The following is a 72,089-nucleotide window of genomic DNA, read 5'->3' as shown; positions in this document are numbered from 1 at the left end:
ATAAACATACAAATGACATCCGGAAAAGCGCCGACGTGACGTCGGGACGCATGCAGCCTGCGTTCCATGAACCAGGAAGTGCGATTCGCACCGACGTCATCCTGCACGGAGAATATTTTCCGGCAGCCAAAAACTGCCGGGAAATCAGGACGACGCGCACAAGGAGCACCTGTACGTGACGGACAGACATGGACCCGAACCTACGTGTCATCCCGGCCCTCATAGCAGTCGACCTCCTCTACAGGTACCGACGCAGACGCCGCAGAAGGTCAGAACAACACCCAGGGGCAAAGGGGGGGAGGGGAGGAGCAGGACACAAAACCCCCACCCAAGTCACACAGCACACATGCCCTGGACATACCTGACCTCCAGGCCCTGGTCACTTCGAGGGTGTGGGGGCGTGTCCAGCAACGCCAGTGTCCACCACAACGGAAGTGGGCGACGACGCGAACCGGCAACACAACAATACAGGTACGTTCCGTACCCACGCCTTAAGAGCGTGGGTACGAGTCGTACCACGCCCACACCCACGTCACCGCAACAATGGCGGTACGGCCCGTACCCATGTGCCAAAGGCCTGGGTACGGGCCGCACAAGCATTCCACAGCGTGGGCACGGGTATGTACGGACCGTACCCCGACCCGTGTATGTATGGAGCGTACCCCCACCCCAACAGTGGATGTACGGACCGTACCCTCACCCGCGTATGTATGGAGCGTACCCCCACCCCAACAGTGGATGTACGGACCGTACCCTCACCCGCGTATGTATGGAGCGTACCCCCACCCCAACAGTGTATGTACGGACCGTACCCCCACCCGCGTATGTATGGAGCGTACCCCCACCCCAACAGTGTATGTACGGACCGTACCCTCACCCGTGTATGTATGGAGCGTACCCCCACCCCAACAGTGTATGTACGGACCGTACCCCCACCCGTTTATGTATGGAGCGTACCCCCACCCCAACAGTGTATGTACGGACCGTACCCCCACCCACGTATGTATGGAGCGTACCCCAACAGTGTATGCACGGACCGTACCCTCACCTGCGTATGTATGGAGCATACCCCCACCCCAACAGTGTATGTACGGACCGTACCCCCACCCGTTTATGTATGGAGTGTACCCCCACCCCAACAGTGTATGTACGGACCGTACCCCCACCCGTGTATGTATGGAGCGTACCCCCACCCCAACAGTGTATGTACGGACTGTACCCTCACCCGCGTATGTATGGAGCGTACCCCCACCCCAACAGTGTATGTACGGACCGTACCCACACCCGCGTATGTATGGAGCGTACTGTTGAAAACTAAAACGGCAATATGATTAAGCATTTACTAAAGACATGACTTCTCCTTCCTTAGAACATGTTTCTTGTCTTATGTTGACTAATGTCTGGACTCCATTTTGTATTGTCATGTGTCCACGTGCCTTGCACGAGAAGAGTCCTATCTTTTTGTTAGTTGCTCTTGTAATCTGCCTAGTAACAGTCTATAAATAGCTCCTTTGTCCGTCTGGCGCATGCCCAGACTTGACCACATCTGTTATCAGTTAGTCCTTGCTTGACCATGTTTTCGCGGGCTCAGGAAATTGTTGCCTCCGCCCACATATTGATTCTGTATCGAAAATGTCCATAAAAGGTAAAGAACCTTGCCTCATGTTGTATCCACCCACTTATGAGCCCCTCTATTGTGTATAAAAGGGGACCGTGTACGCAAGTTCTTTGTGCTACTCTATGCAATACTGAAGAGTGTTGTATAGGTTGTAGGACCACCCTTAAGGGTTAATAAACTTTGTCTTTGTATTTGCAGTTTCCGTGCCAACTTCCTTCTAGTTTTCGTTACAGGAGAGCGAACCCTTGTATTCTGCGGGCCTAGCTGGGGCCTGTATTCTTCAATTGGCGCCCGTCACGTGGGGCTCATCGGCGACTCGGATGCTCGAAGGACTGGTCGTGACGAAGGTGAGGAATTTGGCCGGGGATGTGATCACTGCCAGCGGCGTTTTTAGTCCTGGCATCCCGAGGTTTCTTCCTTCCCTTCCGAACTGACCTTCTGAGTGGCGCCGGTCCTCGACTGAGACCTCTTCTGTCGGTTTGCCGCGACAGCCGTTTGGGCGAATTTTGGAACTTGGCAGTTGGAATCTGGACACTCTTGATTGGTAAGAACCGTTGTACGGTACTCGCTCCGAGTTTTGAAGCCTGGGTTGGCTATTTGAGTTTGATTTGTGATGACCGGTCATATTCTGTATTGATTACTGTGAGAATATATGCATTGCAACACATATAGGCAGGTAATGTGGAGATATTTCTCTGGAGTTGTGTAAATCTGAACGGCCAAAGTTTAAGTGCCATTTTTGATAATACTGCATATTTTGCATTATTTTTGAGCATGCCTGCTTTTAGCGCACTCCGTAAGTGGTGCTGCTGTTTTGGAAACCGGTTAAATCTCGAGGAATCTGCTCCAGCCCCCCCAGAGGGGACTCCTAATAGGGATATGTATGTGAAACATGGCCTTTCCTCTATAATGTACAGCACAGTGTGGAGGAAATACACCAAAAAGGATCCTGAGTTGCGATGGCCTTTGTATGGATCGTTTGATATGCGTAAGATTGAGTATGTGGAACAGTGTATGTGTAAACGGCGTGCCCGGCAAGACATGTTTGAATGTGTACGGTTATGGGTAAAGGAAGTGCGTGAGCGAGAGAAACGTGAGAAAGCGCTGTTTGATAAAGAGCAACGGAAAAATGATCATGTGAGAGCGCAGGAAGCGAAGAGTCGGGAAGAAAGAGAACTGGCGGAGAGACAAGAGAAAGAGCGTAGGTTGCAAGTCTCGGGTCAATATGCTGTCCGCCAGCCACTTTATCCTGTCCTTACTAATCTTGAAGATGATTTTTATTTATTAGATCGCTCTCCGCCCCCTTATGTTGGCGCGTCCGCCCCGAGATCACAGGATTCTGGATCGGTTTCGGATAAGGTAGACACGCGGTCCATGTTATCAGTTGAGCGTATGGGTGAGCTTCGGAAAATTTCTTTGCGTGCACTTAAAGGCAAGCTACCCCTTGCTGAATTGTTGGAATCTTTGGGAAGTTGGCAGGATAGAGAGAAGCTGTATTTTGCGGCAACTTTTTCTGATGAAGTGATTACTGCCTTTCGGAAATATTCTGATGTTTTCGAGCCTGATGCTGTAGTTTCAGATGCTAAAGCATTACGTAACGGTGTTTTTTCTCCCTCTAAGGTACCCGATGCGGTCCGACGGCTGTTTGCATTGCGGGACGCGGCGTTTGAACTTAAAGAGAAAGCGCACCTAAAGGCAGGGGAGAAGGAGCAATCGGATTCACGTACCGGCGGCGACCAATCATCTACCTCCCATTCAGATAAGAGTGAACTAGTGCATGCTAAACCGATGCGAGAGGCGGCACCTTTGTATGTTCCTCCTAAAGGGGCAGGAAATAGTTCAGATATATCTTCCCCCGATGCTAGGGGATATTTTGTGTATAATTGGGTTTATACTCCCTGGCATAGGGCTGATGTTATGGCATTAAAGAATGCATTGCCTGACCCCCGCAAGAATCCAGCGGCCTTTTACGAAGAGGTAGAAGGGGCTTTGAATTCTTGTACTATGACTTTAGCAGATATAGATTTGTTCTTTGGGCTTATTTTACCACCGGATATGTGGTGATCTGTGCGGAAGGTGGATGATCAAGCCGCTTTTAAGGCCAAATGGTCTGAGATTGAGGATGTGGATAGGGAGAGAAAACCCGCGCAAAAACCACCCCAGCTTATTTTAGATCTTCCCACTGCTATTTTGACTAAATTGAAAACAATTATCCCCCCTAAAAAGATTGACTGGAATATGTTAGCCTCGTGTAAACAGAAGGTTGACGAATCAGTTTCAGACTTCTTTACACGTTTTGAGGAGACATTTCATGATTTCAGTGGTCAGTCACTTACGGATGATACGGGTCGACATCTTTTTGTCGATAAATATGTGGCGAATTTATTACCGGGAATAGCAGCTCGTTTAAAAGCGAGTGAAAGTTCTTGGTCTACCTCGTCTCCAGCATCCCTCCTGACTATGGCTCAGTATTATGAGCGTCAGGAACAAGAAGCGAAGGGGCATGAGGAGAAGAAATCGAAAGATTTGAAAACTAAGGTGATGTTAGCACAAGTGTATGGTCCGCCTCGTCGGGGTGTCGAAAGAGGTAGAGGAGGATCCTATGGTCCCCCTTCCGTTCGGTCAGATGTTAATAGAAACCAATGTGCGTATTGTAAACAGTCGGGTCATTGGGCTAGAGATTGTCCGGTATTATATGCATCTCGTCAGGGACGTGGTCAGGGACCACCGAGAGGTAGAGGGGGGTTTTCGAATTTCAGAGGGAATTCCAATGATCGTGCTCGCTTTGAGCCTAACGTGCAGCAACGAGATAGACCTAATGTATTTGATCGGCAAAATCAGTATCAAATGTCTGGGAATGACCGTCCTGGGTACCATGATTCGCAGCATGCATAGGATTGCGTCGGATGGGGGTTGGAATCAGTTGAAGTACCGATTGATCAGAGGGGTCCTTATGTTTCAGCAAATGTTTTGGGTTCTACTGATCGGTTCCTAGTTGATACAGGAGCTACTCGCAGTGCACTGTCCAAACAATTGGTTCCGAGGGCTCCCCCATCTGGCTTAATGGTTACATCGGTAGGGTTTGATGGTACACTCTCTCGAAGCCCTCTTTCCCGACCCCTCACATTTCATGTTGATCGTTTTTCTGTACCCTGTCCGTTTTTGCTTGCTCCGAACACGCCCGATAACATTATGGGTCTTGATCTGCTTAAGCACTTCAGAGCTACGATCCGCTGCTCCCCTGCTGGAGTACGTGTGATCTTAAATGATAATCACCCCCTGACAGACCGGATGTGTGTGGTTACGGAGGATACTGCATTAGCTTCCCTCCCTCATTCTTTGTGGGCCACTTCGGATTCTGATGTGGGACAGATGGTGATTCCGCCTGTCCACATTAGTGTCCAGGAGGGTGCGGTGTTACCTCGCCTCCCTCAGTATCGTTTTTCCCAGGAGGGGGAGGAGGCACTCATACAGATTGTGCAGGATTTTATTAAGGTGGGAGTAGTGGAGGAAGTTCCCTACAATGTTTGCAACAGCCCTATTTTACCCATTTTGAAAAAAGATACCGATACCAGGGTTTACCGTTTTATCATTGACTTAAGGGAAGTGAATAAGATAGTGATACCTCAGTATCCAGTGGTTTCTGATATCACGACGTTACTCACTTTGGTCCCGCCAACGGCGACCACGTTTTCAGTTATTGATTTGAAAAATGCTTTCTTTTCGATTCCTATTCATCCTGATAGCCGATACCTTTTCGGTTTTACTCTGAATAATAGGTCTTATAGATTTTGTAGAGTCCCTCAGGGTTATACAGAGAGCCCTAGTATTTGCAGTCAAGCATTGAAAAGGCAATTGGATTCCTTTGTTCTGCCTGAGGGTGTCGCCCTCATACAATATGTCGATGACATCTTGTTGGCGGCTGACACTCCTGAGCTGTGTGAGCAGACTACGTTACCTTTGCTTTCCTTTTTGGCATCACACAATCACAAAGTGTCGAGGAAGAAATTGCAATTCTGTAGACCAAAGGTGACTTATTTGGGTCACCTTTTGTCTAAGGAGGGGCGTGCACTCACACCAGATCGTATTCAAGCAATTTTGGACACGCCAGTACCGTCCACACAGAAGGATGTGCGTGCATTTTTGGGTCTTGCTTCTTTCTGTGGGCAATGGATATTGGGGTTTTCACACATAGCTAAGCCATTGTTAGCACTCTTGACAAAAGACACTCCGATTCCTCTTCCCTGGTCAAATGAGTGTGAAATTGCTTTCCAGCAATTACGACAAGCCCTTTGTTCAGCACCAGTGTTAGGTACCCCTGATTATACGAAGCCCTTTTCATTGTATGTGCATGAGAAAGATGGGCATTATCAGTTTTAGTGCAGATGCACGGCGACAAGCAGCGCCCTTGTGCATATTTTTCGGCTGTACTTGATCCTGTTGCCCGAGCATTACCAGGGTGTTTTCGCTCGGTTGCGGCGACAGCTGTGTCAATACGCCAAAGCGAGGGAATCGTGTTATCTCACAAACTGTTGGTATTAGTTCCCCATGCTGTGGATGCCCTGCTTAATCAGACAAAGACGCAGCATTTGACCAGTGCTCGTTTAACGGGATATGAGTTGATGCTTCTGGCTCCTCATATTACGTTAAAGAGGTGTGCAACGTTAAATCCAGCCACATTGTTGCCGTTCCCGGAAACTCAGTCTGAAGCACGGAAAACACATGACTGTATTCTTGTGACTGAGGAACAGACAAAGGGTCGTATTGATCTCCAGGATACGCCCTTTACAGATGCAGATGGAGAACTATGGGTTGACGGATCATGCCTGAAGCTACCAGATGGTACGACTTCAGCAGCATATGCAATTACCACATTACAAACAATAGTGGAGACAGCACGCATACCGCAGAAATCAGCTCAAGCAGCGGAACTGATAGCATTAACACGAGCATGTGAGCTCAGTGCAGGATTGTGTGTGAATGTTTATACAGGTAGCCGCTATGCCTTCGGAGTTGCGCACGATTTCGGCCTACTCTGGAAGGAGAGAGGGTTTCTAACGTCACATGGAGCACAGATAATGTATGGAGAGTTAGTTCACAATCTTTTGACTGCACTAACATATCCAAAGAAGATTGCTATAGTTAAATGTAGTGCCCATAAGAAGGTGGTTGATAAAGTTGGAGAAGGGAATGCTTTAGCAGACCGGGTGGCGCGAGAGACTGCGATGCAGCCTGGTGCTACTGCAATGTATGTTGTGAAATCACAGACAGAAAGATGGCACGATGCCAGGAGAGAAGTGTTGGAGATACAGAGGACCGCTTCCGATAAGGAACGGGAGCAATGGTCCAATGATGGAGAATTAGATGATGAAGGGTGTTGGAGAAGTAAGCAGATGGATAAATGGAAGTTACCCACAGCCTTCGTACAATCTATGGTTCAGATGGCACATGGACTAGCGCATGTCGGAGCTTCCGCAATTGTCAAATTACTCACACGAGTTTGGGAGCATCCGGAGATCGCTAGTACGGCAAAGAGGGTAGTGCAGACCTGCATGATTTGCCTGAGGTACAACCCAGGAAGGGTACACGAACTCCAGCAGGAGGATTTGCACCACCTACTGCACCCTTTGAGGTTTTGCAGATGGATTACATTCAGCTTGAGCGCTGTAACAATCTGAAGTATGTTCTAGTAGTGGTTTGTGCCTTCAGTAAATGGGTTGAGGCATACCCTACGAAAGACAATACTGCAATGACTACAGCCAAGATGCTATTGAAGGAGTTTTTCCCTCGATATGGTGTTTGCAGATTGTTGTGGAGTGATAACGGACCTCATTTTATAGCAGACGTTATCAAGTATGTCCTGAAAGGCCTAGGCATTACTCAGAAGTTCCATGCAGTGTTTCACCCACAGTCTGCGGGATTGGTTGAGAAATATAACGGTACTTTGAAGCTTAAGATCGCGAAGATCCAAGCTTCGACTTCTTTGACTTGGCCAGATGCTTTACCGCTGGCATTATTGTCAATTAGGTCAATACCACATTCTCGGACCGGTCTCACACCTTACGAGATCGTGTTCGGACGCCCAATGAATATTTGGGGTCCACCAAAACCGCAGTTAGTGTATGATGTACCTTGTGTAATGATGAGTAATTATCTGGCACAGTTAACGGATAATTTGGTTTCTATTCATCAACAGGTTCGAGAAGCGCTCCTTGATCGGTCCACAGGTGAAGGTCATAACCTCCGACCTGGCGATCAGGTTATGATCAAGGTGTTCGAAAGGACGAACAGTCTGGAACCGAGATGGGTTGGTCCTGAGCAAGTCTTGCTCGCAACGAGGACAGCTGTGCGAGTTTCCAATCGGAAGAACTGGATCCACTCCTTGCACTGTTGTAAAGTGCCGCCTGGATTGGTGGAGCCTGCTGTGTTGACCGACCATCGAGAAATCCTGACTGCGGAGAAAGGCCGTGCTGTGGAACCGAACGACAATGAGGAGCTCTTCCCGGACCAAGCGATCCCTGGAGGAGGAAGATATCATCTTCGACCGAGGAAGTGATTTTTTTTTCCTGTACCCAGATACGTTGTCAGAACGGCCCTTAGGTTAGTGAAACGGAGAGCCAATGAGGCAAGGGGGGGGGATCAGCCCTGCATTAGTGTAGTGACACCCGTCTTGGCCCGCTGGTGAAGAAATCAACGGCTGCCTAAGGGGAAGAGTTCTGACAACCTTTTAGTTTCAGGAAGATATTGACTTTTTACTACAAGATGGAAAAGAAGAAGATTCTTTGTGCGACAAGTTTTATTATCATTGTAGTTATTGTTGGTATAACCACATGGTTTGTTGAGGATGTGACTCCTGCCCGTGAGTTGCTTGTTTTGACCACTCTAGTGCCTGAGGAGCACTACTTTTATACCCTTCCGTATCAAGAATTGAAGCATCGTCAGTCTTATTTGAATAACACTTTCATCCAGATGTTGCATCATACCCATGTTGCTACGAATGCTACGAACTGTTGGATATGTGGTATGATGCCAGCTCATCAGAAGAAAGGAGGAACGCCGTTCATACCCCTTCCTTTCTCTCATAATGGCTCTTGTAGAGCATGGTACACTTTGCTTTTCGCCACACGGAAACCCACAGTGGGACGATTACTTTTCAGACTTAATAGGGAATGTCATCAAGATAAAAATGGCTATCCACAAGCGAATGGGACAATATGGGAATGGGAAGAATATCGACCAGACAATGAATCGATCCCCTACATTTTCACGAATACCAGAGACACTGTAGGGAAGGAACGATTCGTGATTCAAGTGGCACAAGCTCAAGCGGACCTGTGTGTCCAAAGTGTGGGTTATATTCCTGTTGGTGTTAGTGACTGCATTATTGTACTGAACATAGATGGATTAAATAATAGTACTTTCTTAGCCTCCCATAACACTTACTTCGTATGTGGGAATAAGGGCTATTATCGCTTACCAGCTGGCTGGTCCGGAGTATGTTATGTAGCGTTTTTATTACCTCCTGTATTCTTAGCACCTGCATCCTATCATAAAGATTTGAAGTTGCTGAATAATGTAACTGTAAATAGGTATAAACGTACTCTATCCGTTGATGATGTTGATCAAACTGATACTAGCTTACAGCAGTATATTGATTTTAACTTAGGATTGTTTTTCTTTGTTGGAGCTGCCCTAAATAGTAGGAAGGTTCGAAGGTTAACGAGAGTTGTAGAGGCTGTGACGAATCAAAACGCTGCTGCTATTGGGAATCTTACGGAAGAATTACAAATTACTAGAATTGTTGCATTACAGAATCGTATGGTATTAGATGTTATGTTAGCTGATAGAGGTGGAGCATGTAAAATTATCGGAAGTAGTTGCTGTGTGTTTATTCCTGATCATACGCCATCAGTTTACAACGCTATTAATAAATTGCATAAAATTGCAGCTGAGATTCATACAGAAAATGGCACTTGGACCTTTTCTGGATGGTTTTGGGCATTGATCACTACATGGGGATGGAAGGTTTTAACTGGTCTCTGCATTATTGTAGCAGTTCTGTTTTCCTGTTGCATCTGTGTCCAGTGTGGTCCTTTACTCTGTTCTCTATGTGTGTCATTCTGTATTCCTGGTAAAAAGGCTATTGCCAATGTCACCTATCAGAAACATTTGAACAAAGAGGTGGAAGAGATGATGAAAATTGACATATATGATGATTATCCTAATAAGCCGAATGTCTTCAGTAAATGCTGAAAGGGTCGTCTGTTGAAAACTAAAACGGCGATATGATTAAGCATTTACTAAAGACATGAATTCTCCTTCCTTAGAACATGTTTCTTGTCTTATGTTGACTAATGTCTGGACTCCATTTTGTATTGTCATGTGTCCACGTGCCTTGCACGAGAAGAGTCCTATCTTTTTGTTAGTTGCTCTTGTAATCTGCCTAGTAACAGTCTATAAATAGCTCCTTTGTCCGTCTGGCGCATGCCCAGACTTGACCACATCTGTTATCAGTTAGTCCTTGCTTGACCATGTTTTCGCGGGCTCAGGAAATTGTTGCCTCCGCCCACATATTGATTCTGTATCGAAAATGTCCATAAAAGGTAAAGAACCTTGCCTCATGTTGTATCCACCCACTTATGAGCCCCTCTATTGTGTATAAAAGGGGACCGTGTACGCAAGTTCTTTGTGCTACTCTATGCAATACTGAAGAGTGTTGTATAGGTTGTAGGACCACCCTTAAGGGTTAATAAACTTTGTCTTTGTATTTGCAGTTTCCGTGCCAACTTCCTTCTAGTTTTCGTTACAGGAGAGCGAACCCTTGTATTCTGCGGGCCTAGCTGGGGCCTGTATTCTTCAGTACCCCCACCCCAACAGTGTATGTACGGACCGTACCCACACCCGTGTATGTATGGAGCGTACCCCCACCGCAACAGAGTATGTATGGACCGTACCCCTACCCGTGTATGTATGGAGCATACCCCCACCCCAACAGTGTATGTACGGACCGTACCCCCACCCGCGTATGTATGGAGCGTACCCCCACCCCAACAGTGTATGTACGGACCGTACCCCCACCCGTGTATGTATGGAGCGTACCCCCACCCCAACAGTGGATGTACGGACCGTACCCTCACCCGTGTATGTATGGAGCATACCCCCACTCCAACAGTGGATGTACGGACCGTACCCTCACCCGCGTATGTATGGAGCGTACCCCCACCCCAACAGTGTATGTACGGACCGTACCCCCACCCGTGTATGTATGGAGCATACATGGCCAGACGCAGGAGGGGTGGGTGTAGAGTCCTCCCAGCAGTGCCCAGACGCAGGAGGGGTGGGTGCCTATCACTCCCAGCAGTGCCCAGACACAGGAGGGGAGGGTGTAGAGTCCTCCCAGCAGTGCCCAGACACGACACAGGAGGGGTGGGTGCAGAGTCCTCTCAGCAGTGCCCAGACGCAGGAGGGGAGGGTGTAGAGTCCTCCCAGCAGTGCCCAGACACAGGAGGGGTGGGTGCAGAGTCCTCCCAGCAGTGCCCAGACAAAGGAGGGGTGGGTGCCTATCACTCCCAGCAGTGCCCAGACACAGGAGGGGTGGGTGCAGAGTCCTCCCAGCAGTGCCCAGACGCAGGAGGGGTGGGTGCCTATCACTCCCAGCAGTGCCCAGACACAGGAGGGGAGGGTGTAGAGTCCTCCCAGCAGTGCCCAGACACAGGAGGGGTGGGTGCAGAGTCCTCCCAGCAGTGCCCAGACGCAGGAGGGGAGGGTGTAGAGTCCTCCCAGCAGTGCCCAGACACAGGAGGGGTGGGTGCAGAGTCCTCCCAGCAGTGCCCAGACAAAGGAGGGGTGGGTGCCTATCACTCCCAGCAGTGCCCAGACACAGGAGGGGTGGGTGCAGAGTCCTCCCAGCAGTGCCCAGACGCAGGAGGGGTGGGTGCCTATCACTCCCAGCAGTGCCCAGACACAGGAGGGGTGGGTGTAGAGTCCTCCCAGCAGTGCCCAGACGCAGGAGGGGTGGGTGCCTATCACTCCCAGCAGTGCCCAGACGCAGGAGGGGTGGGTGCAGAGTGCTCCCAGCAGTGCCCAGACACAGGAGGGGTGGGTGCCTATCACTCACAGCAGTGCCCAGACACAGGAGGGGAGGGTGTAGAGTCCTCCCAGCAGTGCCCAGACACAGGAGGGGTGGGTGCAGAGTCCTCCCAGCAGTGCCCAGACAAAGGAGGGGTGGGTGCCTATCACTCCCAGCAGTGCCCAGACACAGGAGGGGTGGGTGTAGAGTCCTCCCAGCAGTGTCCAGACGCAGGAGGGGTGGGTGCCTATCACTCCCAGCAGTGCCCAGACGCAGGAGGGGTGGATGCCTATCACTCCCAGCAGTGGCCAGACGCAGGAGGGGTGGGTGTAGAGTCCTCCCAGCAGTGCCCAGACCCAGGAGGGGTGGGTGTAGAGTCCTCCCAGCAGTGCCCATGGAACGCAAAGGGTGGAGTACCCACAGATACAATGCCCACAAATGTCAGTCAGGTGCACAAAGACCCTGCAGTACATGTACCACATGTGTGCGAGGCTGGGAGTACACACATGCATAGCGCCTAAAAGAGAACATGTCCACATGAAGTCATGTCAACAGTCTACATACACAAGTACAGTGACCACCAAGGATGCCACGAATGATGCAGGTGGAGACATCGCTCAGCATGCATGTGCAAAGTTGAAGGAGTCCGTTACACACCCAGCTGATGTAGACACAGCTCAGCACCACATATTGGAAACACCCTGCAGGGAAGATGTCAGGTTACACAGAGGAAGGAACACACCTTGGGACGATGTCACCATGCAGTAACTGCTTACATGAACAAAGTAAAATAGGCAACAGCTTGTGATGGCACACAGATACCAGGGTCCACCCTATGACCAGCACAAGACTACATTTCCCACACACCCAACACATTATCACCACCCAAAATCATGGAGCAGGTCCACCAACAGCAATACCAGATAAACAGTAGTGTTCCATGGAAAAAACAAATTGCTTTATTCAGCAGGATGTAAGTAATAATCATCATAAATGTCAATATATACAAGGCCCATAGGGCAGTCCATGACTCAAATCCGGATGGGGGACACAGTGGTATGTGTGTCCCCTAGCTTGCCTGCACAGTCAGACTCCTTTGTCTTCCACAGGGGGGGGGGCATCATGTTGGGGGGAAGGACCAGGCACCGCAGGGACAGGAGGGGCAAGGGTAGGTGTTGTGGGTGCAGAGACGGACGACTCGAACACAGGGGGTGGGGCAGCGCCAAAGGTGGATTGGAGCACGGCGCTGCACACTACTGCCAGGTCGCCCAGCGTCTCCCCTGCACCCGAAGGAACCACAGGCCCCAAGGAGGCGGGGGGGGGTCACAGGGATGGGTCGCAGCGCTACCCGGGGAGGGTGTGGACAGGGGGGGACTCAACCACCCTGACCGGGGACTCCTTTGACCGCTTGCGGGGTGGTGTCACTGTGGGGCTCAGGGACAGAGCGGCCATGAAGGAGTCCTTGCTGGATTTGTGGCCAGGAGAGCTGAGGGGAGTGGATTTGGAGGGAGTGGATTTTGCAGAATGCGGACTCCCACTCTGGCTGCGTGTCTTACGTTTGCCCCCCGACCCAGTGGGTGTGCCTACTTCACCCTGTGGTGCCTGTGTCTGGTGGGGTGTGTGCATGCTGATGTCTGGGTGTACGTGGGACAGGCATGGGAGTGGGAAGTGTGGATGGGGCATGGGTAGGGGGTGGGACGAAGTGCTGCAGGAGATCCACTGCTGCAGTCAGTGTCGAGTCAATAGACTGCAGCAAGTTGCGTTGGTCAGCCTGCGATGCTGAAATGCCCTCCAAGTATGCCTCCATGTTGTTGAGCACTCGGCTGTGGCCATGGAGGACATTAAGCATCGCAGCCTGACCAACCTGCAACTGCCGCAGGATGTCCACAGACTCGGCATTGGCGGCAGCAGTGGAGACAGGGGCAGGGGGTGCGGTGCCTGGCAGGAAGGAGACACGTGGTGACCTAGCACGCCGGGAAGTGACCCGAGCAAGTGGGAGGCCGGTGATGGCAATGGAGGGGGCGGGGAGAGATGTTGTGCTGCTGTCAGCTGCTGGAGCAGCCTCCGCCCCCTCAGAGAACTCAGCCTCGGACCCGTCAGCTTCATATTCTGTGGTGGCAGTGGACAGGTCCTCCGGCTCACTCCCCTCGGCCTCAGTTCCACTCGATGTGCCAGCTAAGATGTCACTGCTGGCACTGGTGCTCGGTCCCTCCGCACGGTCCGTGCCGGTGTCTCCATCCGTGTCCCCCGACGATGCTGTGGGCAAGGTGAATAAACAGGAATTAATCATAGACCTGTATACATATGTCACATGAGTCAAATCTACATAGGTTACAGTGCATAGCCTGAAAAGAAAGATGAGTAACATCTACAATACAAGGTACATTTATAGGCCCTGCAACACACAGTTGGTTCACCCACCATGCCACTGAGAAACTATGGAGAGCATGACACATTTGCAAATGACATGATATGGATTTGGACAGAGGAGCCAGGCTCTGGGGACAATCCAGCACTGCATCTGCACCACACAGCGTTGCCGTAACTAGGGATGAGCAGGGACCATCTCCATGAACTTGAGGCACATGCTGCAAAGGTAATACTTAAAGACATGCCCAACATGAATGGGTCACTGCACCTTGAGTGTATGTCCAGACAAACATCACACACTGGCCAGACCGAGCAATGAGATTTCAGGTGTCGACATGTAGGCCTTGCCCGCACCAACCACCCCCTACATGAGACAATTTGATGAGACACAGGAAGCACTTGCATCTCTTAGTCTGGGAGAAATACACATGGGCTGCCAAAAACCCATATTGGACCCAAAATACCCCATGTGCGCCTGTACAACGATCTCATGTACAAATGGCCATCATCAGATAATTGTAACAAGACACACAGGCACTGGCCACCGTGAGTATGAACGAGGAAAATTAGGTCAGGCTGTACAGTGGACACCTGTAGAACACGTTACGCAAATATACATGGTGCCAGGGGACAATGGCACAGAGCACATCCTATGCTGTAGACACTGAGAGTGTCCACAGATTGTGATGACACACATGATACCTAGCAAAATATGCCCCAGGGGACAGTAGTGGCCACAATATTCCATGGTCCTGAATGGTAATGACTGCAACACAGGCCACCATCCCTGCACTCTGCGTATCGCACACTCATGCACATCATGTCACAGGCCACAACATAGGACATGCTTGCTGTAAGGCATTACACTTCAGAGACATACTCCTATGTCTGGACTCAGCATCAGTGCCAATTGACATGGACCCCACAAGTACTGAACTGGACAGGGCACAGGCAAGGTCCCAAAACCTGTTACACACCACCCCCACACATGATGCTGCAAGCATTGGTCACGTGGATAAACTGCCAGCCCAGATGACCTTGTGAAAGAGTGACTACACACAGACCAGGGAACACATGGCAAGGAGGTGAAGGGAGGAAGGACAGCACCGCTATACTGTGGGTGACAGGACCTGCACCGCACATTTAAACACTGGCAGTGTATCCATGCAACTGCGCACTTACAAATGCTGGTGACACACAATAAACACACATGTACCTACCCCCTTCCTGCTGCTGCTTCTCCCGTAAGCGCCTGTCCATATCAGGAAAGACCACCGCCAGCACACGCTTGTGGATGTGGGTCAGACGGCAACGCCCATGGTTCTTAGGGCCCACAGGTGAGTCCCCAGCAGGACCCGTGCGATCCTCCGCGTCCAGCACCGGATATCCTGCCAGCGTTTTCTCACCTGGGCCAGGCGCCGCTTGCGACCATCCGCCCTCCTCACAGCACTGACGGCGTCCCTCCAGATCTGCTCCTTGGCAGAGGCGCCTACCTGTGGGGTTGAAAAAGTGAGACTACATCAATACACCTGCCACATGTCACAGAGACACACATTAGAACAATTTTGCTGGTTTCAACAAGGCATAGTATGCAGCCAAAGCATTGCACCTTTGTCATAGGGACATTTTCCTCTGTGTAAGGACAAATGCACCACGTGCCATTGAAAGTACACAGGTGGCATGAGGGGTACGACACAATAAATGATCCAGACTCACACTGTGCATCAGAAGGTACACCAGGATTATGTGCAGCACCTCAAAGCAGTCACATGCCACAGGCCACTGACGCTACCTCAGCAGAGTATACAGACACACACAGGCACAGGACATTCACCTGCCATTGCCAACTGCAGCTACAAACCTCACTCTGCACATGTGCCACTAGACTGGGGGGGGGCTCACAGGTGTGGGGCTGGCTCTGCACGTCAGACACACAGCACTGCTCCCTGCTCACATCAGATGGGCAGGGTATATCCATCCCTCATGCAGCTGGGGTGCTACACTCCACATATGCACCCACCCACATGACAGGGGACTTACACACACACCGATGTCCAGGGTACGAACACATCATGTGGACACTCTCAGCACAGGTACACTGAACAAACACACATCTGTGGGTACAGTCACCTGTCACACTGTGGTGACCACAGAATCACATGAGGACTGTAGAATCAACATTCCCAGGAGGATTAGACAGGCAGAATGTGGCATGCACCATGCAGTGATTGTCACAGTAAACACAATGCAAGTGAGGACGGCAGACATGCACCACAGCATGCCCTGGCTGGGAGACATTAGGCATTCCCCCCTGGGACCCACCCTACAGTACAATGCATGTGTGTCACACCTGGACACAATGTCAGAAGTCACAGTCACAAAAAAGGGCCACAGTCTGTGCTAGTGGACTCAGCACTCACCTGAAACCCTGGTCGGCCATACAGCATGGGGTACTGTGGGAGGATGACATCCAGCAATGCCACATTCTCCTCCAGGTTGAAAGGCTGGGCCCTCTCCACAGACCTTGACATGGTGCCAGGGAATCACGAGCAGCAGCAGTGTTGTGGAATCAAAAGATGTGCAGGCAAGTGCTCTCTCATGGGACCTGGCTGCCTTATATCTGCCTTGCTGGCCTGTTCCATGCACAGGAGTACAGAGTGATTGGTCACTCACATTTGTATTCTATGTTTCCTCCAATCCATTTAAAGCTACCCCTGTGAGGGGGTTAGATTTTTTTAGAATTCAGCATGATGTCATTTCAACAACAACTTTGCAACAAAGTAGATTATTTCACACCGACTTTTGCAGGCCACCTCATTCAACAAATTCAAAGTTTAAACTCGGTCTCCATGGCAACCAGCATGCATCTCTGGCTTCATACTTGTCCTTCATGTGTCCCCTATGTAATTTGGAGATTCACACACAGGTACGGTGCGTTCCAGGCCCTAGGGCACCCCAAATGCATAGCAACGGGCCGTACAGGCGTGTGTACACTCACTATCACTATGGGTGTGCTCGCGTATGCGTACCCATAGTGTTACGGACCGTACACACGCGTGTACGCTCACTATCACTATGGGTGTGCTCGCGTATGCGTACCCATAGTGATACGGACCGTACACACGCATGTACGCTCACTATCACTATGGGTGTGCTCGCGTATGCGTACCCATAGTGATACGGACCGTACACACGCCTGTACGCTCACTATCACTATGGGTGTGCTTGCGTATGCGTACCCATAGTGATATGGACCGTACACACGCCTGTACGCTCACTATCACTATGGGTAGGCCTACGGCAGCACTCCCGTAGTGATGGGGAACGTACACACGCCCTCAGAGCGAATGTACGGTGCCTTTCACACATAACAGTGGTGACAGGCAGCACACAGAAAGGAATAGAGCTGACATACTTGTCCATGGATGGACATCAAGGCATTGTCTGTGCAGTACTACATGTGTGGGGCACAGGTGTGAAAGGCTGTGATGTGGCACATTACTCCTGAGTTATGAAGGCAATAAATGTATGATGAGATGTGTACAGATGTTATGTGTGATGGTGCACTATGTGCCATACATACCTTTCTAACTCCTTTGACATGTGTACATGTCGTACAGAACACTTGAGATAAGCGTCACTGGCATGGCACAGTCAACAACACACGCAAGTGTCCCCTGATGCCCGCTACAGGGGTTACCACACCTGACATGTGACAACCCACGTTGCACGATGTGACTATGTCATGTATGTGTGGTGTGTTCCCATTAGCTTGATGTTGGTGTTCCCTCAAATGCATCTGCAGTTGCTGCAACCAACATGTGTCTGTGTGTAGATGGCCATGGCACACTGTTACGCACACCAGGCCACATGTGGTATCGGATGTAAGGTGTGTATGTATGCATGGGACACAGAGTAGCGTAACAAGGACCTGTCTGCATACTCTCAATGTATGTGTGATCAGTCATGACATGTACACCTTCATGGCAAGGTGTGTGGGCTGTCCTAGTGTTATGTCATGTGACCTGTGGCTCTAGTGTTCCGCTACCTGTCTCTGCAATCAACATCCTACATCTGCTGATATGTTGATGTATGTCACTCCTGTATTGCGTCTGGCTGTTCACTTACACTGGGACACAGCTAGTCCCATGCCATGGGATGTGGAGGTTCACAATCCCCGTGTGTAGCTGGGTCTTGGTAGGAGTGTCACCTGGCAGCCATACGTGTCCAGGGCATGTAGCACATACCTGACTCCGTATGTAGCATGTGTATTGACAGATTAACATGTGCTCAGTACATATAAATTGTTGTTGTGGTGCACTCACTCTTCCTTGTCACTTCCAAATTACTGCAGAGCGCCGCCTCTTCCCCGACCAATTTCGGACTTGGCTGACATGCGGGAGAATGACTGTATACGCTGCTACCGCTTCCCCCAACCGTTGATTGAGGAGTTGACGGCAAGGCTGGCACCACACCTGCAACCGCTGCACAGGTATCCTACGGCACTGACACCCAAGCTGAAGGTAATGGCAGCCCTACATTTTTTTGCCACGGGTACCTTTCAATATACCATAGCTCATGTTGGTGGCATGTCCCAGACCATGTTCAGCCGTGTGCTGCATGATTTTTTAGAGGCCATGTTGGTTCACCTGGATGAGTTTATCCATTTCCCAACTCCTGAACAGTTGACAGGTGTCAAGCGTGGATTCTATGCCCTGGGAGGGATGCCCCATGTCATTGGGTCCATAGATGGGACACATGTGGCTTTGGTACCACCACAGGCACAGGAGGTAGCGTACAGGAATCGCAAGCACTACCACTCCATCAATGCCCTTGTGGTGTGTCTGTCCAACATGGTGATTTCACATGTCTGTGCTCGTTTTCCAGGATCAGCACACGATGCCTACATCATGAGGTGTAGCAGGGTGCCTGAAATGATGACGCAGCTGCGCAACGAACGAGCATGTGTTGTTGGTGGGTACACTCTGTCTGTCCTGTATTTTGCGTAGACTTCCTGCCCGACTGCTTCTCCTGTCCTACTTATGTCCATGTGGTTTCCATGTAGGGGACACTGGCTATCCCAACATGCCATGGCTGATCATACCTCTCCGCAACCCCAGCACGCCGGCCCAGCTCCGCTACAACACCGCCCATGGCCGGACAAGGCGAGTGATAGAGAGGACATTTGGCCTCCTGAAGAGCCGATTCAGGTGCCTACACAAGACCGGCGGCGCCTTCCCATATGCCCCGGTGAAGGTCTGCAAAATCTTCATGGTCTGCTGCATGCTGCACATCATGGCAGTTGAGAAAGCTGTGCCACTCATCCTGGATCAAGATGATCAGGACCATCCACCCGTGGAGGACGAAGGGCTTGGCAATGGGGCTAGTGATGTGGAGGATGTGGAGCCGCAAGAGGACATCCGGAGTCGGATCATACGCGACTTCTTTGCTTAGTGGTGAGTACCAGTGTCTGAGTGTGCACGCATTGGTCCTTGTGTGGCATGTGTTGCAATGTGTGTGTCCATCTGCATGTATGCCACGTGAGTCAGAGGTGTGTGTGGATGTGTCACTCGAGTGATGGTGCCAGTGATGAGTGTATTTCCACAGTCATAATTGTGACCTAGCATGTTGTCATCCTTATATGTGTCGAGTACATGCACATGCAAGTGGATGAGCTTTTTGTGGCTGACTTCTTGTGTGTCTCTCATCCCCAGGTACTTGCGCATGCCGTCTGCTGGTTGCATTGTTGTGGCACTGCTATTCCTCATGGACACGTCATCGTGTGCTGACTCAGCGTTACTGTTGTAATGAAGACACTCTGAAGCAGGTAAAGTTCAAGCGTCTTTATTCTGTCATCCACTCTCCGCAACTGACAGCCTGTTGAACATTCTAAGGTGAGCTCTAATGGACCGTTCCAAGAGGGGAGGAAAGGCGGGGGAGGAAAGGAAGCTACCACTAGGAAAGGATGGAGAAGACACCTCAGGGAAGGTACAGGGGAAGAAAGGAGAGAGATTACAACACATCTCCCTTCGTAGGGAAAAGGAAAACCAGGGGAAAAGGACAAGGTGAGCGGGTACCATGAACCTGTGAAGTACCAAAGCTTATATGTATCAGTAACCTGGAAACCCCCAGGGTCTGGAAGGTGGAGATCGCCAGCAGAGAAAGGGGGAGAAACCGCCCTGTTACATTTTAAGGAACAACCCATAACTACATCCATACCATATGTACCAGCTATATCAGTGAGATTTTATTCCTAAACATTGACATACTAGAAGGGTCAATGTGGGATTGTCAGACAGATTACAATTTCTGTGCGGGCAACTAAGAAGAAGGGGAACCCCTCCCTCATACCAACAACATAGAAAGAAAGAAGGCATAGGGAAAAACTATGAAACGAGCAGGAGAGACGTGCCAAGGACAACCCCCAACACACACACACCGGTCAGACAGGCCAGAAGGAAAAACGAATAAGTCAAAACGCAAAGTATACACCAGCCTACCTACAGACGAACATACGGAGAAGGGAATAACAGATCACCTCATGACAGGGAAAGAAAGGAAAGAAAGAGCGAACAAGGTGAGGCTGGAGACACAGGACGACATCAATCAATGTAACTTCCGATCTCACGGACGAAAACCAAGTATGACAACACGAGGAAAACTGAACAAGGAGGAAGCGGAGACGAGTCAAAGTATGTACAAACAGCGAACTATTGCTTCCCCCTGTTTTCAATAAACAATCCCAATGCAATGAGATCGACATGCGTTCTACAAAATCCAACTTGCAATTGTAAGAAGACAATATCAGTCATGTGGACTAAAACACCTGACCCTCCTCTACTCCATGAGCGAGGTAAGGAAAACTTTGAATGGGACTGTAACCCATAAGACGCCCTGAGTAGGGAGCTCAAGTAAATGTACATGGTTTAAAGCTCATACATTTGTGCCCAGAATAGGGGTGGCAAAGTAACAGTAGGTGGGAACGTAACCCCTAACCCGTGCCCTAATTTGAGAGTACCAACCGTACTTTACCTATGACGGCAATAGTATGTAGGCAAAAGAGGCTTGAAACCCATCCCCATCCTATGTAAGGGAATAAGAAAGTGTACTGTGGTACATATGTAAAACAAGCAAAGAACCATGGAGGTGTGTACCAAAAGTCCACAAGCGTATGGTGAACCCAAAAGTGTCCAGAGTGAGTGCAAGGGAGGTGGCCAACCCATTGCCCTCCCTGAGTAGCGAACAGATTATAAAGTGTAAATAAGCACACCATAAGAAACCTGAAATGAGCCCCCATGAATGAGTGCTATACCCAGCACATAAGATGTGGCCCCAGAAAGCATGATGCTTAAACTCATATGCACCGCCAACCCTAGAGATGTACCCACAATGAGGAGAAGGCCAGTTACTATAAGTCTTAATGTTGAACAGCCAGCGAAAACCTGCGTGCACCCACTATTGGAAAGTTCCACGGATCTCTCACTTCCTGTGAAGACATGCGGTGGTCTAGAGCTGCTGAAAGTAATGTACTTTACAGAATTGCCACCATGCTCTAAAGATGAAATGATACCAAAATCGGACAGACTTAGCCGAACGCACTGTCCACCTTATTGGTCCTGATAGTATCAACGCCTGCTTCCTTTACACTGGAGAAGCTTGCTGTCATTACTGTTTACACTCCTAAACAAACATGGCGTCATGTACGGAACGTCGTGCCGGATGGCTATCGGTGCACTAATGCACCAAAGATGTCCAAAGTACGAACTGCGTCACCGTTGGTGCTAGTGACGCGCTGGGAGTCGGTTGGAAGCTTCCATCTGAGGTAAATATTTCCGCGCGAAGATTTCCACAAGAAATGACGGTTGTTACCTGCTACAGTGCCAGCAGTGCACAACACATTGTGAAGTGAACTCCAGATCACATAGATTGATCGTAGGAACAGTAAAGAATCTCCATGCTGAGCGGTAGCGATGTGAACCGTCACTCCTAAAACACAGCGCAGGCACATATTTCACAACTCTCCGCATATTTCATAGCACACATACAAAGCGATGACAAGTGGAGGGTCAGCAGCAGTAACATTGATGCAGCCAAGCAACCTTTGCTCTGTTCCACCTCGTAAAGAATTAGTGGGAAGAACAGTCGCTTTGTGAAGGTCATAATGGCAGGATCATTAGTAGAAGGCATAACTTCCCCATGACACCGTGTGTATGTGTACAAGGTCACACAGCGTAGCCAGCAGCATTATTCCACTACTTGCCACAATGCAGTTGTAAGCAAAGGGTATAGGTGTGTGAGAGGGTGCACCAGCTTGGTTGAGACGAGTGAACTGGTTGAAATCAGATGTTTCATCACAGTCTAATCAGCGTAAGGTCAGTGACAGAACCCTCCGGTGACAGGAACACTTTCTGTAGGCGTGACACATAACTCACCAACACAGCTCCCTCTGCACCGCATAAGCATGGAGTAAGATGCCTGTCAATTTCCAATGCCAAGAGACGTCAGTCACATATTTGCCCAGAGAGACTGGCATGCTCAAACCCAATTGTAGAATGTATTTTCTGGCAATAAGTAGATTGGATGTAACTCAGAGGTGGAGTTGGGCGTGGAAACACCCAAACTCGTGTTACCTCAGCATTGTAGAGAACATCCCTCTCAGTAAGAAGCAGCAGCTGTGGGGAACCACAATTGCTAAGCAGTAAGTAAGCAGCAAACATTGTTGTAGAAAGGAAATAATAGCGCCGGGTCATATGGTGCAGGAACTTGACGGGAAGAATATGTTTCCAACGAAGATGATAACCAGAAGAACATTGAGTTAATAGGTGAATCACTGGAATAAAACGTAAGATTCAAAGTCCAAAATGGGTAGCGTTTATTTGCACCAGGTCATCCAGCGTAGGCAGGAAAATGATTCCAGTGCATGCCAACTGTAGAGGTAGAATCACGGTCGTGGAGAGTGCCACCGAGTGCATCAGCCTGAAGTGGTGATTGTATTTCCATTAAAGAGGAAGTGGAAAAACACCAAGTGTAGTTGTTTCACCTAAGTCCAAAAGTATAAAGCAGATGAGCACCACATGCCTGAGCTAAAGCTGGCCGATGGTGAGGCCATGGGTGGGGTTGTAAGGCATGGTGCTTCATCCTACCTGTGTGAACTTCTTTTCCTCACATTTGATGGTTGTTTCTTGAAAGAGACATGTTCTGCTGAAGAAATCCGCACTGGGAAAACTCAACTTGCGCAGGCTCAAGGAATGCACACCATCCAAAGACCACACCAAGAAAGTCCACCCATGTGCGCAGGACCACCTCTTCCTCCCTCCGACTTCTGAGAGAGAGCGGCACATTTCTGCTAAAACTCACTGAGGAACGGACGCTGGGATACGCAGAAGCCAAAACAAGCAGAAACTGCACCAGGAAGAATACACAGGTAACCACTGCAGTTTCCCTTGGTGAAATCCACACACGACCTGCAACACTCAGCAACAGTTCATAATGGAGAAGAAACAGAGAAGAGTGGCACTAAGGCAGCACCTCACAGTGAAGCGATTGGGATCCACGGTGGTCTAGGCATAAACTCCTGAGACTGTTACACCTAGTCAAAGCCTCCGAAAAGCCCCCACTCTGCGTCCTCCAGGCACTGAACCACGGAATATTACATTCGAAAAGCAGAAAGAAAGGAGCACTGAAAGGGGAAATGACATGAATGGCCCCCTTCGCCAGCAGTCAAGGAACTTTGGAAAGCCCCAACTCTGCGTCCTCACAGGCACTGAACCGAGGAATACATGAATGGCCCCCTTCGCCAGCAGTCAAGGAACTTTGGAAAGCCCCAACTCTGCGTCCTCACAGGCACTGAACTGAGGAATAATAAATCCGAAATGCAGAAAGGAGAGAGCACTGAAAGGGGAGATGACAGGAATGGCCCCCTTCGCCAACTCGTCGCCAGTGTTGTAATGAAGACACTCTGAAGCAGGTAAAGTTCAAGCGTCTTTATTCTGTCATCCACTCTCCGCAACTGACAGCCTGTTGAACATTCTAAGGTGAGCTCTAATGGACCGTTCCAAGAGGGGAGGAAAGGCGGGGGAGGAAAGGAAGCTACCACTAGGAAAGGATGGAGAAGACACCTCAGGGAAGGTACAGGGGAAGAAAGGAGAGAGATTACAACAGTTACACGCACGGACAAGTTTGGAAGTCTCCTTAGGGTAAGGGATGCATCAGGGGTGTATTGGGTGTGGCAGTTGTTTACGATGTGTGCACACTGCCCCTGTCGATGTTTGGTTCCTCTGCAGACATGTCGCATCACCATGGGACACATGACATGTAGCTGGATTCACCTGAATAGATGGTCAGACTTGTTGACAGTCATCTGTAATGGGATAGTGGATTGTGATGAAGGCGTCAATGTGTGTAACACTGCCCTCGGACACATACAGTTTGCATTGGCTTGACATGGTGTGGGACTTCCACATCAGAGGATCAATGGTGTATGGCAGCCTCTCCGTGAGCAGCAGGGGGTGTTTAGCTGTTACCCGACACTTGTGTGCCAGTTCCATGGATATCAAGCATTTGTGGTGCAGAAGGGGGGTGCCAGTGTTGGACCCACATGTTACTCCACATGACCTGTGTATGTGTACTCCGAGTTGCCTCTGCATTCCGTAATACATGACTAATAAAGGTGTCCCTATGCCTCCAAGGTGCCTCTTCTCAGTCAATGCTGGTGTGTTGCCACGGTGCATACGGCATGTTTGGCATGGTTATCAGTGATAGTGGCTATGTGTCTATGTGTAGAGTAGCAAGATGCAAGCTGTTTGTGTGGGATTAGACTCTGTCTTGTGCATGATGTCCATGACTGTGTGGGTATTGTGACATGTGCCATCCCCATGCATCCAACGTTGGCCAGGCCACCATTCTCTGCATCCACCTGACTCAAGCTTGCAGGACATGGTTCTGCCACCTGTCTACACATACCTGGGTGCCCCCCAGGACACTCCACATGATCCCTGACCTCTGCGCATGACTGTTGCTGTACTCAATATGTCTGTCGGCACGGTTGTGCGGCCACCCCCTCAGCTGGTTGGGCCCATCACGGGTGTGTATGGTGCTCCATGTCTGTCTTGCCTAATACATTGTGACCCATGTGTGTCCTGTGCCAGACTCAGGCCCCAGGGTATGGATGGTTGAAGTCATATGAGAACTCAGGCATGGTTAGACTCATGTAATGTAATAATGCAAAATGTAGGCATCATCTCTTGATCGTGTAAGTTTTTATTTGTGTTGGGGTACGTGTTGGGGGGGGGGGGTATGACAAGAGGGGCTTTCCGGGTGTGTGGAATCCAAAGTTCACTGGGGGAGTTGGTATCCTTGCCATTGGAAATCATCAGAGTCCATGCCACAGTCTTTGTCAACATTGGTCAGACAGTGACCAGCAAGTCCATGTGGCAGAGAATGTCATTTGCTGATGTGCTGCTGTTGGTCCAGTGGGCCAGGTGCCAGGCCAGGTGTCCTGGGAGATGGTGCTGTTGCGCCGACCCTCACGGTCTTTTCCGTGGACGACCCGCCCTCCTGCGGGAACCCTCAGAAGCAGGCCGTGACGATGCTTGGGATGCTCCGTCGGATGTATCCTCCTCCTCCTGATCCCTCCCTGTGGGTGGTGATGTTCTTCGCCTGGTGGCACAGGGAGGGTTGCCCATGTTGTCGGCTATCCGACGGAGTGAACGGTTAATTCCCGTGAGCACCGTCACGAGCTCAGCCTGTTTGTCCTCCATCCGTCCTTGGTGTCGCTGTTGACAGGCATGTTGCTCCGCATGTTGCTGGGCCTGCTGGGTCTTGATCTCCTCGAGAGTCCCCTTCATCTCGTTGAGGGTGGACACAACCTGGCTCATGCCCGTGGTGTCCTGCCGGTATGTGTCCAGGATGTTCCCTACATGGGAATATACCGGTTCCGCTGCCAACTGGTCAGGCTCGCGCCTCCGCCGTCCTCCACTCCCACCACCCCTGCCCACTTGCGCCTGGCCTGCCCTTGTGGGCACATCGGGTCTCCGGGACCCCTGAGGGGTGGCATTTGCGTTGTCGCCTGCCTCCTCCTGGGTGCCCGGTACACCGTGTCCCTCCTGGTCAGCCTGGCTGCGTTGTGGTGGTGGGGCAGGGATCCTGGGTGTCTCCTGGGATGTGGCAGGAGTGGGGTGGTGGTTGGCCCAATTGTACCTGACGCAGGTGCTGCAGGTGGTTGGACACCAGAGGGGCCAGGTTGGTCGGGGTCGTCCACAGAGTGGTGAGAGTCGTCGCTGCCGGTGGGATCGTCATCCCGCAGAGACAGGTCCTGTTAGTCTTCCCCCCCAGTGTTGGGGGGTGATCCACGACGTTGACCTGTGTGTGAGAGAGACAATGTTATTTTTGTTCCATGCAACATCCATGTTTCATTAGTTTCAAAGTTGGCACATTTCCTCTGGGTATTTGGATATGTCTTGCATTCCACTCACAGTGCACTTGTGCATGGGTATGTCCCTTGGCCGCAGCTTTTGAGACTTTACCTATGTGTGACACAGTCTTACTTGCTGCGTCAATTGTGACTGCAGTCAGCAGTGGAGTGAGCAGGTGTGGCCTTCCGTGTTGCACTGTACGTGGGCAAATGGAGTTGTTCCACACACTTATATAATGCAGGTAGCTGGCGTTGTGCTCGTGCACAGGTTGATACATGGCCCAGTGTTTTGCCATGGAGAAGAGAGGGGGATTCAGGCACTGGCCACCCTTGTCTACATGCACGCAGTCCACCTGCTGACGAGCAGACATTCCCACACCACCCGAGGCTGAATTGGTCTCCCTGTGTATCCCTTTCTCACTCCCTCTCTGTCCCCCTCTCCCTCCCTCCCTGTGTCAGCCTCCTCCCTCTGTCCGTCTCCCTGTGTCTCCCTCCCTCTCTCTCCCCCTCTCCCTCCCTCTGTGTGTCACCCTCTGTCACCTCAACCCAGCTTCCTAGGCACACACAGTTTGCAAATCTTTGAATGGCCCTTGGCTTGTTCATGTGAGTTTGTTTCTGATCTCCAGGCACCCATTGGGTGTAGTGTCTGTGTCTGCGCTGCTGCTGTGGTGGTGTGTGCTGCCACTCTTTCACAGTGTTGGTTGTTCATTAGCTGCTGTCATGTGCAAAAAGTGCCTTCACCCCCATGTCTTCATGCATGGCGTCCGCCATTTGCAGGCAAGTCTTTCCTGTGTGGGGACACACTGTTTGTCTGGCTGTGACCTAGGCCATATGGGCTGAGGGCATTGTTGTCTGCTTCAGAGTTGCACTATGTGATTTTTGAGGCCCACACTCCCGCCATCCGGGTTACCGTGTCTTGTGTTGGTGTTTTCTGTGGCCTGTGACTTGGCATTGTCTAGCTGGGTGCATGGGGCATGGTGGCGCTAGTGGCATGTGCGTGTTTATGGAGTGTGGTTGAGTCATGCGATAGCTTTGGGGTGGTTGCGTGCATGATTGTGAGTTTGGTTGTGGATGACGTTCCCCCCATGTGAGGTGAGTTGTTTGTGTACTCACCAGGCTCTCGGAGTCCTTCTACTCCCTCCACTCCCACCAGCAGCAACATGGCCATCACCTTCTCCTCCCAGGGATGGTAGTGTACCGGTCTGCGGGGCGGCCCTCCTCCAGTGATGTTGGCCTGGTTGTGGTCGTCGGTCATTTTGCAGCAGACCGTCCTCCGCAGATCGTACAACCTGGCTTGGCATTCATGCCTGGTCCTTCTGGTGGACGCAACAGCATTCACAGCATCGACAATCGTCTGCCACATGGCTGTTTTTTCGGAAATGCTGGTCTGTCTGACCAATGTTCCAAAGAGGTGTGGCTCGACTCTGATGATTTCGTCGACAAGGACCTCCAACTCTCGGCTAGTGAACTTTGGATTCTTGTTAGTGGGCATGGTGAGGGGTGTGGGTGTGGATGGTTGTGGGGGTGTGGGTGTGGATGGTTGTGGGTGTGTGGGTGTGGTTGTGCAGGTGTGTGTGTGAATGTGATGAGGGGGTGTTTGTGAGGGTGGTTGTGTGAAGGTGTGCAGGTGTAAGGTGTAGTGGAGGTTGTAGTATGGTGAAGTTGTTTCTCTGTGTGATCTGGCAGCAGTGGGTCTGGTGCAAAGGATCATGGTTTGTGTGTGTTGGGCCTTTTTATTGGTCTATTGGTGGGTGTGGCTGTGTTTGAACTTTGGGTGGGTGTGTTATAAGGAGTGGTTGTGTTTTGGGCCTCTGTTTGGGAGTTTGGCAGTTGCAGGCCAGTGAATAGGTTGTATTTGTGCTTGTTGGACATGTTTTGTGGCTTTGTGCGATTCGAATGGAGTCTTCTTGTGTTCTTTTGCTTTGTCCTTGTTGTGTACGTGTGTTTTTAGCGTCTGTACGGTGCGTACATCGGCCATTTTGTTGTACAGTGCTGTCCTTGTCTCTGGCTTGGTACGACTCGTACATGCGTGATGTTGGGTGAGGGTGCTGGTGTTGGGGCCTGGGGTTCGCTCCGTACTTAGACTGGTGGGGTGTGTGTTCGCTCCGTACATACACGGGTGGGGGTACGGTCCGTACATACGTGCGTGGGGGTACGGTCCGTACATACACTGTTGGGGTGGGGGTCCGCTCCATACATACGCGGGTGGGGGTATGGTTCGTACATACACTGGTGTACATACGCGGGTGAGGGTACGGTCCGTACATACACTGTTGCGATGGGGGTACGCTCCATACATACGCGGGTGGGGGTATGGTTTGTACATACACTGGTGTACATACGCGGGTGAGGGTACGGTCCGTACATACACTGTTGGGGTTGGGGTACGCTCCATACATACGCGGGTGGGGGTATGGTTCTTACATACACTGGTGTACATACGCGGGTCAGGGTACGGTCCGTACATACACTGTTGGGGTGGGGGTACGCTCCATACATACGCGGGTGGGGTTACAGTCCGTACATACACTGTTGGGGTGGGGGTACGCTCCATACATACGCGGGTGGGGGTATGGTTCGTACATACACTGGTGTACATACGCGGGTGAGGGTACGGTCCGTACATACACTGTTGGGGTGGGGGTATGCTCCATACATACGCGGGTGGGGGTATGGTTCGTACATACACTGGTGTACATACGCGGGTGAGGGTACGGTCCGTACATACACTGTTGGGGTGGGGGTACGCTCCATACATACGCGGGTGGGGTTACGGTTCGTACATACACTGGTGTACATACGCGGGTGAGGGTACGGTCCGTACATACACTGTTGGGGTGGGGGTACGCTCCATACATACGCGGGTGGGGGTACGGTTCGTACATACACTGGTGTACATACGCGGGTGGGTGTACGGTCCGTACGTACGGGGGTGTACATGCACGGGTGGGGGTTGGGCGCGTACATACGGGGGCTGGGGGGGTGTTCGGCGCGTATGCGGGCACATGTCTCCATGGTTGCTATGGGAGTTCGGTGCGGACGGTGTTTTTTCCATACGGTTGTAACATCGGACGCACGGGATGGATCGTACTTGCGCGGTCGGACTTCACTTTTCACATTTGTATGGTAAATCGTCCGGGGACGTGTCGGACACATTTTCCGACCCGAGGACGTGTGGGGAATTATTCCCAATGCGATTCGTATGGACTTTTTCCCATGCGAATCGTACTTGGCAGTTTGTACGTCACTTGTACGATTCGTACGGTAAAAAGACCGGATACGAGACGTACGGGGAAATTTTTTCCAGGATCCGAATCGGCACCTTAGTGTGCTCTGTATATGCACACTAAGGGCCCTATTACTATGTCGGTTGGAGATGCCTTCGACCCACAACGTCTTGGGGCCTGATTCTGATCTCGTTCGGAAAGCATACTGAACCACTCCGGTCTGGAATGCTTTCCGGGATGACTCGGATCAGTGGAGTCCGACCGAACAAGTACGATGCATTTGAATGCATCCGGATATGATTCAGTCAGGCTCTTATTGGCTTCAATGGGAGCCTGTGTTCTGCAGGACAACACATGCTCCCATTGAAGTAAGGGGTGGCTGGGGAAAACCTTGCACCCTGTGGTTGGCACCCCATGCTGCCTGCCACACTGTGCATGGTTTTAAAGAGGGGTCCCCTGGGTACCCCCTCTTTCCCAATTCGGAGGGCCCCGGGTTAAGAGAGGCCTGCTATGGGCCCCCAAAGACAGATTCCGGTAGCCTTTTCGATCCGGGCAAACCGATTCGGAAAGTTAGTCCGAATCGGTCATTGTACTTGCTTGCTCGGAGACCAAGTACATTGAGCTGTATGAATTGGCTCCGGAAAGGCTCTATCCCTCCAGATGCCTTTCGGAAATGATTCGGTCAGCAGTAACGGTTTCCAGGCATCTTACTTGGTCATTCGGAATTGGGAACGAGTCAGTCTGAAACAAGGGCTCCGGATTGGTTTAGGTGAAGTTGAATCCGTTTTGGAGCCCTTCTGACCGAGATCGGAATCGACCCCTTGGTGTGGGAACCGACTGATCGGAAGTCAGCGGTTCTGAACCCCACATTACAATGCAACTGCACATGGTCCGGTCGCAAACTCCCATTTCTTTATGGGAGCCTGTGTCGCGGGCGGAACGCGCGAGCAGTACAAGCTCACATAGAGAAATGGGATTTTGTGTAAATCCCTGCATGGTGCCTGCCACCCCATGGTGCCTGCCACACTGTGCATGGTTTTAAAGAGGGGTCCCTTGGGTACCCCCTCGTGCCCAATTCGGAGGGCCCCGATTGAAGAGAGGTCTGCTACAGGCCCCCAAAGACAGATTCCAGTAGCCTTTTCGATCCAGGAAAACCGATTCGGAAAGGCAGTCCGAATTGGTCATCGTACTTGCTCGCTCAGAGACCGAGTCCATTGAGCTGTATGAATCGGCTCCGGAAAAGCTCTATCCCTCTGGATGCCTTTCGGAAATGATTCGGTCAGCACTAAGGGTTTCCAGGCATCGTACTTCGTCATTCGGTATTGGGAACGAGTCGGTCGGAAAAAAGGGCTCCGGATCAGTTTAGGTAAAGTCGAATCCGATTCGGAGCCCTTCCAACTGAGATGGGAATCGACCCCTTGGTGAGGGAACGGACTGACAGGAAGTCAGCTGTTCCGAACACCGCATTACAATGCGACGGCACATGGTGCGGTTGCAAACTCACATTTCTCTATGGGAGCTTGTGTGGCGGGAGGAAACCGCCAGCAGCATAAGCTCGCATAGAGAAATGGGATTTTGTGTCAATTCCTGCATGGTGCCTGCCACACGGTGCAGGCCAACAACCGTAGGCCGTGGAGGGATGGGCGCCCTGCTAGGGGCCCTCAAAGTCACTTTCTGACAACCTTTCCATGTCGGAAACCAACATCATAATCCCAATGGCAGAAATGCCGTCCGTAAGGGATTATGAAAGATATCCGACTTGCCGGCGGGTTCTTTGAACTCGTCGGAACACAGTCGGATTCACTGGCCGGTTCACACATGACTGCCGACATTGAAATTTGGCGGTCAGACTGTAAACCTACGTTGTCGGTTGATAAGCCTCCAACGAGTGGTCGGAGGCTTACCGACTGACAACGCAATGAGGCCCTAAGTGAGTGTGCCTGCACTGGTACATTTCATGGAGGACCTGGGTTCCATTTTGTGAATCTGAGGTCCATCTGATGAAGACATGAGAAGTAGAGTAGGCACCCCAGACAGATTTATGTATTACTGCATTCCAGTGAGCTGGGTGGGACACACTTGTGGAAGGGACCCTCCATTTACAAGGTATTCAGACAAAATATCGAAGCAAAAATATCACCATACCAAAATATCGTCAGCAAGAATTCTGTTGTCAATAATATTGATTTTAAGGTAAGTAATATCGATTTTTAAAATATTGGAGTCATAACTATCATTTGCAAAAATATAGCTGTTTAAAATATTGTTTTTTAATTATTGTTATTTAGTTTAGGATGCCTTTTAACCCCTTCTGTGCCCATGACGAGATGGTCTCGTCATGGAGCACAGTCACGCTGTGCCCATGACGAGACCATCTCGTCATGGGACCCACCCTTGGGGGAAGCGCTGGTGCTCCCCCCGTGATTCCTCGATCTTTTTTTTTTTTGCTGGGGAGGCAGGGGAAGACCTTCCCCTGCCTCCCCCCGCCCCCCCCGCCCGCATCATCAATGACGTCAGCGCGCGAGCCGCGCTGACGTCACCGGGGGCTTCCCCTTTGCTCTCCGAGGCGCAGGAAGCCATTTGCTTCCTGCGCGTCGGAGAGTAAAGGTCAGTTTTGGGGCTGGGGAGGGGGTGTTAGTGCATCTGTGGGGTAGGTAGGGTGGGGGCACAATGTTGGGGGGTTGGAAATGTTTTTTGGAACACTCTGCTTTGTTCCTGCGCTTGGATCGTCCAAGCGCAGGTGATTTTATGTGCAATTTAAAAAAAAAAAACGCTCGTTTTCGTTTCTTTGTCGTTTTCGATCTTAGGGGTGCTGCTAGCGTGGGATGGGGGTGGGGGGCTAAATAAAGTAAGCATTAGGGGTTGCAAAGTGGCCAGATTGATTTTATGTGCATTCAAATACACCAGAATTATTTAGTTTTCCAGTGTAGTGCTACTTTCGTTTTCTGGTCTTCTTTTGAACAGCATTGTTGTTCCCCGGGGGCAAAATAAAGTTAGACAGAGGGATTGCAAAGTGGCCAGATTGATTTATTTTACATCTTGTGATCGGTGGGTGCTGGCAGGGGGGTGGGGGATGAAACAAAATAAGTCAGAGGGGTTGCAAAGTGCCCTGTTTTTTTTTTTAGTATGCAAATACACCAGCATCACAGAGTTTGCCAGTTAAGTGCTACTTTAGTTTACTCGTGTAACGTTGAAGAGCATTGTTGTTCCCAGGGGGGTGAAATAAAGTGAGACAGAGGGGTTGCAAAGTGGCCAGATTGATTTTATTTGCATCCAAGTACACCAGCATCAGAGTTTGCCAGTGAAGTGCTACTTTCGTTTACTCGTCTAACTTTGAACAGCATTGTTGTTCCCAGGGGGGGCGAAATAAAGTAAGACAGAGGGGTTGCAAAGTGGCCAGATTGATTTTATTTGCTTCCAAGTACACCAGCATCAGAGTTTGCCAGTGAAGTGCTACTTTCGTTTACTCGTCTAACTTTGAACAGCATTGTTGTTCCCAGGGGGTGCGAAATAAAGTAAGACAGAGGGGTTGCAAAGTGGCCAGATTGATTTTATTTGCATCCAAGTACACCAGCATCAGAGTTTGCCAGTGCAGTGCGACTTTCGTTTTCTCGTCTTCCTTTGAACAGCATTGTTGTTCCCAGGGGGGGGCGAAATAAAGTAAGACAGAGGGGTTGTAAAGTGGCCAGATTGATTTTATTTGCATCCAAGTACACCAGCATCGGAGTTTGCCAGTGAAGTGCTTCTTTCGTTTTCTTGTCTTCCTTTGAACAGTATTGTTGTTCCCAGGGGGGGCGAAATAAAGTAAGACAGAGGGGTTGCAAAGTGGCCAGATTGATTTTATTAGCATCCAAGTACACCAGCATCAGAGTTTGCCAGTGAAGTTCTACTTTCGTTTTCTCGTCTAACTTTGAACAGCATTGTTGTACCAAGGGGGGGTGAAAGAAAGTAAGACAGAGGGGTTGCAAAGTGGCCAGATTGATTTCATTTGCATCCAAGTACACCAGCATCAGTGTTTGCCAGTGAAGTTCTACTTTCGTTTTCTCGTCTTCCTTTGAACAGTATTGTTGTTCCCAGGTGGGGCGAAATAAAGTAAGACAGAGGGGTTGCCAAGTGGCCAGATTGTTTTTATTTGCATCCAAGTACACCAGCATCAGAGTTTGCCAGTGAAGTGCTTCTTTCGTTTTCTCATCTAACTTTGAACAGCATTGTTGTTCCCAGGGGGGGGCGAAATAAAGTAAGACAGAGGGGTTGCAGAGTGGCCAGATTGATTTCATTTGCATCCAAGTACACCAGCATCAGAGTTTGCCAGTGAAGTTTTACTTTCGTTTTCTCGTCTTCCTTTGAACAGCATTGTTGTTTCCAGGGTGGGAGAGTGTACTATTTCTGGAGGTACTGCAATACCTGGTTGATGGGTGAATTGGAAAACACAATGTGCACCATGGTTCTGTGTTTATGGATGTGGTCTATCATACTGCTTATGTTTTGTAAGGATGTAAGCAATGGACAGTGAAACGGTTCCCTTCAGGGCCCTCTAGTCATGTCCATAACTTTTCCGGTGAAACCACTCGCTGATTTCTGAATAGTTAGTGAGAGATCGTTTAGGTAACCATGTTGTTTCTGCTTACATTTCACATGCTTTGCATTCCCTAGGAGTGTTTTTTTTTTTTAGGCAGCGTATTACTCTTATCAAGTGCATAATTTGAATTGAGCCACATCCAAGTGTTTATAGCGGGCACAATTAGGTTATAGCTGAAGGCAGTGCGAGTTTCTCTCAGTGGGCAAGTATGGCGTTCAGTGGGGATGTGGCACTATTGCCGGAGCTGTTGAATTTGGAAATGGGGAACCGGGTTCAGCATTCATGACCAGTCCACCACACCACTGTACTGAGGGAGCACATTCCCATGCTACACCGTAGAAGGCCCCACTAGACCTTAGAAGGCTTGATGTCTTAGCACAAGCAGGTGTACTGTAGTGGTGTCAACTTACAAAAGAGTACAAGTAGAGGTATAAAAGTGCAATAAATGGCAGACACGCAAAACACAGGAACACACTGGGTAGGCACTTCTACGGGCATGGAGAACAGAATTTCCTATAATGTAAAGACTTCCTTCACACAATAGAGAGGGTGTGAATTAAGTTTGGAAGTGTCTTTGCAGGAGGAGAACTTTGAGGTTAGTTTTGAAGGACTGGGAAGAGGGAGGGGGTGGTCCGGAGCTGAGGCTCAGTTCCACATTCTCGCCACGTTGCTTGTAAAGGATTGGGCCATCGATCTTTCCTTTTTGAAAGTGGGAGGGTCAAGCAATACATTTTGCGCAGTACGTGATGGTCTAGAGCATTATATGCATATGTTACAATAAAGTTTTTTTTCTTCTTTTTATTCTAGTCTAAAGCTTTTCGACGGTGGCTGTTCTGCAGTTTTGTGTAGTTGCATTGTGTTGGTAAGAAATTTTTTGTTGTTGTATTTACACCAAATGAGTAATAATATAATGTCTGAATGAATTTTTTTGTAAGTGATGTCATAATGGCGGCATATTTAGTTAGTAGTTTGAGCATGAAATTCTTTGTGATGTGTTTTGCATAGTCTTATGTGTAATTGCTTTTCTCTTTCTTTTTTAGTGGGATATTGTTGATCCATACTGTGTCTGTACAGAGTTGGTGGTGGTGAGTAGTTTAGCTGCCTCTGGCAAGTGAGTGGTATTGTTTTGGAGTATATTTGAGTTTCTGATAAAGGTGCTTTTTGTTTATTACTTATTTTACAAAGAGTTTGTTGTTGTTGACTTGTTTGACAAGTTACCTTTATTAGTAAGCAATATGGCTAGCCGTAGAATGACTGCTAAACAGGTGGTCGGTATGCTTCTTGAATCTTCCTCTGAGCATGATTATGAGACTGACAGTGCGTCTGAGGGAGAGGAGGGAGGGGAAGATTCTGGCAGTGAGTTTTCTCTCAACATGGAATCATCGGATGATGAAGGTACTCTCAGTGCAGATGAAGGTACTCTTGGTGTGGATGAAGCAACTCTCAGTGCGGATGAAGTGCCTGTCTTAGAGGAGGAAACTGCTGTGCCGATGGTGCAAGAGGCATCTGGATTGCAGTCTGAGGCTGCTAGGCTTCCTACTGGAAGTGCTGGACTTTGGGTTGATCCAAACATGGTGCAGCCGGTGTTGCCTGCCTTTAGCGGTGATGCAGGGTGTACAGTGAATTGTGAAATTTTTTTGCCTATACAGTTTTTTCAGTTGTTTATGGATGATGTATTTTTGGGTGAGATTGTTGAGCAGACGAATTTGTATGCTGAACAGTTTTTGAGGAACAACAGCGACAAACTTAGGCCCCAGTCTAGAGCTACCCGGCGGACTCCCACATATCTGGAAGAGATGAAGAAGTTTTTGGGTTTGACTTTATTGATGGGTGTGGTAAGGAAGCCAACCTTGGCTTCATATTGGTCTACTAGCCCCTTGTTGGCAACTGCCATATTTCCTGCAGTTATGACTCGTAATCGGTATTTACTTTTGCTACGTATGCTGCATTTTGTTGATAATTCTATGGCGTTGCCACGAGATCACCCTGACTGTGACCGTCTTTTTAAGATTCGGCCCGTTCTTGATCACTTAGTGGATCGATTTTCTGAGATCTATACTCCAGGGAAAGAAATATCTATTGATGAGTCTTTGGTCTTGTTCAAGGGCCATTTGGTTTTTAGGCAGTACATCCCTAGCAAGAAGGCACGCTATGGAATTAAGCTGTATATGTTGTCTGAGAGTAGGACAGGATATGTTTTTAATTTTCGTGTGTACACTGGTAGAGATTCTGCTATTGACCCCCCAGGTTGTCCGTCCACTTTTGGAGTTGCAGAGAAAATTGTGTGGGATCTTGCTAGGAGACTGTTTAACAGAGGCCACCATTTGTACCTTGATAACTTCTATACTGCTGTGCAATTATTTAAGGAATTGTATAAAGTGGACACTTTTGCATGTGGCACAATCCGCTCTAACCGTAAAGCTTATCCGAAAGAGCTTGTTTGCAAAAAACTTCAGAGGGGGCAGTGCAGTTCCTTGCGTAGTGATGAACTACTAGCTGTAAAATTTGTGGACAGGAGGGATGTGTACATGCTGACTACCATCCATGATGAGAGAACTTCACCTGTGACTGTTTGGGGTCAGGTTGCTGAAGTGCGCAAACCTGTGTGCATTCTAGACTACAATAAGCACATGGGTGGTGTTGACAGAGTAGATCAGAGGTTGGAACCTTACTCTGCTATTCGGAAGGCTTATGTTTGGTATAAGAATTGGCCATCCATTTCTTCGAATTAGCAATGTTCAATGCTTTTATTGTGTTCAAGGAGTGTTCTCCTGCGTCAAAGTTGACATTTCTTCAGTTTCAGCACTCTGTGATAGCTAGCCTTGTTGTTGTGGAACAGGCAAGTGTTCCTAGATTTGGAGTGGTGGAGGATGTGGTTCGATTGAAAGATCGCCACTTTCCTGATTTCATCCCTCCCACACCGGCAAAAGATTTTCCCACTAGGAGATGCAGAGTCTGTTGGCGAAGAGGTACGCGGAAGGAGATTCGTATGTATTGCCCCGACTGTCCATCTAAACCTGGGCTGTGTGTCCCTGCTTGTTTTAGAGCGTACCATACTCAAAAGAATTTTTGGGAGCATTCATGAGTGGTAAAGTTAACTGATTGGTTTGTAGTCTTTGAAAAATTTGATTCTGTTTCAAGGTTGCCGTTAGTGCAATGTGTTTAGTTTCTGATTTTGTGTTTGTAGATTTGTATCTATTTGTGATTTGTTTGTGTTTCTATTTTTGTCTAAAAAAATCCTAAATGTGTTGGCAGTGTGTGTGGACTGGCACTTCTTTGGCGGTGTACGTGGAGTGGTGCTTGGCTGGCGGTGTGCATGGACTGGTGCTTGGCTGGTGGTGTGCGTGGACTGGTGCTTGGCTGGTGGTGTGCGTGGACTGGTGCTTGGCTGGCGGTGTGCGTGGACTGGTGCTTGGCTGGCGGTGTGCGTGGACTGGTGCTTGGCTGGCGGTGTGCGTGGACTGTTGCTTGGCTGGTGGTGTGCGTGGACTGGTGCTTGGCTGGCGGTGTGCATGGACTGGTGCTTGGCTGGTGGTGTGCGTGGACTGGTGCTTGGCTGGCGGTGTGCGTGGACTGGTGCTTGGCTGGCGGTGTGCATGGACTGGTGCTTGGCTGGCGGTGTGTGTGAACTGGTGCCTGGCTGGCGGTGTTGGTTGAACTGGTGCTTGGCTGGCGGTGTGCGTGGACTGGTGCTTGGCTGGCGGTGTGCGTGGACTGGTGCTTGGCTGGCGGTGTGCGTGGACTGGCGATTGGCTGGTGGTGTGCCTGGACTGGCGCTTGGCTGGTGGTGTGCCTGGACTGGCGCTTGGCTAGCGGTGTGCGTGGACTGGTGTTTAGCTAGCGGTGTGCGTGGACTGGTGCTCGGCTAGCGGTGTGCGTGGACTGGCGCTCGGCTGGCTGTGTGTGAGTAGTGACTTGCTGCTGGTCACTACACACACTGCTAGCTGAGTGCCACTCCACGCAATCCATCTGCTTGTGTAGTTGCTGCGTCAGGAATGTGGGCGTGTGAAAGTGATGGGCCCTTGAATGGCGCTGTGTGCTGGTGTGAGTTTTGTTATGTGATGGGCCCGCGGCTGGCGGTGTGAATGGTTTTGTATGTCTCACGCGTATGAAAGGTGTATGAATGGCCTGTAAAGAGGTTGGTGCCTTGTCGTGGCTTTACAGCTCACGAGCTGTGAGTCAATGGTTCAGTTTCTCGCCCTTTCAATTATTAACAGTGCATTTCATTTTTGTGAAATCACTTGCTAATACAATTGTATATTCTGAACCATCACTCACCCTCGTGCCAAATCCAACCAGTATGTGTGCGTGCTTGAGGATTAGATGGCTGTGCAGTAATATTTGCCTTTCTGAAGCAGGGTGTACCTTGTCCCTTTTGTGAATTTTGTAATGTGTTGTTTTTGTGCCTGATGGTGCGAATGGTCTTGTGTGTATCACGTATGAAAGATGTGTGAATGGCCTGTAAAGCGGTTGGTGCCTTGCCGTGGCTTTACAGCTCACGAGCTGCGAGTCATTGGTTCAGTTTTTTCTCCATTGAATTATTGACAGTGCATTTCATTTTTGTGAAATCTCTTGTTAATAAAATTTAATATACTGAACCATCACTCGCCCTCGTGCCAAATCCAACCAGTATGTGTGTGCGTTTGAGGAATAGGTGGCTGTGCAGGATTCTTGGTCTTTTTAGTTTCTCTGCCAAGGTGTATGTTCCATGTAAAAAAAAACACCAACTGTAGATATTGTCGTAAACCCATGGGAGTTCATGGTGATGTCTCTCTTGTGCATTACAAAAAGGTTTTTTATCCTCAATGTCCTGCAAACCTCAAAATATCTGTCACATTGTCCATGCAATATTGTGCCGAAATTCTCACGTTGTAGAAACAATGTCAAAACGTTCTAGTTTTGCAAGGGGGTCAACTGTCTTTTTGGCCTGTGCTCGGCGGCCATCTAGGCAAACCTACCAAACCCATACATTTCTGAAAACTAGACACCCGGGGGCTTCCAGGGAGGTATGGCTTGCGTGGATCCCCCAACGTTTCCTTACCCAGAATCCCCCGCAAACCTCAATTTTAGCTGAAAAAATCACTTTTTTCACACTATTTTGTGTGGGAAACTTGTGGCATCACCGGGCTCACTCAAATTTCCCACCTCCCAGCGTTCCCCTGGGTCTCCCGGTAAAAATGGTGCCTCACTTGTGTGGGAGGCCCAAGTACCCGCGACAGGCAAGGGCCCAAAACGTAGTGATGCGACATCAACATTGGCTATCTCAAAACCACCTGGTTTGCAAGGGGGGTCTCTTGGCTTTTTGGCCCGGGGCACGGCGGCCATCTAGGGAAACCTACCAAACCCATACATTTCTGAAAACTAGACACCCGGGGGCTTCCAGGGAGGTATGGCTTGCACGGATCCCCCAACGTTTCCTTACCCAGAATCCCCTGCAAACCTCAATTTTAGCTGAAAAAATCACTTTTTTCACACTTTTTTGAGTGGGAAACTTGTGGCATCACCGGGCTCACTCAAATTTCCCACCTCCCAGCGTTCCCCTGGGTCTCCCGGTAAAAATGGTGCCTCACTTGTGTGGGAGGCCCAAGTACCCGCGACAGGCAAGGGCCCAAAACGTAGTGATGCGACATCAACATTGCCTATCTCAAAACCACCTGGTTTTGCAAAGGGGGTCTCTTGGCTTTTTGGCCCGGGGCACGGCGGCCATCTAGGGAAACCTACCAAACCCATACATTTCTGAAAACTAGACACCCGGGGGCTTCCAGGGAGGTATGGCTTGCGCGGATCCCCCAACGTTTCCTTACCCAGAATCCCCTGCAAACCTCAATTCAATTTTAGCTGAAAAAATCACATTTTTCACACTTTTTTGTGTGGGAAAGTTGTGGCATCACCGGGCTCACTCAAATTTCACACCTCCCAGCGTTCCCCTGGGTCTCCCGGTAAAAATGGGGCCTCACTTGTGTGGGAGGCCCAAGTACCCGCGACAGGCAAGGGCCCAAAACGTAGTGAGGCGACATCAACATTGCCTATCTCAAAACCACCTGGTTTTGCAAGGGGGGTCTCTTGGCTTTTTGGTCCGGGGCACGGCGGCCATCTAGGGAAATCTACCAAACCCATACATTTCTGAAAACTAGACACCCGGGGGCTTCCAGGGAGGTATGGCTTGCACGGATCCCCCAACGTTTCCTTACCCAGAATCCCCTGCAAACCTCAATTTTAGCTGAAAAAAATCACTTTTTTCACACTTTTTTGTGTGGGAAAGTTGTGGCATCACCGGGCTCACTCAAATTTCACACCTCCCAGCGTTCCCCTGGGTCTCCCGGTAAAAATGGTGCCTCACTTGTGTGGGAGGCCCAAGTACCCGCGACAGGCAAGGGCCACAAACGTAGTGATGCGACATCAACATTGCCTATCTCAAAACCACCTGGTTTTGCAAGGGGGGTCTCTTGGCTTTTTGGCCCGGGGCACGGCGGCCATCTAGGGAAACCTACCAAACCCATACATTTCTGAAACCTAGACACCCGGGGGCTTCCAGGGAGGTATGGCTTGCACGGATCCCCCAACGTTTCCTTACCCAGAATCCCCTGCAAACCTCAATTTTAGCTGAAAAAATCACTTTTTTCACACTTTTTTGTGTGGGAAACTTGTGGCATCACCGGGCTCACTCAAATTTCCCACCTCCCAGCGTTCCCCTGGGTCTCCCGGTAAAAATGGTGCCTCACTTGTGTGGGAGGCCCAAGTACCCGCGACAGGCAAGGGCCCAAAACGTAGTGATGCGACATCAACATTGCCTATCTCAAAACCACCTGGTTTTGCAAGGGGGGTCTCTTGACTTTTTGGCCCGGGGCACGGCGGCCATCTAGGGAAACCTACCAAACTCATACATTTCTGAAAACTAGACACCCGGGGGCTTCCAGGGAGGTATGGCTTGCACGGATCCCCCAACGTTTCCTTACCCAGAATCCCCTGCAAACCTCAATTTTAGCTGAAAAAATCACATTTTTCACACTTTTTTGTGTGGGAAAGTTGTGGCATCACCGGGCTCACTCAAATTTCACACCTCCCAGCGTTCCCCTGGGTCTCCCGGTAAAAATGGGGCCTCACTTGTGTGGGAGGCCCAAGTACCCGCGACAGGCAAGGGCCCAAAACGTAGTGAGGCGACATCAACATTGCCTATCTCAAAACCACCTGGTTTTGCAAGGGGGGTCTCTTGGCTTTTTGGCCCGGGGCACGGCGGCCATCTAGGGAAATCTACCAAACCCATACATTTCTGAAAACTAGACACCCGGGGGCTTCCAGGGAGGTATGGCTTGCACGGATCCCCCAACGTTTCCTTACCCAGAATCCCCTGCAAACCTGAATTTTAGCTGAAAAAAATCACTTTTTTCACACTTTTTTGTGTGGGAAAGTTGTGGCATCACCGGGCTCACTCAAATTTCACACCTCCCAGCGTTCCCCTGGGTCTCCCGGTAAAAATGGTGCCTCACTTGTGTGGGAGGCCCAAGTACCCGCGACAGGCAAGGGCCACAAACGTAGTGATGCGACATCAACATTGCCTATCTCAAAACCACCTGGTTTTGCAAGGGGGGTCTCTTGGCTTTTTTGCCCGGGGCACGGCGGCCATCTAGGGAAACCTACCAAACCCATACATTTCTGAAAACTAGACACCCGGGGGCTTCCAGGGAGGTATGGCTTGCGCGGATCCCCCAACGTTTCCTTACCCAGAATCCCCTGCAAACCTGAATTTTAGCTGAAAAAATCACTTTTTTCACACTTTTTTGTGTGGGAAAGTTGTGGCATCACCGGGCTCACTCAAATTTCACACCTCCCAGCGTTCCCCTGGGTCTTACGGTAAAAATGGTGCCTCACTTGTGTGGGAGGCCCAAGTACCCGCGACAGGCAAGGGCCCAAAACGTAGTGAGGCGACATCAACATTGCCCATCTCAAATGTCGCATCACTACGTTTGGGGCCCTTGCCTGTCGCGGGTACTTGGGCCTCCAACACAAGTGAGGCACCATTTTTACCGGGAGACCCAGGGGAACGCTGGGAGGTGTGAAATTTGAGTGAGCCCGGTGATGCCACAACTTTCCCACACAAAAAAGTGTGAAAAAAGTGATTTTTTCAGCTAAACTTCAGGTTTGCAGGGGATTCTGGGTAAGGAAACGTTGGGGGATCCATGCAAGCCATACCTCCCTGGAAGCCCCCGGGTGTCTAGTTTTCAGAAATGTATGGCTTTGGTAGGTTTCCCTAGATGGCCGCCGTGCCCCGGGCCAAAAAGCCAAGAGAACCCCCTTGCAAAACCAGGTGGTTTTGAGATAGGCAATGTTGATGTCGCATCACTACGTTTGGGGCCCTTGCCTGTCGCGGGTACTTGGGCCTCCCACACAAGTGAGGCACCATTTTTACCAGGAGACCCAGGGGAACGCTGGGAGGTGTGAAATTTGAGTGAGCCCGGTGATGCCACAACTTTCCCACACAGAAAAGTGTGAAAAAAGTGATTTTTTCAGCTAAAATTGAGGTTTGCAGGGGATTCTGGGTAAGGAAACGTTGGGGGATCTGCGCAAGCCATACCTCCCTGGAAGCCCCCGGGTGTCTAGTTTTCAGAAATGTATGGGTTTGGTAGGTTTCCCTAGATGGCCGCCGTGCCCCGGGCCAAAAAGCCAAGAGACCCCCCTTGCAAAACCAGGTGGTTTTGAGATAGGCAATGTTGATGTCGCATCACTACGTTTGGGACCCTTGCCTGTCGCGGGTACTTGGGCCTCCCACACAAGTGAGGCACCATTTTTACCGGGAGACCCAGGGGAACGCTGGGAGGTGTGAAATTAGAGTGAGCCCGGTGATGCCACAACTTTCCCACACAAAAAAGTGTGAAAAAAGTGATTTTTTCAGCTAAAATTGAGGTTTGCAGGGGATTCTGGGTAAGGAAACGTTGGGGGATCCGCGCAAGCCATACCTCCCTGGAAGCCCCCGGGTGTCTAGTTTTCAGAAATGTATGGGTTTGGTAGGTTTCCCTAGATGGCCGCCGTGCCCCGGGCCAAAAAGCCAAGAGACCCCCCTTGCAAAACCAGGTGGTTTTGAGATAGGCAATGTTGATGTCGCATCACTACGTTTGGGGCCCTTGCCTGTCGCGGGTACTTGGGCCTCCCACACAAGTGAGGCACCATTTTTACCGGGAGACCCAGGGGAACGCTGGGAGGTGGGAAATTTGAGTGAGCCCGGTGATGCCACAACTTTCCCACACAAAAAAGTGTGGAGAAAGTGATTTTTTCAGCTAAAATTGAGGTTTGCAGGGGATTCTGGGTAAGGAAACGTTGGGGGATCCACGCAAGCCATACCTCCCTAGAAGCCCCCAGGTGTCTAGTTTTCAGAAATGTATGGGTTTGGTAGGTTTCCCTAGATGGCCGCCGTGCACCGGGCCAAAAACCCAAGAGACCCCCCTTGCAAAACCAGGTGGTTTGGAGATAGGCAATTTTGATGTCACCTCACTATGTTTTGCGCCGTTTCCTGTCGCGGGCACTAGGCCGACTCACACAAGTGAGGTACCGTTTTTCTCGTAAGACTTTGGGGAACGCGGGGTGGGTGGAAAATTGTGGATCCACGCAGATTCCGGAACTTTCCACGAACGAAATGTGGGGAAAATGTGTTTTTTTTGACAATTTTTTAGGTTTGCAAGGGATTCTGGGTAACAGACCCTGGTGGGAGGCAGTCAAGTCACCCCATCCTGGATTCCCCTGGGTGTCTAGTTTTCAAAAATGTATAGGTTTGCTAGGTTTCCCAAGGTGCCCGCAGAGCTAGGGTTCAAAAACTACAGCTAGTCATTTTTCCAAAAAAGGGTCATTTTTCACTGCGAAATTGAGGTGTGACCAGGTTGCGTTTTGCGCCGTTTCCTGTCGCGGGCACTAGGCCGACCCACACAAGTGAGGTACTGTTTTTCTCGAAAGACTTTGGGGAACGCGGGGTGGGTGGAAATTTGTGGATCCACGCAGATTCCGGAACTTTCCACGACAGAAATGTGTGGAAAATGTGTTTTTTTTGCCAATTTCTTTAGGTTTGCAAGGGATTCTGGGTAACAGACCCTGGTGGGAGGCAGTCAAGTCACCCCATCCTGGAGTCCCCTGGGTGTCTAGTTTTCAAAAATGTATAGGTTTGCTAGGTTTCCCAAGGTGCCCGCAGAGCTAGGGTTCAAAAACTACAGCTAGTCATTTTTCCAAAAAAGGGTCATTTTTCACTGCGAAATTGAGGTGTGACCAGGTTGCGTTTTGCGCCGTTTCCTGTCGTGGGCACTAGGCCGACCCACACAAGTGAGGTACCATTTTTCTCGAAAGACTTTGGGGAACGCGGGGTGGGTGGAAATTTGTGGATCCACGGAGATTCCGGAACTTTCCACGACAGAAATGTGTGGAAAATGTGGTTTTTTTGCCAATTTTTTAGGTTTGCAAGGGATTCTGGGTAACAGACCCTGGTGGGAGGCAGTCAAGTCACCCCATCCTGGATTCCCCTGGGTATCTAGTTTTCAAAAATGTATAGGTTTGCTAGGTTTCCCAAGGTGCCCGCAGAGCTAGGGTTCAAAAACTACAGCTAGTCATTTTTCCAAAAAAGTGTCATTTTTCACTGCGAAATTGAGGTGTGACCAGGTTGCGTTTTGCGCCGTTTCCTGTCGCGGGCACTAGGCCGATCCACACAAGTGAGGTACCATTTTTCTCGTAAGACTTTGGGGAACGCGGGGTGGGTGGAAATTTGTGGATCCACACAGATTCCGGAACTTTCCACGACAGAAATGTGTGGAAAATGTGTTTTTTTTGCCAATTTTTTAGGTTTGCAAGGGATTCTGGGTAGCAGACCCTGGTGGGAGGCAGTCAAGTCCCCCCATCCTGGATTCCCCTGGGTGTCTAGTTTTAAAAAATGTATAGGTTTGCTAGGTTTCCCAAGGTGCCCGCAGAGCTAGGGTTCAAAAACTACAGCTAGTCATTTTTCCAAAAAAGGGTCATTTTTCACTGCGAAATTGAGGTGTGACCATGTTGCGTTTTGCGCCGTTTCCTGTCACGGACACTAGGCCGACCCACACAAGTGAGGTACCGTTTTTCTCAAAACACTTTGGGGAACGCAGGGTGAGTGGAAATTTGTGAATCCACGCAGATTCCGGAACTTTCCACGACAGAAATGTGGGGAAAATGTGTTTTTTTTGCCAATTTTATAGGTTTGCAAGGGATTCTGGGTAACAGACCCTGGTGGGAGGCAGTCAAGTCACCCCATCCTGGATTCCCCTGGGTGTCTACTTTTCAAAAATGTATAGGTTTGCTAGGTTTCCCAAGGTGCCCGCAGAGCTAGGGTTCAAAAACTACAGCTAGTCATTTTTCCAAAAAAGGGACATTTTTCACTGCGAAATTGAGGTGTGGCCAGGTTGCGTTTTGCGTCGTTTCCTGTCACGGACACTAGGCCTACCCACACAAGTGTGGTACCGTTTTTCTCGTAAGACTTTGGGGAATGCGAGTTGGGTGGAAAATTGTGGATCCACGCAAATTCCGGAACTTTCCACGACAGAAATGTGTGGAAAATTTGTTTTTTTTGCCAATTTTTTAGGTTTGCAAGGGATTCTGGGTAACAGACCCTGGTGGGAGGCAGTCAAGTCACCCCATCCTGGATTCCCCTGGGTGTCTAGTTTTCAAAAATGTATAGGTTTGCTAGGTTTCCCAAGGTGCCCGCAGATCTAGGGTTCAAAAACTACAGCTAGTCATTTTTCCAAAAAAGGGTCATTTTTCACTGCGAAATTGAGGTGTGACCAGGTTGCGTTTTGCGCCGTTTCCTGTCGCGGGCACTAGGCCGACCCACACAAGTGAGGTACCGTTTTTCTCGTAAGACTTTGGGGAACGCGGGGTGGGTGGAAATTTGTGGATCCACGCAGATTCCGGAACTTTCCACGACAGAAATGTGTGGAAAATGTGTTTTTTTTGACAATTTTTTAGATTTGCAAGGGATTCTGGGTAACAGACCCTGGTGGGAGGCAGTCAGGTCACCCCATCCTGGATTCCCCTGGGTGTCTAGTTTTCAAAAATGTATAGGTTTGCTAGGTTTCCCAAGGTGCCCGCAGAGCTAGGGTTCAAAAACTACAGCTAGTCATTTTTCCAAAAAAGGGTCATTTTTCACTGCGAAATTGAGGTGTGACCAGGTTGCGTTTTGCGCCGTTTCCTGTCGCGGGCACTAGGCCGACCCACACAAGTGAGGTACCGTTTTTCTCGTAAGACTTTGGGGAACACGGGGTGGGTGGAAATTTGTGGATCCACGCAGATTCCAGAACTTTCCACGACAGAAATATGTGGAAAATGTGTTTTTTTTGACAATTTTTTAGGTTTGCAAGGGATTCTGGGTAACAGACCCTGGTGGGAGGCAGTCAAGTCACCCCATCCTGGATTCCCCTGGGTGTCTAGTTTTCAAAAATGTATAGGTTTGCTAGGTTTCCCAAGGTGCCCGCAGAGCTAGGGTTCAAAAACTACAGCTAGTCATTTTTCCAAAAAAGGGTCATTTTTCACTGCGAAATTGAGGTGTGACCAGGTTGCGTTTTGCGCCGTTTCCTGTCGCGGGCACTAGGCCGACCCACACAAGTGAGGTACCATTTTTCTCGAAAGACTTTGGGGAACGCGGGGTGGGTGGAAATTTGTGGATCCACGCAGATTCCGGAACTTTCCACGACAGAAATGTGGCTAAAATGTGTTTTTTTTGCCAAGTTTTTTAGGTTTGCAAGGGATTCTGGGTAACAGACCCTGATGGGAGGCAGTCAAGTCACCCCATCCTGGATTCCCCTGGGTGTCTAGTTTTCAAAAATGTATAGGTTTGCTAGGTTACCCAAGGTGCCCGCAGAGCTAGGGTTCAAAAACTACAGCTAGTCATTTTTCCAAAAAAGGGTCATTTTTCACTGCGAAATTGAGGTGTGACCAGGTTGCGTTTTGCGCCGTTTCCTGTCGCGGGCACTAGGCCGATCCACACAAGTGAGGTACCGTTTTTCTCGTAAGACTTTGGGGAACGCGGGGTGGGTGGAAATTTGTGGATCCACGCAGATTCCGGAACTTTCCACGACAGAAATGTGGGGAAAATGTGTTTTTTTTGCCAATTTTTTAGGTTTGCAAGGGATTCTGGGTAACAGACCCTGGTGGGAGGCAGTCAAGTCACCCTATCCTGGATTCCCCTGGGTGTCTAGTTTTCAAAAATGTATAGGTTTGCTAGGTTTCCCAAGGTGCCCGCAGAGCTAGGGTTCAAAAACTACAGCTAGTCATTTTTCCAAAAAAGAGTCATTTTTCACTGCGAAATTGAGGTGTGACCAGGTTGCGTTTTGCGCCGTTTCCTGTCGCGGGCACTAGGCCGATCCACACAAGTGAGGTACCGTTTTTCTCGTAAGACTTTGGGGAACGCAGGGTGGGTGGAAATTTGTGGTTCCACGCAGATTCCGGAACTTTCCACGACAGAAATGTGTGAAAAATGTAGTTTTTTTGACAATGTTTTAGGTTTGCAAGGGATTCTGGGTAACAGACCCTGGTGGGAGGCAGTCAAGTCACCCCATCCTGGATTCCCCTGGTTGTCTAGTTTTCAAAAATGTATAGGTTTGCTAGGTTTCCCAAGGTGCCCGCAGAGCTAGGGTTCAAAAACTAGAGCTAGGCACTTTGCAAAAAAAGGGTAATTTTGCATTGTGAAAATGTGGTGTGACCACGTTGCGTTTTGCGCCGTTTCCTGTCGTGGGCACTATGCCTACCCACACAAGTGAGGTACCATTTTTATCGGGAGACTTAGGGTAATTCAGATTTGTAAAGGAACTGTTATTATCTATTGACTTTCCATGCATTTCTGCTTTCCAAATGAAAGATATTGTGTAAAAAAGAAGTCATTCTAAAAAATGACTGATAATTCTCATGCTAGTATGAGTATTCCCAATTTCAGAAATGTGCAAATATCTACTGTTTCTAAACTCTATATTTTGTTCCCATTTCAGAAATACATAGGTGTCTTTCATACCGATTTTTCCATGTACATTTTTTACAGAATAATTACTATATACCCGGTACATAATAAAAAACCATTGCAAGTTACTACTCAGTTTTTGGCTCTGGGTTCGTCGGGTTCTTGGTGAACCTACAAGTCCTATATATCCCCACAACCAGTAATGTCCAGCGGATGCAACGGTATATTGCTTTCAAAGAGCTGTCATAATTAAAAGAAGTTACAGGTGAAAACGTTGACACAAAAGGCTGTTCTTTTCAACTAAATTTCAATTTATCCTACATTTAACTGTTTGTTTCTATAAAAAAACCTTGATGGATCTACACAAATGACCCCTTGCTGAATTCAGAATGTTGTCTTCTTTTCGAAAATGTATAGCTTTCCAGGATCCACTATTGCTTTTGTACCCATTTCAGCCACTAACTGGAAGGAGGTCAAAAGCACAAAAAATTGCAAAAATAGGCTATGTCCCAGAAAAATGACAAAACTGTGTAAAAAATGTTGGGTTTCTGACAAAAGTCAAGTATCCCCGAAAAGCTGGGAAAATGGTGATTTCAACCCCACAAACCCTTTTTTGATAACATTTGCAGGGAAAAACCCAGATGCTTTCATTTGCAGCCCGTTTTTCCAATTTTTCCAAAAAAACCCAATATTTTGCTGTATTTTGGCTCTTTTCTGTGACCCCTCCAGGGGAATCCACAAACCCTGAGTACCTTTAGAATCCCCATGATGTTGGAAGAAAAGGACGCAAATTTGGCGTGGCTACCTAATGCGGTCAAAAAGTTACAGGGGCCTAAGCGCGCACTACCCCAAATAGCCAAAAAAAGGCCTGGCACAGGAGGGGGAAAAGGCCTGGCAGCGAAGGGGTTAAATGTATATTATGTAAATCTTTGTATTATTATTGTTTATGTTTTTTAACATGTATGTTACTTTTTTTTGTTACTAAATTGAATTTGATCAATTTTTGTGATTTTAATGCTGAAGCTTTGTGTGGGTTTATAGGGCTATAGGGTAGGAAGTAATTTAATTATAATACATTAATGATTATTTTTTATTTATTTTTCTTTATGTAATATACATTTAAGTATGTCAATTGTCCTATACATTTTTTAAGGTAGATTTTGTGTGCAGATTGTGGGGTTGATAGAGGCAAAAGGTTGGGAAGTAATTTATTTTTAATTGCTTATTAATTAGTTGTTCATTAATATTAATAAATCAGTTGATCATTAAATATGTTGATTGTGTAATGCTTTTTTAAAATTTTAGGTGTGAGTTGTGGGTTTTATAGGGTTAAAGGGTGGGAAGTTAATTGTAATGAATTAATAGTAAGTTTTTATTTAATAATATTTGTTTAATTAATAATCAGTAATATTAATTGTGCAATTAATTTATTTTTTAGGATTTTAGATATCGCTTGTGGGTTTTTTGGGTAAGAAGTGGATTAATTTTAAGTAATTCATAATATATTTTTGTAATATTGTCAATTATTAAATTGATAATTAATTATGTTCATGCGTAAATAATTTTACCTTAAATTTTATGAGTGTGTTGTGTGTTTTGTGGGGGACATTGTCAGAAGTGAATTAATTATGATTAATAAATAATTAATATTCAATTCATGATAATTAGTTTGTTGCTAAATATTTATATGAACAGTGTAAATATTTGGCTTTTTAAAGTTGTGTTTTAGGTGCAGGTTGTGAGTCCTTTGGGCTTATAGGGTGGGAAGAAACTAAATTAAATTTATGTATTAAATATTTTTTTGTTAATAGATAATTCCTAAATAAAATATTTATTTGAATGAAAATTATTTTTTTTATTTAATTATAATAATATTTATAGCTAATTGTGATATGTATTTAACATTGTAATATCTTTTTAATATTAAAAATACGTTTATTTTTTTTGTACATATTTATATTTTTCTTTATTTACTTTGTTTTGTAAATAATTTTATTATGTTCAAGATATTTTGTTGGTTTTTAATATTGCGCTGCTTGGAGTGGACTAGTACAGTTTACCTGCTATCCAACACTTTCCCTACTGTTTTATTGACTGGAGTGAGAATGGTAAATGTTACCTCTCGGCAATCCAACATATTCCCTACTGATGTACTAACTGGAGTGGGAATAGTACATTTTAACTATCCGCAATCCAACACTTTCCCTACTGTTGCATTTACTGGAGGGAGATGTGCAATTTTTTTCCAGTTTTATTATTTTTGCTTTGCATGAAGTGGGAGTTGTACATTTTTGTATATATTATAATAGTTGGCATAGTTTTTTATCAGTTGTAGTGGAATAGTATATGTATTACATTTCATATTTTATATTTTATTTCCTATTGTTATAATTTATATTATGTTTTTCTTTGTTTAAAATTATAATATTTGTAATTATTAATGTTTTTAACGTGTAAAATATTTTTACTACAGTTTAAGTTGTTTTCTATTTTAATTTATTGAATGGTTGTTTCTTAAAGATTTCATGTTATTGGTATATGTATCTATATATTTATATATGTATTTGTTAATTTTTTTTATTAGTGGACTTTGTGTTGTGAGTCATGTTCACGTACCTATATCTCCATTTCCCCACCCAAGGGAGCCTTTGACTGCTTTTCCACAGATACCACTGAGAGTCAAGTGCAGAAGGGATAATTGGCCCAGTTGCTCAGGGTCCATAGGAGGTCAGTCCCCGTGACATCAGCAGTAAAATGTCTCAACCACCACGGTTGGGGCCAGTAGCCCCTGAGTGGCCCTCTGAAAGGGGTTCTGACAATTGGTGGCAAGTGGTGGGGCGCTTAAGTTTAGGAGACAAAGATGCAGAGGTGGTATTGGCCATTTCCAATCTGGGCCAGTACTGAAATAAGTCCAATTTTTCGCATAGGCATTGGAGAACACAGGTTTGCGAATTCATCTTTGCATCTTGTCCAAAGATGAGGTGAAGGATTCATGTAGGAACAGAGGGTGTCCCTACGTACACTATGACTGAGAGTCAAGTGCGGAAGGGGTACTTAGCCCAGTTACTCAGGATCCTTAGTAAGTTGGACCATGGAACATCATGAGTAAAATACCTCAACACCCACTGTTGGGCCCAGTAAACCCTGGGTCCCTCTGAAAGGAGTTCCAACATGAGAGTTCTCAGGAAACTGACAAGTTGCTTGTAATAACTAGTAAAGGACTTTTCACCACTACTGTTACTTACATTCTCTCAGAAAATGCCAGGTCTAGAAACTCTAAATTCTAAAGGGGTTTATACTCTGAAAATAATATCAAATCCATAGAATGTTTTGTTGCCAACATGTTAATACAGACTACTTTTTAATCTCTTAAATTCCAAGTTAGGGATACGTAGTAGTCCAGAATGCTGAAATCATTGTGATCAGTGTAAACAGGATGTAAGGTGATCATAAGCCTGGCTGATTTTAACACTTTAACAGGTTCTTCTTCACCCTGTCTAACATAGGGGATGCAGTTCCAAACAATGTGTTGTAGCAAGCTGGGGTAGGGAAATGCATTGTAAGTAGAAACCAGCATTTAACTCATGAAGAGACACCAGACAATAAGGTACTCAGCGGCCTGACTCATCCTAAACCTGCCCAATAGGGGGCCCACATCACTCTCCACCTCAGGAACCTCCACTGGCTCCCTGTCCAGAACAGATGCTAGTTCAAGATGCTGACAACGCATAAAAAGCCCTCTACAACCAAGAACCATCATGCATTAACCACAGCCTGAACTTTCACCAACCCTCCAGAGATCTTCGCTCTGCCTCCCTCTCCCTCGCATAGACACCCTTCATCAACCGCAACTACAGCAGAGGCCATTCCTTCTCCCACCTCTCTGCAAAATCCTGGAAGAGACTCCTCTTCCACCTCTGATCATCACCATCTCTCTCTGCCTTCAGGAAGAAACTCAAGACCTGGCTTCTCGACTGAACATAGCGCCTGGATGCCTTTGTGGGTGATTAGCCATCTTTACAAATATGGACTGATTGATTGATCCAATCTCTGTTCATCTCCACAGAGCTTCACAAATTCTGCCACAATGACATATATGAGTAAAAGACCAGTGAATTATCATTCGTATTGTTAATCTCTGCTTTACATCTTCCCCATCACAACACTTTTTCTACATTGGTGAAAAAAGTACTCACCTCCCTAGGGTCACTGCAACATGTCATAGCACGCCCTTATCTCGCCAAGGATTCAAGGACTCAGTACAATAACTAATGCACAAATCTTTCATGTAAGTCCTTTAAACTCTATACAGTTGGCATTGTCACATTCCAGATGTTCTCCCACATCTGCATGCTTTTTCTGGAGAGAGAGGTGTGGTTAATGCTGGTACTCCTGAGAGTCATGTGTGAATGTGAAATGAGCATCATCTAACACCTTTGAGGGGGCATCAGATGGCGGAGTCAGATTTATGCTGGTCCCCTATGCACCACATGGCATGGTCTTTATTTCTCACAAACTAACACATAAGAAGTCAATCAATCAATCATAGACATGGGTGGGTGCAGGATGGACACAACAGTCACACATCGAGGTTCAGATTCTAAAAAAACGATAATCAGTTCCCAAAATATGTTGTATACAAAGGGGCCGATTACGATCCTGTAAAAAAATTCCCCGTACGACTCGTATCCGGTCTTTTTACCGGACGAATCGTACAAATGCCGTCCAAACTGCCAAGTACGATTCGCATGGGAAAAAGTCCGTACGAATCGCATTGGGAATAATTCCTCACACGTCCTCGGGTCGGAAAATGTGTCCGACACATCTCCGGACGATTTACCGTACCAATTTGAAAATTGAAGTCCGACGCGCAAGTACGATCCATCCCGTGCGTCCGATGTCACAACCGTATGGAAAAAACACCGTCCGCACCGAACTCCCATTGCAATCATGGAGACATGTGCCCACATACGCGCCGAAGCCCCCCCCAGCCCCCATATGTACGCGCCTAACCACCCCCCCAGCCCCCGTGAGTACGTGTCGAACCCCCCCCAGCCCCTGTGAGTACGCGCCGTACCCCCCCAGCCCCCGTGAGTACGCGCCGAACCCCCCCGTGTATGTACACCCGTGTACGTGTCGAACCCCCCATGTATGTACACCCGTGTACGTGTCGAACCCCCGTGTATGTACACCCGTGTACGTGTCGAACCCCCCGTGTATGTACACCCGTGTACGTTCGAGTCGTACCCCCACCCGTGTATGTACAGCGCGTACTCACGGGGGCTGGGGGGGGGTACGGCACGTACCGGGCCCCCTATTCTGGTCGTTTCGCGGCGTACTTCGCTTTTCCGGCACTTTTTGGGTGCCGTGAAAATATTGCCGTCCGGACTGCTGTCGGTTCGAATCGTACTTCCTGGGTCGTGAAACGCTGCCTGACAGCGTCCCGACGTCACGTCGGAGCATTCCCGGATCACATTCGTATGTATATTTTCGTCGGACGGTGTTTTTTACGATTCGTACGGAAATGGTGTTTCCGTGCGAATCGTACTTCCATGTTTGTACAGTTTTACAACCGGGTACGAGTCGGACGGAGAAAACGCTCCGACCGACGGTTCGTACCCGGTTTTTCCAGGATCGTAATCGGCACCAAAGTGTGTTAGTGTGTGTGTATATTTGTGTGTGTGTAGGGACATATTAAGGATTCAGGGGGCCATGGGCCAAACGTATTTTGGGGACCTGTTAAGAACAGCTTTGAATTTATGGTGGAGTTTCATCTCTTTTATGCCATCCTTGGCCAGTTCACTGGCAGTGCACAGGCACACTCCTCCAAATTCTAAATTTGTTTACATCTAATATTCAGGGACAGTGATCTGCGTTTTCAATATTTTAACATAGCAGCAACTCACTAATATTACTGCAAATAATCTCTGTGACACCTACACAATTCTCATATGTGAGATCCTGTTTTGATCTAAAAGAACTTTTTTTTATGAATGTTGCATGAAACATAAACACAACATTTCTCTGCAGAATGTCTGTGCCAGGCCCTTACACATCACCCACATTAAAAATAATTGAAAGGAAAACGGTATTCAAAAGAATATGTATAAACATGATTCAAAGTTATCAGGTCAAGAAGAGACTCTGCAGAACAGAGCTGACCCCTGAAAGGCTGGAGCCCTGGGCCAGAGCCCACTTTGCCCATGCCTTAAAAAGGCTCTGTCTAGGACATACTTAGAAATTCTAAGAAAAGGCAGATGTTGTGAATAGCTCAAAAGATTAATTAGCCACCACAATTCTACAGTTTCCAGCAACCATTCTAGCCTGAATACATAGCCATAAATTATTGCACAATTTCCATAGAAACATTCTTGGAGCTAGATACGCCTTAGAGGCCTGCAATATATCATCCTGTCTTGAAATAATATAAAACCTGCCCATCCACAGGCGAATGCATCATGATGCAATCACGTGGACATACACACATCCTCCACCAGCTCCTGCCAGACCCAGTGAGTGCTGAAAAACCATTCACACTTTCCATGTACCTGTGTGATTGATGGTCTGAAGGAATCCACTCGGCACCACCTTGGTACTGAAAAATGCAAATCACCTGGCTGGCATTCAGTACTTGTGCCAGCTGTACTCGGGTCCCTCTCATCGCGGGCATCTTTGCTGAAAGCACCCTTATTTTGCTGGAAAGTGGCTGGTATTTCTGGAGCACGAAGATTGGCTCATGGCCTTACCCCATTAATGAAAAAAAGCCATTGCATCACAAGCAAGGTTGGAAGAGGGAATGTGATTGGATCTGAATCTATCTGAGAGTCTGATGGACTAGTAAAGTCTGCATTTACTGAGAAGAAATGCAGAACTCCTTTCAGCAGACGCAAATGATAAAATGCTATTGAGGACACACCATTTATTTTGGGGGTGAGGTAAATGATATAGAACTTGCGAGTAAGCCCAGGCGAAATTTAATTTACACCAGCGTAATCTTGCGTAATTCCGGGTATTTTCATTGCACTTGAGATGCAGGGTGTTCGAGATTTTATAATGACACTATCGTCGCGATCCGCACGCCGCCTGCCAGATTATGAATGAAAATCCTGCGGGCGGTCCTGCGGCGGCTGGCCCATGGTGCTGCCTTTCAAAGGTTCATAGGAGAGCCTTAGAAAGGCAGCGGCATTGCCTGCCACAGTGCGTTCTGGTACAGCATGGACTGTAAAGGCCATGCCATCCTGGAACTGGGGGTGCATAAGCACAGGGGGACACACTGTGGCCCCCTGCATGCACCCCATGCACGTGGGCAGGGTCCCCTTTCTTTCCTCACTGCGAGCAGTTAAGTGGAGGATGAACCTCCATGACATCGCTGGCCGTGAGGAGGGTCGTAACATGCTTGCTGCTGCCTCAGGGCACCACCAAGCATATTGTGGCACTCATACCGCTGCGAGACCACCAGGGAAAGCGGTTACCTGGCAGTGGCGGCGGCCTCGTGGGGTCCGACCGCCGCATTTGTAATACTGCGGACGGTCCTGCAGTGCGGCAGTTGTCAGACCGCCACGGCGACTACAGTTACAATTATGGACTGCCGTAGTTGTAATCAGGCCCTATGTACCATAAATACGGTTTTACTCATGTACAAAACATATATTGCAGGAACAACACTAGAAAGCTTCACAAACACAGTCTCCTATTGTAGTTGCGTGCACTATTTGAAGCTGGGTGAAAATTAGCGGGCAAATTCATTTCAATGTGATTATTTGCAGGGGACCAGTAGTTAGGCAACTTTTAAAGTGCAAGATCTTTTTTATTCCCTTAGGGGGCGCCACCACCAGCCGCTGCCCCTGGCTTCTACCTGGGTTCTGCTTGCACTGCGCTTGCCATAGTCTTGATTATGGGGACAACGCTGCTTTTGCTCAACTTGGACCTGCTGCACGCTGTGAAGCACTGATGCTAAGGAAGCAGGGTACATAACATAACATAACATAGCATAACATAACATAACATCAAATCACATAACATAAAATATAACATAACATACATAACATCACATCACATAATATAACAGAACATAGCATAACATTACACAACATAACATATGAACATATGTTGTGTTACGTTACATTACGTTAACATATGTTACATTATGTTATGCTATGTTATGGCGCCGGCTCCAGATGCAAAGAAAGCCTGGTATACTTTGGGTCAACATTGGCTCATCAGGTGAAACTGCCTCAGATGGTCCCGGGGTCTTGCTCAGTTCATTGGATTTAATGAGGCGAACAATGTTTGGGGCATAGGGTGGGGCTATTCAAGCAGGACTCCCATGCATAAGGTGGACCAGTAACATATGAAGTGCATTCTTGTGGTAAGTGACATGGGCATACCGTGTCTGCCACGATGGCAAGGTCTGGTCCTCGCTTGGGAATGATGAGTGACAGTACAAGAAGGTCCACAGGACATGTAGTTTGTTTCTAATGTGTGGCCGTAGCTCCACAGGAGGTCGCAAGCAGGCACGGGTCTTTGTTTTGAAGGTGAGCATGCGCTTGGATGGTGGCAGCCAAAGAGGAACTGAGGGGACAAAAGGTGAAGAGGGGATCTGTGCTACAACCAGTCAGGCTGCTTCAGACAAGAACCAGCTATATGCAAATCAGCCTTAGTCCAGCTGCAATAGGAACAGGCCAGCTTGAACTCAGTGCTTAATTTGCAAAAACATAAGTGCCAGGGCGCTCGTCAGGAGGGCACTGCAGCCTGCGTCACACATTACAGCGCTGAGAATAATAGCAACACAACTACTAACCATCACACTCCTACAACTGTGGCTTGGCCGGCAGGTAATAGTCCTTTTAATGTATATTGAATTAATAATTTACTGTTGTTGTGATCATCTCTAAATTAATCAGAAAGTGCTCCACCTTGTGGCAGACTGTAACATGCACGGGTGTTGACAATTAAGCAAAGGTGCCGAGCACTGGAAACCACCGGCTCAAATTAAGCACTGCTTGAACTACCAGCACAGGTCCCCTCTGAATGGGAGCACAAGCAATGCCAGAGGGGTTAATGTTGAACTGTCAGTGCAAGTCCCCTCTGAACGAGGCCTCAGCCAGCCAAGGCCAAGATTATAATGTTGGCAAATGTAAACAGGTAACTCCTTTAACGATCTGAATCCTGTATGCCTGTCAACGTAGAATGTAAGCCACATAGCTAATGCAAAGGCTGCGGGAAGCGAAGAAGAGCCTGCAAACCCTTGCCCATTGACACCCACACTTAAAAACTGTAATCAGAGAATTACAGTATGTCTGCAGGAAAGCTAAGCCATACTGGATACATCACATCGTCCTACGTGCAAGAGCCATCACTGAATAAATACTACACAATAATCTCCACCCCCTTCCTCAGCTTGGAATGCCACTTACTCCTGCCTTTACCAGATACAATGTACTTTTTGTTTCCAGGGTTGCAAACTACTTTGAAGAGGTATGTGAATATTTCCACTACTGTTGAGAGTTGCATGATGGAGGCTCCTGTGTGGTTATACTCCAGCATACTCCTGCTATTCGTGAGAGCATACTCCTGCTACACGTAAGAGCATGTTACGAAGGTAAAAGCCCACCAATCCCGATCCGATGCATGAAGATGTGGAACCTGCGCTTGCAGAGAGATTCTTTGCATCCGTAAGTACTGGTTAGAGTCACAAAAGCAGTTTGGTACTTGAACCCAACCGTGGAGTGGATTATTAACGAGGCAGTTTTGAAAGTCCCTCTTTTCCTTACAGTGAGCCCATGGAGGAATCTCGGGGGATTTCTTCTTTGTATTCTTTTAGTTATATCATGGTATTTTAAAACCAGAACCAGGAAGGATGCCTAGTTTTCAACTCTCTGAAGTTGAGGGATAAGTATGGCGGGGAGGCCAGAGTGTACGATGGTGCAGTAATCTAGGCAGGACATGAGGACAAGCAAGATTTTCAGAGATAAATTAAACAGCTGCAGAACCACTTTCAACAGACCTAACTGATGAATGCAATTTTGGAAACAGCATTTATTCTGAGGATGGGGTAAATGATATATAACTATCAAAGAATACTGCAAGTGGCAAGCCAGCCCCGGAGAAATCTCAATTACACCGGCGTAATCTTGTGTAATTTCGGGTATTTCTCATTATAGATGAAATGCGTGATGGCCGAGATTTTATCATTACAAAACGTAGCATAAGCAAGGTTTTACACAAGTAAAAAATACATTTCAGGAACAAAACTAGAAAGCTTTACAAACGCAAGCTCCTGTGGGAAACATGCACAGAGCATGAGGCTATTTCACATACAGTAGCAACTTTCTCTTCTGGCCCATCATTTTCCTCCCAGTTCTTTCTTGAGTCCTTGGTCATTTTGGATATAGCTTTTGGATGGAAAGCATCATTCAGTCTTTGTCAACAATCTCTACTCCATCATCTGTCCTTCATGGGAACAGCAAGTTATTTCAGTTCAGCACTTCCCAAAACATTTGGGGTCGGATTACTATGTTGGTCGGAAGGAAAACGACCGCTAGTCGGAAGCTTCTCGACTGCGGTCGGAGGCTTTCTGACCAACACGGTCGGTGTGCTGTCCGACCGTCAGCTTAGAATTTGACAGTCTGAGAGTGATACGGCCGGTCATTCCGACACGGTTCTGACTGGCTCTCGGAGTCTTCTGGCCAGTCGGAACCGCACCATAATCCTCTAAGGAAGGCGTGGCCGCCGTCGGGATTACGATGTCAGTTTCTAACAGCCTTTCCGTGCTGGCCTTTACGACATGGAAAGGCTGTCAGAAAGTGACTTTGGGAGCCCTTGGCAGGGCCCCATTGCCTCTGCGGCCTATTGTTGGTGGCCGAGGGGAAACCTAGGGTGCCCCACTATAAATCCATGCACTGCATGGCACGCACCATGGGGTGCCTGCCAAAGGGTGCAGGGTTTTACACCACCATTTTTTTAAGGGAGCCTGTATTATGGCCGGTTTATGTCCATAACACAAGCTCCCATAGAGAAATGTGAGTATCCGACCAAACAGTATTCAGTCTCCTCGTAATCAGAATTTTTTACAGTCTCATTGTTGTGATAGAGAACTTTTAGGGGTGTCTGGATGGCTTTCAGTTTATTACCAATTTAGGTTATTTTTTATGTGCATGTGTCTGTTGGTGGCTGGCGGCATTCCAGAAGTCTAGGTCCATGCAGCCAGCCACTTTCCTTTATTCTCAACTGGCTTAGTCCAGATTTCTAGTTACAGCAACTTTGTAAAGTCTTTGGCTGGGGTAATTGCTGCTTAAAGTTTTTTGTGTGTATAATAGCTTTTTTATCAGTTTCCATGTTGCTGTGATGCCATTTTTTATCATAACAAATTTCATTGCTTTTTCTCACATTCCCACTGTTGATTCACTGGTGGTATAACAGACTGTGATTGGTCTGTTTGTCCATCATACGCCCTCCTTCTTTGTCATGTGCTTGTCCGCCATTATGTGAAAGTAGAGTGTGCTTGATAGGCAGCCATTTTTCTTTTGTTCTCCATACCTTTCCTTGCCAAGCAATGTGCTCATCCTCTGTTTTCTGAAACCAGTGTGCTTCTGACAGACAGCCATTTTGTCTATGTTCTCAGTTCATTGTTCCTTTCCAAACCATGTGCTCTTCCACAATTTTGTAAAACTAGTGTATATCTGTTAGGCAGCAATTTTCTCTTTGTCCTCTGTGCCTTATGTGAGCTTGCCATGTGCTCATCCACCATTGTGTGAAACTGGTGTGTATCTGAGAGGTGGCCATTTTGACTATGTTCTCCAAGCCATTCGTGCCCAGTAATGTGCTTGTCCACTATTTTGTGGAAGCAGTGTTTGCGTGAGACAGTTGATAATGAACAATTTTCTTGCACCATTTAAAGATTTCAGCCCAAAACACTGTATGATATGGCATTTTAGGAGCTCACAGAAATTGTTGCTTTTTTTCCTTTTTATATTTATATCTTTACTATTATTGTTTTTGTTGGCTGGTTGTAGTTTATGTAGCGCATTGATATTATTTGTAATTAATTTAATCATTTTCCTTGCCTCTTCCTGGCTCCCATGGGGGTTGCATGGGTTCTGAAGAGGCACCAAATATTAAATTGTTTTATACATTTTGGACATTTTCTGGTAAGTTAATTGGGCTCAGTTGGACATAGTTATTACTTTTAATTAGTTGAATTGATTTTGACTGCTTCTCATAAAGGTCACATTCGCTCAGGAGGGACACAAGATACTATTTCCAATGTTTTTATTGTTCAACATTTTCTGCCATGTTAATTGTTCCTGTAGGGTATTGGTTGTATTTTTAATAAATTTAATTGATTTTTGCCCCCAGACTTTCATATGGGATCCTTTGGCACTGATGTGACACCAGAAATGTATTATCACTTTGTCTTTAAGATAGCCTGCTGTGGGTGGTATAATTGTTGTGGTGGTCTTATGTCAGACTCATTGTATCAAGTCAGCATTAAGGCAGTTTCTTGCACTGAAAATCATTTTCTAAAAGTTCTGTATTATCAGCTTTTCATTGATTTTTCACAAACAAGTGCCTGGTCTAGCAAATAGTTTACACATGGATATTACAGTTATATGTTATGTTGACTTGCATTGCATTTACTAGAATGGCCAGATTTGACAACATTCCTTCTTATTTTATGTTGTCTACAGGTGAACAAGACCGAGACAAGATGTGAATTAGCTGACACTGCAGTTCAAACACATTTCTGCTAAGTTGCTATCCAATGAGAAGTTTAAGAGATGGCAATCAAGGAACAGACTGCAAGAGATGGCAACCAAGACACAGACAGCAAGTGCTGGCAATCAAGAAGCAGACTGCAAGACATGGCAACCAAGACACAGACTTCAGGAGAGGCAATCAAGAAGCAGACTGCAAGAGATGGCAATCAAGACACAGACGGCAAGAGATGGCAATCAAGAAGCAGACTGCAAGAGAGGGCACTCAAGAAACAGACTGTAAGACATGGCAACCAAGACACAGACAGCAGGAGAGGCAATCAAGAAGCAGACTGCAAGAGATGGCGATCAAGAAGCAGACTGCAAGAGATGGCAATCAAGAAGCAGACGACAAAAGATGGAAATCAAGCAGCATACTGCAAGAGAGGGCAATCAAGAAACAGACTGCAAGACATGGCAACCAAGACACAGACTGCAAGAATCAGGAGAGCCAGGTGGCGAGGTAGATCCTTCTCTCACCTTGCACCCAAGCTGTGGAACTCATTACCATGTGAATCTCGAATACTGACTGTAGGAGAGTAGGGTCTGCTTTCTATGTTCACCCCCACTTTTTGCTTTTGCTTCACTGGTTTTCGACTTAGATGTGGCTGTGGGCCTGCTAATCAGACCCACAGCCCAGCTGTTCTCTCTCTAAACTAATACTATGTACTTTAGGTGCATAACCCAATTGGATAGGATCACCTTATTTGCCCCTGTACAGTGTACCTTAGGTACCCAGGGCATAGGTGTACCCTAGGCCTACCAGGGGCTGCAGCATGTATTATGCCACCCCTGGCCTGGCCTTCCATTATGACACAACTGGCTGATCACTCAGCTGGGGTAAGGTCGTGTAATCACCCCTTGCTTAGGTGTAGTATTCCTATACCTACCTTATATATAGACACATGTGTACCTATCAGCCACTCCTAGGGCAGGCCTTAATGATCCTGGAGGCAGAGTGCTTGGTAACATGTGAGATGGTGCTCTAGCATGAGCTGAGCCTGTCTGCAGCTTTCGGAACCATGTCCTTATAGCTGTTCTATGATATAGCCTACCATATACTCTTAAAGTACCTTATAATCTTAAACGGTTATGGTAACTATGGTTTGGCTTTATCGAAAAATGTCGTGTAAGGTGTCTAACACTTTGGAATAATACCCCCATACCATTTCTGGCAATGAGGATATTATTCCCCCCTTCTAGAGGGAGAAGACATGTTAAAACCTACTTACCCGGTTAAAGTTAACCAGAGCCCCAGCATCTCAAAATGGATGCTGCTGCCACAGACACAAGTCTGACCTCCTGCTGCTGGGAGTCCTTCCAGCGAGGGAGGCTTGGACAATAGGTTTCCTGCCATGGGAGGTGCAAGCACCACCCTAGACAGGATTTAGTGTATTGGGGCAGGGAGGGTTGAATGAAACGAGACACTGCCTGGGGCACACAAGGTGTCCCATGCATAGTCCAGTTCAAACCGGTGCTGGGGCACTCCAGCCCCATCTCTGGCGCGAAACTGGACAAAGGAAAGGGGGTGTAGCCACTCCCCTTCCTGGTCCCACCCATAGGAGGGACCTTGCAGGTAGCCCAGCCCACTAGCCCTGTATATTAGTAGCTAGTTGGGCCCTGCTAAATTAGATTAACCTGAATCTGCAACTTGAACAGAAACTCTGGACCTTCGACATTCGACCTCAGGAAGAAGACTGAAGAAATCTCCCTTGTGGCCAAGGAGTGACCACCCTGGGCAACCAGGCACCATCCAGCGACCGCTGCTTGCTTTGCGACTGAATCCTACGAGGGACGACTGCAGAGACTGACCAGTGCTGAGACTTCCAGACACCTCTGAACCAGATCCACATCTCCAGTGAAGCTGAGACCCGTGGATGCGACGAGGGACATGGGACCGGCGACTTGGGAAAAGTGGCTAGTAACTGACTAGCGTGACTTCCGAGGCTCCCTCGAGGCTGTGCTTGGGGAATTGAGAAGCTCCACTCCCGAGCACCATCTGCAAAGAAGACCAGCTCCCCACACTTCACGTGTTCTGCGTGGGGCCCTTCTGCACCTGTGTTGCTCGACGTGTTGTCCGGTTGCTGGCCCATTGGCTAGTAACCTCTGTGACGACGAACCTTTAATTTCACCTTACTGGTCCGGCTCCTCCAGACTGGCACCCGCTCCTCTGTGAAAGAGAAGCACCCCAGACCTTCCTGGTCTGCACCAGAAGCAAGTCCTCCATCCTGCGTGGGTTCCGCTTGCCAAGCCTTGTTGGGTCCTGACTCGACTTCGACGCTGCCGACAGCAAGAGCCTTCGTGGGACAGCTCACCTCCTGGTCCTGGTCGTCCTCGACGTCTCCTGGTACCCCTGACTGCTGCGACAAGCTTCACCTCTTCACCTGCATCTTCACGACATCGCCTGCTTCCTTCCTGGTTCCTTCCCGGCTCCTGGCTGGTGACCTAGACTCTGTCCCTTCTGCTTGCAGGTTCCTTCCTTCTTGATCCCCACCTTGGGATCCACCGGACACTCTTCACTGACTGCCTGTCAGCAACTTTCCTTCAGGCATCCATAGAAGTCCACGACGAAACCCGACGCAAGTTCACACCTATGCACCCGCAGCCCGTGGGCTAGGTAACTTGGGTACTTCGGTGCTCACAAGGGTATTGACTATCCTAGGGTCTAGTTTCCGAGTCTCGACTTTCTAGCTATACCAGAAGTGTCCTAAAACTGCTTATTTCTAACTGCTAGTAATTCTATCGACTTTTACGCATTACGCGTGAGTGTTTCCACTCTGCACCTGAATCCCGTGGGCCTCCCACTTCCTAACTGTTGGAAGTTTAGTGTAGCCCCAGCGATTCCCTAGGTCTAGGCCTATCCTGTGTTCGTGACAGTGGTCCTTATACCACTTACTTAGTATATGGTTTGCTTGGCCCCTAGGGCCTAACTGTATTACTTACCTGTGTGACTTAATGTATGCTTAAATAAGACTGTGTTGTACTTACCTCGAATCTCATAAAGAGTGCTGAGGGTTTGCCTAGAATAAATACATTCTATTTTTATATATATATCTGTTGTGGTGTCCTTTCATTTGGTATTCAAGGGATTGCATATGGTATAACAGCTGGCTTCACATGCCATTCAGAGTTTAGCCTAAGACTGCTCTTGTCCATGCTACCACTAGGATAGCTGGTCTATAAGGTTGACTTTACAACCAATCACCATAAGGGTTGTTTGGACTGATACAAGGTGTACACTAGAATTAGTGACATCATATATCAGGCCAACTTCTCACATTGGTGAGCAGCGGTTGGGATCTGAGCTTGCTGTTGTAATACCATTGTAATCTTGAGATACTAAATTGAAAGATCACATAAGATATTGTTTAGGTACATATAACATAGATTATAAATACTTACGTCCTACTGGACTTAGTTGTTGTAGGTTGAAGGGCCTAGCACACCCTGACTACAACTACTAGAGAGGTTTAGTAGATACAACTAGTGTAGGTAGGTGCACACACCACGCCCTCACTAGATCATGTCTCTGAGAGGAGATCAAGTTGATTCTCTCTCAGGAGGGGTAGATCCGAGAAAGATCCCCTCTAGATATGATACCCTAACTTTTCAGGATATGAGACAATTGTGTACCTCCAGAAAATTAAAACAGGGTTCAAACCCTACCCTCATTCAGCTAGTAGAGATCCTAGAAGAGTATGATGCTTGTAGGGCCTCCCAGGCTAGTACCCTAGGTACAGGTGAGGGTCTACCCACTACAGATGAGTCAGATGGGACTTCAGAAGATGATGTAGACAGCCAGGTCAAAGTAGGAAGACTTAGCCAGGCTAACTTAAGCTTGCATGGGAGTCTGAATGGGGCCCCCCCATTCAGACCCTCAAGTGGGCTTAACCAGAGAAGCAGGAGAGACAGATCCCCTTCAAGGGAATCCATCCACTCCCATGTCTCTAACAGCTCCAATGCCTCTTCTCACAGGGAAATGACTTCCCCACAAAGAGAAAAGACCATGAGGCCAGAATGAGGGAAGCTAATCTGAGGATTGAGAGGGAAGAGCTTGCCCTTGCCAAAGAGAAGCTTGCTCTGGCCAGAGAGCAGAAGTTAAGTGGGTTAGAACCCACTGGTGGCAGCAATATCCCTAAGGATAGAGACAGGACCTATGATAATAGAAACCTGAGCAAGATTGTCCCTCCCTACAAGTGTGGGGATGACATCCACAAATGGATAACTGCTTTGGAGAGAGCTTGCAAAGTACAGGAGGTACCCCAAAGTCAGTGGGCAGCTATCTTGTGGCTCTCCTTCTCTGAGAAAGGTAGAGACAAGCTCCTCACAGTTAGTGATGAGGATGCAGACAATTACACTGTCCTGAAGAGTGCTCTGATTGATGGGTTTGGCCTAACCTACAGGTTGTTGTTCAGGGATACCCAGAAGTCACAGACTCAGGACTGAACTGACTTTGTAGATTGTGCCACTAAGGCTCTGGAAGGCTGGTTATTGGGTAGTAAGGTTAAGGACTATACAGAATTGTATAATTTGATCATGAGACAACAAATCCTTAATAACTGTCAAAACCAGCTGTTGCATCAACACTTGATTGACTCTGACCTAACCTCTCCCCAGGAATTGGGAAAGAAGGCAGATAGGTGGGTCAGGACTAGAGTTAAGCAGAAAAACCAGAACCAGGGCGGTGATCAGAAAAAGGCAGACCAGAAGGGTAATGATCAGAAACAAAAAGACCAGAAGTCTTCACCAGGCCCTCAAAAGGCTCAGGGGGAGGGTGGTCCCAAAAAGGATAAAAAGAAAGATGGCCAAAATAAACCATGGTGCAACTATTGTAAGTCAAACTCACATTGGTTTAGTGAGTGCACCAAAAAGGATAAGCCCCCAGCCACCATTGCCCCTAAGGCAACTGTACCCCCTAGTCCAGCTGTAAGTGGTGGTTCCCAGCAAAAGGGTGTAGTAGGGTTAACCCTGGGAACTGAGGAGGGTCCTGGCCTAGTCATGATACCTACTCAGGCTGTTCTGATCTGTGATGGGGACATATCTTTGTCCTCTACTGTAGGCCCCAGTAACCTGGGCAAGTACAGACAGACTCCTTTTATCAATAATAAAATGGCTCAGGCCTACAGGGACACTGGGGCTAGTGTCACAATGGTGACACCTGCCTTTGTGGACCCTGGACAGATCATGCTAGGTGAGAATTACCTAGTGACCAACGCTAGCAATGCCACTACCTCCCATAGTGTGGCAATTGTTAACTTCTCCTGGGGAGGGGTAACTGGCCTCAAGAAAGTTGTGGTAAGTTCAGACCTTCCTGTAGAGTGTCTGTTAGGAAATGATCTTGAAACTTCAGTTTGGTCTGAAGTGGAGTATAGGACCCATGCAGAAATGCTTGGGATAGATGCACATGTCCTTGCTGTGACCAGGTCACAGGCCAAAAAGTGTAACACTGAACAAGCGCTGGATCCTGGGACAATGGACCAGACACAATCCAAGAGAAAGAGCAGTAGGGTAAAGGCTGTGCCTTCCCCCTTGCCTCAGGTGGTGGATCAGCCCTCCCAGGAGGATGATTCTGAGAGCCCTGAAGGAACTGTCCTAGAAGAACTGGAACCTGATCAGGTTGAGTTTCTTGGGACAGGGGGACCTTCAAGGGCAGATCTGAGGCAGGCTCAATTAGACTGCCCCTCTCTTGAACCCCTCAGACAGTAGGCTGCTGCTGAGGCTGCAGGAAATGCTCAAGGTACCCATAGAGTGTATTGGGATGAAGGGCTGCTGTACTCAGAGGCTAGAGACCCCAAGCCTGGTGCGTCCAGGAGGTTGGTAATACCCTTGAGTTTCAGAGGCTTCCTTCTTACCTTGGCCCATGATATTCCCCTTGCAGGACACTTAGGCCAGAACAAGACTTGGGACAGACTTGTCCTTCACTTTCACTGGCCTCATATGTCAGAAGATACCAAGGAGTTTTGTCGCTCCTGTGTCACCTGCCAAGCCAGTGGCAAATCAGGTGGCACCACAAAGGCCCCCCTCATACCACTACCTGTGGTGGGGGTTCCCTTTGAGAGAGTGGGGATAGACATTGTAGGACCAATGGACCCCCCTACAGCATCTGGGCACAGATTTATACTGGTGATAGTGGACCATGCCACCAGGTATCCAGAAGCTATTCCCCTGAGGACCACAACAGCACCTGTTGTGTCAAGAGCCCTACTTGGAGTCTTCTCCAGAGTGGATTTTCCAAAGGAGGTGGTGTCTGACAGAGGTGCCAACTTCATGTCAGGATACTTGACTGCAATGTGGAAGGAGTGTGGTGTAAACTACAAATTCACTACCCCCTATCACCCACAATGCAATGGGCTTGTTGAAAGGTTCAACAAGACCCTAAAAGGGATGATAAAAGGTTTACCAGATAAGCTTAGGCGCAGATGGGACATCCTTTTACCCTGCCTTCTGTTTGCTTACAGAGAGGTCCCACAAAAGGGGGTTGGCTACAGCCCTTTTGAGCTTTTGTTTGGGCATCCTGTAAGAGGACCCCTATGTTTAGTAAGGGAAGGATGGGAGAGACCTCTCAGACAACCCAAACTTGATATAGTGGATTATGTACTTGGTCTCCGCTCCAGGATGGCAGAGTATATGAAGAAGGCTTCTAAAAACCTTGAGGCAAGCCAAGAACTCCAAAAAGCTTGGCATGACCAAAAGGCTGTGCTGACTGTGTACCAGCCATGGCAGAAAGTGTGGGTGTTGGAGCCAGTGGCCCCAGCAGCCCTCCAAGACAAATGGTCTGGACCCCACACTATTGTTGAGCAAAAGGGAGAAGTCACCTACTTGGTGGACCTTGGGACTCCCAGAAGCCCCCACAGGGTGCTTCATGTCAACAGATTGAAGGCATATGTTGACAGGGCAGACATGGGCTTACTCATGGCTACAGATGAGGGGCAGGAGGAAGAGAGTGACCCTCTCCCAGACCTGTTGACTCAGAACCCTGATGATGGCTCTGTTGATGGTGTGGTCTTTTCTGACAGCATCACTGTCCATCAGCAACAGGACTGCAGACAAGTTCTGCAATCCTACCGACATATGTTCTCTCTGACCCCAAGTCAGACAAACTGGTGCACCCATGAGGTGGACACTGGTGACAGTCTGCCTGTGAAGAGTAAAATCTACAGGCAACCTGACCATGTCAGGGACTGTATAAAAGTTGAGGTACAAAAGATGTTGGAGCTGGGAGTCATTGAACCTTCAGAGAGCCCTTGGGCTAATCCTGTAGTTCTTGTGCCAAAACCTCACACCCAAGATCGTAAGAGAGTGATGAGGTTTTGCGTGGACTACAGAGGTCTCAATGCTGTCACTAGGACAGATGCCCACCCAATACCTAGGGCAGATGAGCTCATTGACAGACTGGCAGCTGCTAAGTTTTTGAGCACATTTGACCTGACAGCAGGCTACTGGCAAATCAGACTAGCTGAGAATGCAAAGGCCAAAACTGCTTTCTCGACCCCAGGAGGACATTATCAATTTGTGGTAATGCCCTTTGGTTTGAAGAATGCACCTGCCACTTTCCAAAGGTTGGTGAATCAAGTCCTTACAGGCCTGGATGACTACTGTGCAGCTTATCTTGATGATATTGCTGTCTTTAGCTCCACCTGGGAGGATCACCTGGTCCACCTGAGGAATGTTTTAGAGGCCCTGCAAAAGGCAGGCCTCACTATCAAGGCCACTAAGTGCCAGATAGGGCAGAGCAAGGTTGTATACCTGGGCCACCTAGTCGGTGGGGGTCAGGTTCAACCACTGGAGAGCAAGATCCAGACCATAAAGGACTGGACTCCTCCAACTACCCAGACTCAGGTCAGAGCTTTCTTGGGCCTGACTGGGTACTACAGAAAGTTTGTTAAGAACTATGGGTCCATTGTGACACCACTTAATGACTTGACCTCTAAGAAGATGCCAAAGAAAGTTCAGTGGACAGTGAGCAGTCAAAAAGCATTTGATGACCTGAAGCAGGCCATGTGCAGTGCACCTATTCTGAAAAGTCCAGACTACTCCAAAGAGTTCATAGTCCAGACAGATGCTTCTGAGTTGGGTGTGGGAGCTGTTCTTTCACAACTGAATGTAGATGGTCAAGACCAGCCCATTGCTTTTATTAGTAGAAGGCTGACCACTAGAGAGAAACGTTGGTCAGCTATTGAGAGGGAGGCCTTTGCTGTGGTTTGGGCCCTGAAGAAGCTGAGGCCATACTTGTTTGGCACTCACTTCAAGATTCAGACAGACCATAAGCCCCTCTTGTGGCTAAATCAGATGAAGGGTGAAAATCCCAAACTTCTTAGGTGGTCCATTTCCCTACAGGGGATGGACTTCACAGTGGAACATAGACCTGGGACTGACCATGCCAATGCAGATGGACTCTCCAGATATTTCCACTTAGAACATGAAGATTCAACTGGTCAAGGTTAGTTTAATGTCCCTATGTTTGGGGGGGGGGGGGTTGTGTAGGAGAGTAGGGTCTGCTTTCTATGTTCACCCCCACTTTTTGCTTTTGCTTCACTGGTTTTCGACTTAGATGTGGCTGTGGGCCTGCTAATCAGACCCACAGCCCAGCTGTTCTCTCTCTAAACTAATACTATGTACTTTAGGTGCATAACCCAATTGGATAGGATCACCTTATTGGCCCCTGTACAGTGTACCTTAGGTACCCAGGGCATAGGTGTACCCTAGGCCTACCAGGGGCTGCAGCATGTATTATGCCACCCCTGGCCTGGCCTTCCATTATGACACAACTGGCTGATCACTCAGCTGGGGCAAGGTCGTGTAATCACCCCTTGCTTAGGTGTAGTATTCCTATACCTCCCTTATATATAGACACATGTGTACCTATCAGCCACTCCTAGGGCAGGCCTTAACGATCCTGGAGGCAGAGTGCTTGGTAACATGTGAGATGGTGCTCTAGCATGAGCTGAGCCTGTCTGCAGCTTTCGGAACCATGTCCTTATAGCTGTTCTATGATATAGCCTACCATATACTCTTAAAGTACCTTATAATCTTAAACGGTTATGGTAACTATGGTTTGGCTTTATCGAAACATGTCGTGTAAGGTGTCTAACACTTTGGAATAATACCCCCATACCATTTCTGGCAATGAGGATATTATTCCCCTCTTCTAGAGGGAGAAGACATGTTAAAACCTACTTACCCGGTTAAAGTTAACCAGAGCCCCAGCATCACAAAATGGATGCTGCTGCCACAGACACAAGTCTGACCTCCTGCTGTTGGGAGTCCTTCCAGCGAGGGAGGCTTGGACAATAGGTTTCCTGCCTTGGGAGGTGCGAGCACCAACCTAGACAGGATTTAGTGTATTGGGGCAGGGAGGGTTGAATGAAACGAGACACTGCCTGGGGCACAAAAGGTGTCCCATGCATAGTCCAGTTCAAACCGGTGCTGGGGCACTCCAGCCCCAGCTCTGGCGTGAAACTGGACAAAGGAAAGGGGGTGTAGCCACTCCCCTTCCTGGTCCTGCCCATAGGAGGGACCTTGCAGGTAGCCCAGCCCACTAGCCCAGTATATTAGTAGCTAGTTGGGCCCTGCTAAATTAGATTAACCTGAATCTGCAACTTGAACAGAAACTCTGGACCTTCGACATTCGACCTCAGGAAGAAGACTGAAGAAATCTCCCTTGGGGCCAAGGAGTGACCACCCTGGGCAACCAGGCACCATCCAACGACCGCTGCTTGCTTTGCGACTGAATCCTACGAGGGACGACTGCAGAGACTGACCAGCGCCGATACTTCCAGACACCTCTGAAACAGATCCACATCTCCAGCGAAGCTGATACCCGTGGATGCGACGAGGGACGTGCGACCGGCGACTTGGGAAAAGTGGCTAGTAACTGACTAGCACAACTTCCGAGGCTCCCTCGAGGCTGTGCTTGGGGAATTGAGAAGCCTCACTCCCGAGCACCATCTGCAAAGAAGACCAGCTCCCCACACTTCACGTGTTCTGCGTGGGGTCCTTCTGCACCTGTGTTGCTCGACGTGTTGTCCGGTTGCTGGCCCGTTGGCTAGTAACCTCTGTGACGACGAACCTTTAATTTCACCTTGCTGGTCCGGCTCCTCCAGACTGGCACCCGCTCCTCTGTGAAAGAGAAGCAACCCAGACCTTCCTGGTCTGCACCAGAAGCAAGTCCTCCATCCTGCGTGGGTTCCAATTGCCAAGGCTTGTTGGGTCCTGACTCGACTTCGACGCCGCCGACAGCAAGAGCCTTCATGGGACAGCTCACCTCCTGGTCCTGGTCATCCTCGACATCTCCTGGTACCCGTGGCTGCTGCGACAATCTTCACCTCTTCACCTGCATCTTCACGACATCGCCTGGTTCCTTCCTGGTTCCTTCCCGGCTCCTGGCTGGTGACCTAGACTCTGTCCCTTCTGCTTGCAGGTTCCTTCCTTCTTGATCCCCACCTTGGGATCCACCGGACACTCTTAACTGACTGCCTGTCAGCAACTTTCCTTCAGGCATCCATAGAAGTCCACGACGAAACCCGACGCAAGTTCACACCTATGCACCCGCAGCCCGTGGGCTAGGTAACTTGGGTACTTCGGTGCTCACAAGGGTATTGACTATCCTAGGGTCTAGTTTCCGAGTCTCGACTTTCTAGCTATACCAGAAGTGTCCTAAAACTGCTTATTTCTAACTGCTAGTAATTCTATCGACTTTTACGCATTACGCGTGAGTGTTTCCACTCTGCACCTGAATCCCGTGGGCCTCCCACTTCCTAACTGTTGGTAGTTTAGTGTAGCCCCAGCGATTCCCTAGGTCTAGGCCTATCCTGTGTTCGTGACAGTGGTCCTTATACCACTTACTTAGTATATGGTTTGCGTGGCCCCTAGGGCCTAACTGTATTACTTACCTGTGTGACTTAATGTATGCTTAAATAAGACTGTGTTGTACTTACCTCGAATCTCATAAGTGCTGAGGGTTTGCCTAGAATAAATACATTCTATTTTTATATATATCTGTTGTGTTGTCCTTTCATTTGGTATTCAAGGGATTGCATATGGTATAACAGCTGGCTTCACATGCCATTCAGAGTTTAGCCTAAGACTGCTCTTGTCCATGCTACCACTAG

This window comes from Triturus cristatus, chromosome 2_1 (assembly GCF_964204655.1).
Source record: "Triturus cristatus chromosome 2_1, aTriCri1.1, whole genome shotgun sequence".
Classification (NCBI taxonomy): Eukaryota; Metazoa; Chordata; class Amphibia; order Caudata; family Salamandridae; genus Triturus; species Triturus cristatus.
This window is presented reverse-complemented; position numbering follows the sequence as displayed.